The 72,089-nt window shown below is 43.4% G+C and overlaps 1 protein-coding gene across 1 annotated transcript; it reads right to left on the minus strand.

The window, feature by feature from the left end:
- Positions 1-3,038: 3,038 nt before the first annotated feature.
- LOC140207891 (scavenger receptor cysteine-rich type 1 protein M130-like) lies at positions 3,039-27,851 on the minus strand (the record flags this gene model as incomplete). Its single annotated transcript, XM_072276435.1, has 12 exons — positions 3,039-5,096; positions 5,993-6,103; positions 8,004-8,111; positions 8,933-9,049; positions 10,539-10,574; positions 10,705-11,016; positions 12,458-12,532; positions 12,612-12,929; positions 14,677-14,991; positions 22,671-22,985; positions 23,602-23,916; positions 27,743-27,851. Coding segments are annotated over 12 exons (2,145 nt in total), but the record flags the coding sequence as incomplete, so codon positions are not given.
- Positions 27,852-72,089: the final 44,238 nt, after the last annotated feature.

Genomic DNA, 72,089 nt, shown 5'->3' on the forward strand with positions numbered 1-72,089 from the left:
GGCACACTTTACTCCCCTTCCCGCGTTTGTCTTTTGGCAAATCAAACAGGCTTGTATTTTTGCTGCAGCAGCTTCCCCCAGCCTGGGGTGTCACCATGTACGGAGCAAAATATTACTCATTCCGCCCTTGCCAAGGTGGGTGTCCGTATGCAAGCAATCGAGCATCATAGGCAGCAATGCATCAGGAATACAGACCTGGACAACTGGACAACAGCGTCCCCCTGGAGTCTTTGAACTGTAGCCCTGTCTGCAGAACACAGCGCTCGTGGTGTTTTAGTCAGGGTGACGGCCAATCGCTCTGCAGTTAAAACTATCGCAGTTGCCTCCTGCGCAGCCTGCTTGGCTGCCAAATCGGCCCTGTTATTTCCTTTAGTCACTGCAGATTCATCTTTTAGATGAGCAGAACATTCAATAATGGCTATTTTTTCGGGGGGGCGGGGAGTATGGCCTGAAGAAGGTTCCTTACATACATGACATTCTGGATGGGGGTCCCGGAGCGGGTGAGGAACCCTCGTGGCGCCCAGAGCTGTCCAAGGTCATGGGCCACCCCAAATGCGGAGCGGGAATCTGTATAAACATTGGCCTTTTTGTCCTTGGCTAAGATGCAGACTCGTATGAGAGCAACAAGCTCTGCCTTTTGGGCAGAAACTGGGGGCTGAAGAGTGCCACTCTGGAGCGTGCGGTCGTCGTCGGCAACGGCGTAGCCGCAGAGGCGCTCCCCTGTCTCAGAGATCGTGAAATGTCATCCACGTACAAAGTGAGCTGTGGCCCCTGGAATAGCTGCATCTGAGAGGTCGGGACGCGGTTAGGTGAGAAAATAGTTCCATAGCAAATAGTCATGAGGAGGCTCAGTCAACGCAACGGAGGCCGTCTCTAAAAATGCAGCAGGGTTTACGGTATCACAGTATGCAAAGTTGAGGAGTGGGTGATTAAGTAATGCTATTTCATAACGGCTTAGTCTGGACTGAGTAAGATGTTGGGTTTGGTGGGTGGTCAGTAGCGCTACAATGGTATGGGACGAGTACACTGTAACTGGCTGTTGGAGGGTGATGTTGGAAACAGCCGTAACTAGGCAGTAAACGGCCGGGAGCGTCTGCGAACAGGGGGGTAATCCCTGCGCTACGGGGTTTAACTTAGTGGAATAATAGGCACCGGGCCTGCGTCTATCTCCATTAATCTGAGTGAGCACTGCGGTGGCGCAGCCATCAAAAACATTCACAAAAAGCTGGAACGGACGAGCCGAAGCTCTCGAGAGGGATTTTTTCAATTCCTCGAAAGCCTCTCTCTGTTGCTCAGTTAGCCCTAGGGGCCGTTGAAGCGTACAGGAAGCCAGAGGACTCAAATGTTTTGTATACAGAGCAACACTGGGAATCCACTGTCTGCAAAAGTTTACCAGCCCAAGGAAGGCACGCATGACTTTCGGCGTAGATGGCAGGGGCGTCACAGGGATTGGGGTTACCCTTTCTGGGGTGAGCTGCCTTTCGGTTGCACTCAAAAGGGTTCCCAGAAATCTCACTTGCCGCTGGGCTCTCTTTACATTTTGGGACGGGATCAGGTATCCTCATGAATGCAGAGCTTTCAGAAGCGTATTGGTGTCCTGCACGTTTGAGGTTTCTGACGGACTTGCCAGTAGGAGTTCATTCACGTACTGTGTTACCGTAGAGCCCCCGGGTAATTGTAAATCTCAAAGCTGCCTGTGTAATACCTGTGAGAAAAATGGTGGGGGAGTGCACAGGTCCTTGGGGTAACCTAGTCCAAGTGTACTGCTGGTCTTGAAAGGTAGATGCAAAAAGGTACTGTGACTGAGGAGCAAGGGGTATTGCAAAAAGCGCATGCTGCTGATCAACTATAGTGAAAACTTGGTAATCCGGTGGAATATTGCTTAAAATCGTAGGGACCACCGGGTGTATAGGCTGCACAATATCATGCCTTCGGTAATCATTCTCTCTCTCCGGGTCATCTTTACAAAGTTTAAACAATGGCGTGTTATTTACAGACCTATTTAATGTTTGCCCCATGTTTCCTCATCGGATGGTCAGCCGCCTCCTTTTCTCACTCCCATTTCAGGGTCCTGACCTTCGCGTGGGGGATTTCGTCTCTTAAAAACCGTCTGAGGCTGCGTGCTGATACTCCACAGTGCGGTTATACCACCTTATAATCTATAACCCCTACTCCCCGTTAATCTTGTGCTGTGTCTCTCTGCATCCACTTCAACGTCCTGACCTTCGCGTGGGGTATTTCCCCTCTTAACAACCCGTCTATAGCAGGGTGCTGAGACAGGCGAATTGTCACAATGTTCCCCAAAACGTATTTACAGCATCCGGACAGATTGCAGAGGAGAGCCACTTCCCCTGTGTTTGACCAAACGTCCGCTCTGCCCTCTGCTGGTCAACTTACTGCGCTACACGCCCCGCACCCACCGCCCCCGCGCCAATTAGAATGGTTACCAGCTCCAAAACGTAATAGGTTACTGCCACTAACCCGCTGACCAATTTGCTGTAACACACTCAAAGAAAATGTAACAGATCACTTCCAATGATCCGCTGCCCAATTTGTTAGCACCGGCAGGCTTTAATATTCTCAATACTTCTTTGGGGACTCTAGCCCCTTACCTTACCTTTGTCGGGGACTCTAACCCCTTACCTTACCTTATACCTCATCGGGGACTCGAACCCTTCTTTTAAACTGTGGTACTCGGACGATCCTCAACTCAGGTTTCGAAAGGATTCCGTCAGATGATTAGCCGCCAGATGAGGGGATCGTCAGGGTGGGCAGTTAATGAGAGAGGTCAAGGTAAATCTTACCTTGTGGGCCCACCTGTCTCACGTCACCGCCACCGAGTCGACCGCTGACGCCGTCTCACGAGACCTCTGACCTCGTCTTGGACTCCTGGCTGGCTCGCCAAATTGTCGTACTCGATCGGACCCGATGCAAAAACAAATGTACTACAAAAAACACTAACACACGTAATTCTTTTTCAAATCTTTATTCTTTACTCATAGCATGCTATGGGGGAAGTTACAGACTGATTTCCCAAAAGAGCCACTCCAGACACTGCCCTCGAATTAAACAATTCTCCACAATTTATAACATTGATAAGGTAGCAGGAAATCTTACGATTACAAATTTAGATAATATTAGAATCATTTTAATCACATATTAAGATACAATTAGATGTAAAATAATCATTGGTCAGTTAGTTATAATTATTTTAAGCCAAAGCTAGCCCCTCAGTTCCTCATTTGGACCCTTCCCCTTTTCTCCAGAACATCCTAGCCCCTACATTATACTTCCCATATTTAGCTGTACCTTGAGCTGCTTCTGCAAGATCAGATAGTTCCTTATTTGAGCCTTTGCCTGTCTTTAGACAACAATGACTAGTACGTCACCGGTTGCTGGGTAAAGCTTCTTTTTGACTGTCCAAAACAGTAAGCTAAGGCGCCCATAAGGTGATTGATCATTAATTAATCATTGTTCTTCGTCTATACCCGTATTTACCCCTTCACCCCAGCAGAGGTTTGTTAGAGATTACAGCAGGGCATTGATAGGATGCAGAATTGGGCTGGGAAGTGGAAGGTGGAGTTCAACTCAGATAAATGTGAAGCGGTTCATTGCGGTAGGTCAAATTTGAAGAAAACATATCATTAATCATAACAGTCTTGGCAGTGTTACGGATAAACGAGAGCTTGGACTCCGTGCCCATAGGACAGGCAAAGCTGCTGTGCAGGTTGTCAGTGTTGATAAGAGGGTGTACAGCGTGATGGCCTACATCAACCGTGGTATTGAGTGAATTCAAGAGCCTTGGGGTAATGTTGCAGCAAGAGACGTCTATAGTTGGATCCCACTTGGAGTACTACGTTCAGTTCTGGTCACCTCACTACAGGAAAGATGTGGATACTATGGAGAGAGTGCAGAGGAAACTTACAAGTCTGTTGCCTGGATTGGGGAGCAGGCCTTATGAGAACAGGTTGAGTGAACCCGGCCTTTTCTCCTTGGAGCGACGGAGAAGGAGAGGTGACCTGATAGAGGTGTAAAAGATGGTGAGAGGAATTGATCGTGTGGATAGCCAGAGACTTTTTTCCCCCAGAGCTGAAGTGGCTACAACGAGTTCGCATAGTTTTAAGGTGCTTAGAAGAAGGTACATGTGTAATGTCGGGGGTATGTTTTTCCACACAGAGAGTGGCGGGTGAGCAGAATGCACTGCCAGCAAAGGTGGGAGATGCTGATAAAATAGGTTCTTTCAAGAGAGATGAGTAGATGAAGCTTGGAAAATAGAGAGCCTTGCGGCAGGGAAATTCTCAGCAGTTTATATGATCGGTACAACACTCTGGGCCAAAGACCCTATAATGTGCCGTAGATTTCCGTGTTTCTCTGTCTTTATCAATACGTCCGTTAGAGGGAATAGAGCAATAGAAAATAACAATATGAAAATCTGCAGATTTATCTTTCTGGATAGGAGGAAATGACATGCTATCAGGTGTTGTTCGTTTTATTTAATGTAAAATCAATACTCTCAATAGTAGAAGAAGTTGTGCACTTTTTTATAAATTTGACCTGACAAATACTTCGAAGTTATTTCTTGTTGTATAAAAGGGATTGCAATTAAATGCCAACACCGATAAGAATATTGTTTTCGTGAATATATTAAGGTATCTAGATTTTAAGTAGCAAAGTAATCGCACTGAAAGTAGCAATCACTTTAAGATGGATTACAAGCATCGCCAAAGTATGCTACCTCAATATAAATGTAGAATTTAATTCAAAACAATCATATGGAATTCTTCCCGCATTTATTATATTAGTTCCATAGTCTGCTGCTAATATTTGAGCACCGCACCCTTTATTGTGTATATATTGAACAATTCTACAACCGCGTACTTTACAGACAATAACATATAGAAAGTGCAAGCAAAAGAGAGCACATTTAGTTTTTTTTTGGTCTTCAACGGGCTGATGTGAAGTATGGGAATGAACCGTCGACGATTCGAGCTGCAAGTGATTTGGAAATCCTGGTGTGCTGTCGGTCATTTCATCATTGCTGTCAGTCGAAGAGAAAACATGGAAAGCCAGATGCAAGCGAATCTACGACTGGGCCTCTGTTCGAGCGAAAATGAGGGGCATCAAATTGAATAGAAAAACACAGTTTCACCAAACAAAGTAACTTTTGGAACAATGTTCAATGTGGAGTCAAAACAAACAATTTCTTTGAAACATCCATTGTTGGCGACAGATTGTCTGCAATATTTCTGGCTTACACAACCAGTCCGCTTCGACTTTTAAAAAGTAGTATATTAAAAGAACATGTGGAGTGTGCAATGTCACAAAATTCGCTTTAACCTTGGAAATCATGTTCTGCACGCATAAAAACAGAGCTTCTCATAGGCCACTGACGGAAACTTGATGTATTTTTGGAAACAGAGTGTTAAACAGACACAAAAATACATCAGAAAATACAAGGCAACCAATGAATATATATTTCTGGTTACTGTGGATAGTCTAGAAGAAAGGAAAGAACTCGTCTTGTTCGTTCTGAACAATATCGGCAATTCAGGGTAGCAGAATATCAACACAACCACTGTCCGTCACGTTCACACAGTCTAAGCAATAAATTATGTCACTCACAACATCATTGCGATCGTCAGGAACCAGATCATGGAGCGATCATATATAAAACTTTATTTCTGCCGATTGCCGCTGTACAACAAATTACTTGGGATGATGAACTATTTTCTCATACTCCGAACATGCTCATTTATTTCATTTTTAAAGGACTATAATTCAAAGTAATTTAAAAGGAGGAAATCAATGATTTATTAAATTGAATGCTGACTACAGACTTCATTAACACTCTTCCTGTAACGCAAGATCCTCACAAAACCACGAGATTGTTCAATCACATCAATACAAACATAGAAGGACAATTTTCTTTGCTGGGTTATGATTACAGACTGATTGAACCAAAGTAGAGCAAAATGAAAATAAGTGCACTGACCATGAATATTGGAAAACAACCCTTCAGGGTCTTGTAGATCATGACATGCACTATATAGATAGTCGTTGGTGTAATATTCGGCTTCATTAATGGAAGGAATGGATCCAGTAACTAAAATTCAATGAAAGAGATCATCAAGGTATTTGTTTGGTATTTTTCTTGTTTTTGTAATGAACACATCATTCAATCATCGCGTCAATGACTGTATCATCTTTACCTTAAATGGCATAATCGTTGAATACCGTTCAATAGAAAGTGAAAAGGAAGATGCGCGTTCCGCCTTCAATTGCTAATGAAACAATCGATATGTGTTTATGGAATCGATTTTATTGCTAACTCGTTTGTGTATTGCTCTTGTTAACGCTTTCATTGACGGATGAAGGTGACTAAGACAAGCCTGCTGGAGGAGAATGAGGAAATATGTAGATAGAAAGACAGATAGATTGATAAAGTAATACAATGCAAAGGTATTTATCTCGGCCTTCCTTTAAGTGGGGACAGTTAATGTTATCGGTTACAGTTCAGTCGATATATTAAGCAAAAATAAAATCAGCTGAAGTGACTAAAGTCGTCATCCAATTAGCAGAACATTTTTATAGGGAAAATAGTTCAAGTTCCTAGTTAAATGTCTTCGTGCAAGAATGTGAGTCGGTACGTCCTTGGAAAGTTTGGTAGAGTGAGCCATAGTTCGTGGTGGGTAAAGTATTGGAGAGGATAGTCAGCGACATAATTTACCTGCTTAAACCACACTCAGAATATCACGCTCAGTTCTGGTCAGCTCATTTTAGAAAGGTATGAATCCTCAGAGATAGTGTAGAAGAGATTGAACACAATGATTCCCGAACTAGGGGCAACAATTTATAATTATAGATTGTTCGAGCTGGACCTTTCCTCCTTAGAGGCTTTTCCCAGATCGGAAGTGGTTAATATGAGGAAGCTACCTTTAACCTGATTCGAAGAAACAACGCAGTGTTGTCAGTGGTAATTTTGCTAGATAGATAGGGGTGAAAGCGTGGAACGCCCTTTCGCGCTGGTATTGGAGATAGATATATTAGGGCCATTTAAGAAACTTTTCTGTGGCCACATGTGGTCCATTGCTTTATGTGAAAGCAACTAAAGAATGTGTAGGAAGGGAGAGCAAAATTGATCCCGTGTAAGTTAACAGGTCGGCACAACACCGTGAGCATAAGGAACCGTACTGTGCCATATTGCTCGATGTTCAATGTTCTCCGTTCTGCATTCTACTGGCGAACAGGGAAAAGTTCAGAATTCGGAATTGCTGAGAAAAGTGCGAGTTATTTCAGGAAAGAAGAAAGGGAATGCCTCTAATACTCTGAAATATTGGAGACTATATCAGCAGATGCTGGCAGAGTATGCTTCAGATTTCTATTATCCATTGAGCTTCCGTACGTTGATCGTGAGTAATATCATACCACTCCAGACTCCACACTCAGAGAGCTGATACCTGGTTCTCAGCATCCTTCATAATTCATATCTATTGTGCCGTCGAACAATCTATATGGCTTTTCATCATCTACTTACCGCATCTACTTATGTCCTCGAAGCTTCTGACTTAATTTCTCACGTGCCTTAAGGTTTCCTTTCCCCTCATCCGGTCTCGCCTATCACCTGCCAACCTGTACTCCTTCCCCATGCTCCATCTCCTTATTTTGGCTTCTGTAACTCCTTTACAGAGCTAATAAAGTGTTTTGGTTCGAAACGTTGACAGTTCATTCTCCACCATAGGTGCACCTTGATCTGCTGAGTTCCAGTAGAACATTGTGCGCTTTGCTCAAGATTTCCAGCATCCGCAGAATCTCTTGTGTTTATTGTATAACTTCACACTATTATTTTTCTTGTTACAATTTCATTTCTGAAGTTCCTATACAGCCATGTGTGTGTGTGTGTGTGTGTGTGTGTTTTATTATTATTGCTTGATTTTGTTACCAATATTGGATGAATTGAGACGGTATCAATTTGTGCATAGCGGATTCCGTGTCATACTACACACCTGAACCTTGCATCTCAGTAAATTTCTTGAATGGTGGAATATTCTCAATTTCCTCGTAAATTGCTTGGTAAAAGTCAACAGGTGATCCATAGCCACTCATTAGTGCATCTAATAAAGAGAGAGTGGGGATGAACATCCGCATAAACGAATTTGTACACGAACATTATGCTTAAACTAAAATTAATTAAAATGATCTTAGTCAAGGTGAAGAGTTAGTGAACGTGATCGTTGAATCGACCGATGTGTGGATGATGCCTCTGGCCAATCAACCGAATAAATTTGGCATCAGAAAGATGAAAGGAAGGGTACAGAATAATGAGCATATTTCCGATTATTGTTTAATAGTGAATACACATCACATTTGAATCGATGACAAGTTTAATATTATGATTAGATAGATGCGAATGCCATCATTAATGGTAGCGGATGAAGACAGGATGGAAATTTAGAGGTCACTCCAGAACATGACAGAGAAAGCCTGGCTGTGTTGAAGAAATATAAAAGCATCGTGAATATGGAATGATGAAATGATAAGATGATGAAGAATGGGGAAAATGCCTCCTCTTACTTCGATTGGGAGAACCGTATCAGAATATTCGAGGATACAGAGCAGATTCTTGAAATTTATACTTCCAGGTGTTCAGAGCATGGAGGTATTACAGTGAGATACACAGTAAGGTAGCCACTTAACAAATCAGATTTAACCATTTTCCATTACTACATAATGAAAATTTATCATAACTCCACGATCACTAAGGGCCAGTGAAAACCACCATTACAAATGTCCCACGGAAGGCAAATAAATTCCCAACAAAAGCGATGAAAACATATTTAAGTTTAGTCATGTTTGCACAAAGATCATGTTTTGGGAAAACCCAAAAAAACTGAAAACGTCACAATAAAACGTCGATGTAAGGATTGGCCCTCACCACTGATTGCTGACCGTCTCCTTGCTATCGTCACCAGTATTAATAACTCAATGATGAATACAAATCCAAGGGTTATGCAGACAGTAACCATGATGGATGGGGTCCAGTTTCCAAAATCTTAAAACGAAAAGTAAAAACATGTATTTCGATAAACACGAAACAAACACTATACATCCAATGCAACGAAATTTTGAGCGATCTTTAATGAACTTAATCATACATTCAGTTATCACGATTTTTAAAAGTTATATCCCTATGTATTTCATGACAGAAAGAGCGGAGCGGAGACACAAAGACTATTTCACAATAAAGCCTGATATGTCAAAAGTATTTCCCAGCACAATAAACCTTCTCTCCTTCACCTGGTATCAGATCAGGATAAACACCTCAAGTAACGTCGTGTTCAAATTCCATTTCCCCGCACATTGCTGGATTGAAACAGCAAGAAGGAAGGTGAGTTTAATTATAAGAAAACATTTCCAGGAAAAAAAAATATTCCATCGTACTTATCCTTGCATTTCTGTTAACCGCCTCCAATCAGCACAGAGAGATTTAGCTAGTAATGGTACACGGTTAAGTGTACACTCAATGAATTCAGAAAATATTGGAAAGCTGCCGAATATTATCACTGACACTCTGATTGTTACCAGCAGCTGCGGAATTATTTTCATTCCAATTATGTACTTATACGCCAGGCCTACATAGCGAGGTTGGTCTTTATGAAGGCAGAGCAATACTGAGGAAATGGGATCTTATACCCTTACTATTTCTTCCTGCACGGGTGCATGCAGGGTCCAAAAATAAGACTGAGCACTTGCACTGTTACAAATCGTCACCAAATCTCGAATACTATTTCGGGTCCGACATTTTATTCAACTATATTGCCGTTGAGCACACATTATATGCAGCGCCTTCGCAGGATAACTAAATAATCATCAGACCATGCTCCCTTCTCACTGATGCGATGTACCGGAGCCTTGGGTCCTCACAACTGGGCTCAGAAATAATTATTACCTCTCAACCACCATGCTCCTGATAGGGTGCATTACTTCAATTATTCCAGTGGTAAACTGATTCCACAACCTATAATTTATTTCAAGGGTTACATAACTCTTGTTCTCAGCATTAATTTTTACTGATCAACTTGTTGACATTTTTTTCTGATTTTGCATTTGCGTACTTAGCTGCTTTTTGCTATTTGTTATTTTTCCGCGCTTGTTTCTGAGTAGTTCTTTAAAGTTTCTGTTGCGTTTCTATACATGTACAGTGAATGCCGTAAGAAAACGAATCTCAAGGCAGTATATGACGATATATGGATATTTGGTAACAAATTTCCTTTGAACTTTAATATTTAGTATCTGCAAACACCAAAACTTTCTCAAGAGTATTGGACGAGCAACTAATTGATTCACAGAAAATGTCTGACCGGGAGTGGAGATCATGTTTTTAACAATTCTGCATATTCCTGCTCAAAATATTTGAGAAGACGATCAGGATCCCATACAGTTCTAAAATATCTATTGTGAACTCAGCAATTAGGAAATGCGAATAATCAATTCTTGATATCTGCAGCATAGATGCAAAATGTAAGCGTCAAAATCCATACCTGAATTGTTGCGTTCAGTAGGAGTCACTCCGGAACCTGTGTACATATTGCAAAGAAGTTTCAGAAAACGCATCTCTATTGATGTTTATATTGGATATTTCTCATTCTGAAATTAACAAATCATTTGAAGAGAAATTGGAAATGTCAGACAAAGCACAGAGCATACCAGAACAAAGAACGATGACATCTTCTTTGTGATCACAGTCGTGTTGACCAAATGATGAGGAACGACAGCTGGACAGAAAAGGTTCACTTCCCGTGCATTTTACTTCATCAAGCCAGACAGGACCGGCTGCCTGGGTCATTTTAACATCTTCTGGAGCCCAGAGAGCAAGGCCACACCTTAGCTGTCTACAGACAACATTGGCATCAGCCAGATCCCAAGAGTCGTCACACACCGTGCCCCAGCTGTCATTAAACCAGACTTCAAGCTTTCCGGAGCAGTTGTGATTGCTGCTAACAAGACGCAATGGAACATCTAGGCATGAAACAATAAAATTGAGATTTATTTAATAATTAGTCTGGGAATCTGAAGTTCGTCAGAGAGAAAATAGAACTAATTATAGAACGCAAGGGCAGGCACCTCGGCCCACCATTTCTTTATCCAACACTGCCAAATTATACCACCTCTCTTCTGCCTCACATAATCGATATCGCTCAAATATTTACACTTGCCTACTCCAGCTGAAAGCCTTTTAATCACGATAACTGTAAATATTTCTATTATCACTCCTCAAAACCTGCTCCAAGCAATATCATTCTCAATTTACCAATAAAGGTTTTCCTCAACCACTTCATTTAAGCCGTCATCTGTCACCTTAAATACGTCCATTAATATTTGATTTTTTTTTTACAATGGTTCAGACTCTCTACCTGGCCTGTCTCACCTAATGATACGTATCTATTAGGACTCATTTTAGGTGCAGAATGGACCCCAAGTGTTTCCATTCCTTCTTATCCAGGCAGACTCTGAGTAAATCTCTTTTATAAACCCCACATGCTTCTTGAAATGCGACGAATGGAAATATAAATGATATGAAATCATTGCTTTTCATATCCACAAATAGTTTATGAAGTCCATTCATTGTTGAACGAACAGGCAACATATCTTATTCTTATCATTAGTGTCCGATTAATGAAGGCATTACGTCACAGATCTTGCTCTTCAACTCATACTTCATCATGAAATGCTGAAAGACATGATGAAGGACAAAACCAATTTCACTGTCAGCCAGTTTGTTTTTTGTCTTCAGTTCATACCGGCGAAACAAAAAACACTCGAATACAGCTCATGCACATCCTTCAACTCCAGCCATAAATGGTGGGCGTTATATATACGTCGTCCTATGTTCTCTCTAGTTAACCACTTGTGTTATTTTGGTTAAGTAATACAGAATGCCTTGCTCTCTCATTTTCTCATATTTCCAACGAAATAGATATCTTTTATCTATTGATCGTAGCCTTTATTCACCTTTCTATATTGCCCAATAGCCCGACCGTCTTTATGTATCCTGCTGTTTAGATATATTTACTTCATTTGTTTTATCCAAATCAACAATGTCTCTCGCCTTTGACTATCTCCATACTTTCCCTCGTTCACTTCCCTCCTTCCAAGGTAATACCGATTCCCAAGTCCGTCCAGCTGGTCAGAAGACAATTCCTGCATATCATTTATAATCTTGCCTGATAACAAATGTTCCCGAGGAATTCCAATTAACTCCCTCTATCTTCTGTCTGGACATGGAATTCGTCACAATTCACTCCCCTTTGGCAGTGCTCAACAGAGTCGTGGGAAACCAGGATTCTGGTCAATGCGCGCCCAATTTCGTAGAGGGCAAGAGGAACGAAATTTATTTTTCTGATAGCGGCATTAATACAAGGTTTTCTGATTTCAGCAAAGAAGTTTTCGAATTCGTCACCTTTTAAAGGGAAAGAGGAGAATGCGTTTTCTTGCAAGCAGCCTCTTTCAGTGATTCCTTCCGTCATATTGGTTTCTGTTGACAAAATAAATATTTTGACGGATTTATACATAAATATGTAAAACGTAAATAGATATAAGACTGTCTTATTTACCTTCGCAAGCAACTCCTGCATCCTCAGTATGGTCACACTGGTGTTTTCCCCACGGTTGCGACTGACACTGCCAAAGGGTCGATTCGTGTGAAGTACATTCAATCTCATCCAACCATATAGGTCCACGTCCCTTTCCAAATTGATATGAGCCAGGATAAATATTATTCATTGGTCCACATTTCATTTGTTTGCAAATCACTTCTGCAGACTTGCCATAAAGGTTCGTGGAACAGACTGTTCCCCAGGTCCTGTTGTACCACACTTCAATTCGTCCTTTGCATCGACTACCTCCGTCCTGCAGGCGCAACTTTTTGTGCTCTGATAAGGATGCATTTGAAGACAAAAGTTGTCGCAAAATTAGCATACAATGGGAAACGCGTTTTTTTTCTACTTCTGCAACAGAAATTAGCCGTGTGTGTGTGTGTGTGTGTGTAGAACAAAGATAAAAAAATAAAATGAGCACATTCAGTAGGAAGTTATTGATTAGCAAAATTCAACGAACCCAGGAAGCACGGAGTGATATATTGTGCTGAATTACTGAAAGGAGGGTACGGGTTAGTGACGGAACATTGAGGAATAGAAGATCGAGCGTCTGATACTGGAATCTTATTGGATTCACCAACAATTGAGAATGGTAAATATTTGAATTCATTTAAGGAAGAAGTATGATGAGCAGGGAGAATCTGTCCATCCTCTGTCCTTAACGAAAAGTATGAATTGAGACATTGGAAATATGTTGACCGACAGAAACCGTCACTTGCTCTTCAGGGCAAAAAAAAAACGTGGTTAAATGTTTTGACTGTCCCTCAGTACCTCATTCTTAAGACCGCACCTACTAAATCCAGACTAGTAACAGACTGTGATGAAATAAAGGCGAAATTACAATATTATTTTCATTTATTCTATCCCCCGATTCGATAAGAGTGTTTAAAACTGATTTTAGGATTTATTTGTGTATATATATAATATATATTCCAGGCATTATCTTCGGAGATTCTAATGTAATCACCTACACTATTTAATCGCATGCAAATCACCTTGTTTTGAATTCGGAAAAGCTGACCTCACATTAGCTTCTGGCTTTTTGCCACTTCATTTAGCCACAGCTACTCTGATTGTGTTATCTGCCTTTTATTCCTTTCTGCGGCAATACAACTCAATAGAATATTCGTCTTCTCTGGACACACTACAGCCTTCTAGTCTCGGTATCAAATTTCTACCGTTGGCTCTTTTAGTTGATTTTGTTTACAGATATTATTTTACTCCTGACTTTTTTCCCAATTAATTCAGTAAGTGAGAAGAAGAGGTAAAGAAACATGGGGAAAAAGAAACAATGGGAATTGAAAGACAATGCTATGTTTTTGAATCTTTTTTTTTTTTGGATTTTATTATACGGAATTTCCATCGATCCGATTTGATAAATTGTATTATTCTGTCTCTCCTGATTTGGACTGCTATGTTATTTCTAGTCACTAGATGGCCCTGCTTACTCGCATGTTCACAGCAACTTACTACTGCTTTGCTAAGTAATTGAATTTCATCATAAGATCAGGTATTTAAGAATCACTTGCATATTTTAATCTGAAACACTTTGCTACGGGTCGAAGGAATTTGGATCAATATTTGAATCTATCTTTTGTAAGAACGCCTAGCAGTATTTTTTTTTTCACAGCTCCTCGAGTAGTGTAACGAGTTGGTGAACAGTCAGTCAACCATCAAACTACACCGATACATAGACTGGAGATTATTTATTTGCCTCGCTTGAGTAAAGAAAACGGGGAAGCACTTGAGCGACGGCAGAAGAATTATCAGGCAGAATCAATACTGAAATCAGGATGATTAATGTTATGACATTAGTAATGGGAAATATAAACATTCCAGATACAAAGGGAATAAGTTTAATGTTTCTGCGTACGTGTGCTCCACGCATTATCAACATTTAGACAGTTCATTCTGGCCCAATCGTCTCCTGTCCAGTTTTACATTATTTATTACATCTCCGTAGTCATGGCGTGCTGCACAGACAAAGAAAAGTAAATTTAAAGAAAATTGAAATGTTCTTTACCAGAGCATGTCAATGTCACAGCTTCTTTTTGACTGCAGTCATGTTCGGCCCATGGTGCTGATGGACATTCCCAGAGAAATGTTTCGTTACCCGAGCATCTCACTTCATCTAACCAAACTGGGGGAGGGCGTCTTCCGCAGTAACCGTGAGTTTTATACTCCAAAGCATATCCACAACCCAGTTGTCTGCAGACCACGTTGGCGTCGACCAGATCCCAGGAGTCGTCACAAACCATGCCCCAAGATCCACGGTAATAAACCTCTAGCTGACCAGCACATGGATCTTCACTTCCGGAGAGTCGTAACTGCAAGTGGCCTATCGAACAGTAATATGGAAAGTAAATCAATACATTGGAAAGTAGAAACATCACCGGCTTCTCGTTTCTAAAGATGATTCTGAGATTATTATTATTGCTCTTAAAAAGAGCTGTGCCATGATGTAACAATTATTCCATAATTTGAAAATGTTTGAAATCCAAGTATAAAATGTGAAAGTTTGGATGAATACAACATATGAAGAAACGCAGAGTTGCTTCTATCATTAAGGAGGGAACTCAGAGGCTGGTAGTTGGACGTTTTCCCACATCTGCTGCTATTCCATTTTCCTGCCTTTCGCACAAACGAGGAAACTAGTTAGCCTGATCTCAGTGTTTGGAAATATATCGGGATCTATTATTAATGAGAAGGCAGAAGACAAACACATGTCTGACAAATGTACTTGCCTGACAAATCTGTTGGAATTATTTGAAGAAATAATAAGTAGGATCGACAGAGGAGAAGCGGTTGATTTTGCGGTACTTGGATCTTCAAACGGCCATCGTCAACCTGCCGCACATGTGGCTGCTTACCGAGTTAGAGCCCGTGGTATTAAAGGAAATATTCTAGGATGGACAGAGCAGTCGCTGATTGGCAGTAGGCAAAGATCGGGAATGAAGGGAACCTTTTCCCGTTGGCCGCCGGTGACACGTGGTGTTTTTAGTGGTCTGTGATTGGACCAATTCTTTTTACGTTATGCGTCAATGATTTGGATGATTGTGTTGATGAATTTGCTCAGAGGTTTGCAGACAATACGAAGGTAGCTGGAGGGACAGTCAGATTTGTGGAGGTGATAGGACACAGAAACACAAATATAGTTTAGGAAAGTGGACAAAAATGACAGATGCAATACCGTTTTGGGTAGTTGGATGCTCATGCACTTTGGTAGAAAAAAAAAGAAAGGTTTGACTGTTTCCTAACTGGAGAGAAAATACAAAAAGAAAAGAAGCGCAGAAGGGCTTGGGAGCCCCTGTGCAGGATTCTCCAGACGACAGTTTACTGGTGTGAGCCGGTGGATAACAAGACAAGTGTAATGGATGTAATTTTGGGACTATGTGAAGCACTGGTGAGACCTCACAAGTAGTAATCAGTGCAATTTTGGGCCCCTTATCTTAGATTGGATCTGCTGAACAAGGAGGGCGTCAAAGGAGGTTCACTAGAATGTCTTTTCATAAGAAGACCGTTTGATGGCTCTGGGTTGTGTTCACCAAAATTCAGAATAAATACCATGCCGAATCCTCGAAACTAGATTAGATTAGATTAGTTTCAATTTTATTGTCATTGTGCCGAGTACAAATACGAAGCCAATGAAATGCACTCAGCATCTGACCTGAAATGCAAAGAATAGTGTTATTTACAAAATAACTGCGAATAAAATAAGTGCTACAGCACACAAATATAAAAGTACTGAGACAGTACAATATGGATTCAATACTGCTTAGCGCCGTGATGAGAGGTTCAGCAGTGTCACAGCCTCAGGGAAGAAGCTCTTCCTGTGCCTGCTGGTGCGGGAGCGGAGGCTCCTGTAGCGCCTACCGGTTGGGAGGAGAGCGATAAGTCCATGGTCGGGGTGAGATGCATCCTTGATAATGTTTTTCGCCCTGCCCAGGTAGCGTTCATTGTAGATGTTCTCAACAGTGAGCAATTGCGTGCCGATAATCCGCTGGGCAGTTTTGACCACACGCTGGAACGCTTTGCGGTCCGATACACAAATCTTCCAAGAAACTCTGGATCCGCTGTGCTTTCGCTATAATTGCAGTTCTGTGTTGAGTCTAGGACAGGTGGTCAGGTAATTGAAATTGCTGACCTTCTCCTCATCTGATGCTCCGTTGAGGCCTGACCCATGGACCGGTGGTTTCCTCCACCTGAACTCAATACCTCCTCTTTGTCATGCTGACTTTGAGAAAGTGGTTGGTGCTGTGACACCGCTCCTCAGGATGTTTAATATCCCTTCAAAATGCTATTGTGTCATCAACTTTGTCAGTGGTGTCGTCAGCAAATCTGAGTATGGCAGAGGTGCTGTACTTTGTCATACAGTGTAACGCGAAGGAAACACGGAGCTGTGCTCGCAACCATTTGGAGAACCTGTGCTGATGGAGATTTTGGAGTAGATGTTGTTGCCATTGGGAACATATTGACCGGGTCTGCAGTCCAGGATGCAATTGTATAAGTAGTTATTGAGGTACAGACTTCGAGTTTTTGATCAGTTTTAAGGGGATGGTGGCATTTTATGCTGATCTGCAGTGAAGAAACAACCCTGCAATGTGTGTATCTTTGCTGTCCAGATAATTCTGGATAGTATGAAGAGCCAGTGAGATGACCTCTTTAGTGGACCTATTGCTCCAGTAGGAAAATTTGGGCCGGACAAGTCTCCTCTGAGGCAGAAGTTGATATGTCCCATTAGCAAATTCTTAAAACACTTCCTCATTGTTGCTGCCATTGTAACTGACAGATAGTTATTCAGGCAGATCATCAGGTTCTCCTAAGAAACCAGTATGTGAAGTATACTTGAAGTTGGTGGCGACATCAGACTGCCGAAGAAAGATGCGAAAGAGCACGATAGGCAGTTGATCAGCTCAGTTCTGAACTGGTTGGCCAGCCATCCCTTCTGGGCCGTATGCTTTTGGTGAGTTTACCCTCATGAACGCTAATTGCATGTCAGCCTCACAGTCTTGAATCACAGAATTATCGGGGGCTCCGGGAATACTTGATGGCTCGCCCATGTTTTGACAGTCAAAGCGGGCATAAAGTGGATTGAACCCATCTGGAAGCGAAGCTTTTTCCCACTACGTCGCTTGATTTTACACTGTGCAAACCCGTCCAAAATGGTCGAGCTTGCTTCATGGATTTCAGCAAGGCATTTAAAAAAGTACACGATGAAAGGTTTAATTAGAAAATAAGGAGACAGGGGATCCAAGGGGACATTGCTTTGTGGATTCAGTGACCAGCGGGGTGCCTCAGGGATCTGTTGGACCCCTACTCTTCGTGAATCTTATAAATGCTGTGAATGAGGAAGTGGAGGGATGGGTTAGTAATATTGCTGATGACACAAAGGTTGGGAGTGTTGTGGATAGTGTGGGGGGTTGTCAGAGGTTACAGCGGTACATTGATAGGATGTAAAACTGGGCTGAGAAGTGGCAGATAGAGTTCAACTTAGATAAATGTAAGATGGTTCATTTTGTTAGGTAGTTCGAATACAATAGCAGAATAAAGTATTAATGGTAAGACTATCGGCGGGGCCGAGTATCAGAGGGATCTTGGGGTCCGAGTCCATTAGACAATCAGGGTGCTGGGCAGTTTGACTCTGTGGTTAAGTAAGATTACGGTGCATTGGCCTTCATAAATCGTAAGACTGAGTTTGGGAGCCGACAGGTAATGTTGTGGCTATATAGGAACCTGGTCAGACCCCTCTTGAAGTACTGTGCTCAGTTCTGGTCGCCTCACTACAGGAAACATGTGAAAAGCATAGAAAGGGTGCAGAGGAGACTTACAAGGATGTTGCCTGGGCTAGTTACAGAGGAGATGACATGGGTAAATGGTTTTTTGTTTTTTTTTTAACGCAGAGAGTGGTGAGTGTTTGGAATCGGCTGCCGGCGACGGTGGTGATGACGAAAAAGATAGGGCCTTTTAAGAGACACCGAGACAGGTACATGAAGCTCAGGAAAATAGAGGGCTATAGGTAACTCAAGGTAATTTCTAGGGTAAAGACATTTTCGGCACTGCTTTGTGGGACGAAGCAGCTGTTATTATGCTGTAGCTTTTCTATGTTTCTATGTTTCTATGGTTCATGCTTAGTGTGGAAATCCCCTTCACCTTTTACATTTCTTCCTGCATAAAGTACCACGGCCACCTGTAACTTTCTTGTTCACCGGTCTTGTATGCCTCTTTTCTGGTCCTCGCCAGATTGCGAATCTCATGTTTCATCTAATTTTTCGTTTTGCGAAAGATTCTGAGTGATTCTGTACGTCCACACTCGTCTATAATTAATTATATGAAATATGTGAGAACCTCGGTGTTTTCATTCAGATACATAGATATGTTCTTCAACTCTGCTCAGTCCTCCGAAGAGAAGCATCCGATACCCGTCGCTTTTGTCTTCCCCGACGTCCCCTTTGCTGTCCAAATATATAGAGCTTGTCTGCTCGTCTGCAGGTACGAGAAGGGCGACCAAGAAATCAGATTTACCGAAATCCGGTCTGGTCATGCAACGACAGTTTTCCTCAGTTATGCATCCGGATATATAAATTACACGAACGACAAATTAAGAATTGCGCAGATGGATCGGAGGAATGTTCTGGCGGCGATGACAGCAGATGAGAAAAGGCTGAAATTTCTGGGCAGGACAGCCAGGATAGATATGTCGCACAAAGGAAGAAATACTCAATTGGCAGGGGTAGGCAACTGTGTCTGGCAAAAAGAAGTTATGGACTGCATAAAAGCCAAGGAAATGGTATATGAAGTAGAAAAATTGAGTCGGAAATTGGATGATCGGGAACTCTTAAATTCCAACAAAAGGCACCCAAAAAAGCTTGAAATATGAGCGCAGACTAGCCAATAATATGAAAAAAATGGATACCGTGTTTTTTTCAGTTGTATGAAGAGGGAAAGGGAGCTGAACGCTCGTATTAGACCACGGGAAAATGACACTGATGAGGTGGGAATTTGAGATAAAAATTGGCAGATGAGCTTAATATGTACTTTGTATCTGGGGTGCACTGTGAAGGCAGCAGCTGTGAGCTAGTAACCTGTGAATATCAGTTCGCAGGAGAGAGTGTTATTTCAAAGGAAAAATGCTTGGCAAACTCAAACGTCTGAAGTCACCTGGACCAAATGGACTAAATCCCGGAATTCGGAGACTGGTTTCAGAAGAGATAACAGATCCTTTGGTCCTGTCCTTTCAAGATTCACTTCATCTTATATATATACATATACATATATATATATATATATATATATATCAATAATTTAGACGATGGAATTAAATGCAGCATCTCCAAATTTGTGGATGACGCGAAGCTGGGCGGCAGTGTTAGCTGTGAGGAGGATGCTAAGAGGTTGCAGGGTGACTTGGATAGGTTAGGTGAGTGGGCAAATTCATGGCAGATGCAATTTAATGTGGATAAATGTGAGGTTATCCACTTTGGTGGCAAGAACAGGAAAACAGATTATTATCTGAATGGTGGCCGATTAGGAAAAGGGGAGGTGCAATGAGACCTGGGTGTATTGTACACCAGTCATTGAAAGTGGGCATGCAGGTACAACAGGCGGTGAAAAAGGCGAATGGTACACTGGCATTTATAGCGAGAGGATTCGAGTACAGGAGCAGGGAGGTACTACTGGAGTTGTACAAGGCCTTGGTGAGACCACACCTGGAGTATTGTGTGCAGTTTTGGTCCCCTAATCTGAGGAAAGACAATCTTGCCATAGAGGGAGTACAAAGAAGGTTCACCAGATTGATTCCTGGGATGGCAGGACTTTCATATGATGAAAGACTGGATGAACTAGGTTTATACTCGTTGGAATTTAGAAGATTGAGGGGGGATCTTATTGAAACGTATAAAATTCTAAGGGATTGGACAGGCTAGATGCAGGAAGATTGTTCCCGATATTGGGGAAGTCCAGAACGAGTGGTCACAGTTTGAGGATAAAGGGGAAGCCTTTTAGGACGGAGATGAGGAAAAACTTCTTCACACAGAGAGTGGTGAATCTCTGGAATTCTCTAAAACAGGAAACAGTTGAGGCCAGTTCATTGGCTATATTTGAGAGCGAGTTAGATATGGCCCCTGTCACTAAAGGGATCGGAGGTATGAAGAGAAAGCATTTCTGAGTTGGATGATCAGCCATGATCATACTGAATGGCGGTGCCGACTAGAAGGGCCGAATGGCCTACTCCTGCACCTATTTTCTCTCTAAAGTATCTACCTTGGTATGGTCCTGGAGGACGGGAAGTATCACTCTGAGAAGGGAGGAAGGCAAAGGAAAGAGAATTATAGTCCAGTTTACCGATCGTCAGTGGTTTGGAACGTTTTGGATTCTATTATAAATGATGTTGTTCCCAGAAAATCTACAGAATATAACAGACAATTAATCTTGAATTAATATCACAAAATCGATCTCTCTCCGACACTCCTGGTGACTAGACTTACTGATGCAGAGAAAAAAAAAATATTACATGAAAAATGGTATTAGTGCACGGACGAAAATATCAGTAAACTACTTCATTAAGAGATGTAGCGAAAAATATTAGAAGTAAAATATAATTATTTCCGTCCTATTTGAACATTTATTTGAGTCCTTATCCCTAATGGTTCCGATCAGAAATACTGCCAGGCGTCAGTACCATCGCCTCGTTTTACACTTCTTTGCAAATTTCCTCTCTCAAATTCCCCCTCCAGAATCCCTTCTTTGTTCAACTAAATGCTCAATTTCCTCTTTTTAAAGCACAGAACGAAGAAAACAGTTGTGCCTGGCATGTAACCTTCTCTATAAACTGCCTATAAATGCCCTAACACATAGCACTCTATTTTACTAAACTTAATGTACCTATCTAAGAGTTTCTGAAAAGACCCTATTTTATCCGCATCCATCACCGGCAGTGCATTTCATGCATCCATCACTCTCTGCAAAAAACTTACCCCTTCCACCCCCTCTGTATCGACTTCCAAAGAACCTTAAAACAATACCCGGTTGTAGTACAATTTAACTCCGAACAAATGACCCAAAATATATTTCCTTTAATCTTTGTATACACCTCTATCAGGTCACCTCTCATCCCCCGTCACTCCAAGAAGAAAAAGCCGGGCTCACGCAACCTATTCTCACAGGGCACAGTCTCCAATCCAGGCAAAACCCTCGTAAATCTCCTCTGCACTCTGTCGATAGTTTCCGCATTTTCTCTGCAGTATGGTGACCAGAACTTAACAGAATAGACCAAGCGGGGTCTGGCCAAGGTGTAACAGTACCCCGCGGCTCTTGATCGTGCCATCGCTTTAACTTAAATCATCATATTTTCAGACCTGAATGGAAGTCTGATTTTGAAAAGTATAAACTGGGAGACTAGCAATAATACGGAGGGAATAAGCAAGGGGCGGGGGGGGGGGGTAGCAGAGAGAGAGAGAGAGAGAGAGAGAGAGAGAGGGAGAGAGAGAGAGGGAGAGAGAGAGAGGGAGAGAGAGAGAGGGAGAGAGAGAGAGAGAGAGAGAGGGAGAAGGCAGGTAGAACTCCCAGTATTTAATTGTAATCAATAGCAAAATTGTCGAACTGCCAGGACGATCCCTTTCAGTATATATCCTAAATTATGAATAAATCGTTGAAAGCCTATGAAGTAAATTCGTAGTTCCAGCGAAGCAGAATTAATTTTGCACATTTTGCCCGGGTAAATGCGTTTTTATTCATCGTGTTCAGTTTTCTATGCACCTTCCCACATTGTACTGGCTAGTCGGTTAATTGATTACAATAAATTCGCTCGTATGTTTTAGGAGCGGAGCTGCCGTAGGAGCTGTGGTTGGGGAAATAAATTGGAAGCCCTGCAAGAGGAGATATGATTGATAACGCCGTTTTGATGAGAGAAATGGAGATATAAATACCTGCAAGTCTCAGTATTTCTAAATTTATCTCTCTAAATAATTAATAGCCACACGATATTAAAAATTACAATTTCCACTTTTCCATGCTATTCACCTGAACATAGGACGCCAACGCCGATGAAGTCAGAGGAAGACCGATTGAATATGGATGTCCTGCAATTTTGGAGATGAGATTCGTTTCCTTCACACTGAAGGTCGGTCACCCACACGGGCCCTTCTTTCCCTCTGTACCCCGAGGCGATGTCGGAGGATGTGGCCACACCGCAACGCAGTTGCTTACAGACGACGTTGGCTTCATTGATAGTCCAAAAGTTATCCTGTATTCTGCTCCATCTGCCATTATCATAAACCTCCACCTGGCCGTCGCAGCGGCTTCCCCCTTCGGTCAGCCGCAGAGACCACATTTCATCTACAATGTGGATGAGATTGTGTAAAACAATTAATAATTACTCAATGTATCCCAGATACTTTCAGCTATTAGCGGCAAATATTAGTTTATACACTAATTTCCTACAAGGCAATCTCCCCAGAAGCCATTTAACCTCTCTTCTCCCTCCGCAGGATAAAAAAAGACGCACACGTAGCGGTCCCAGGCATTATTCTTACTCGCCGAACATAAAGAGAGCCATTTAAAGTTTTATTATAATTCATTGTTCTTTTTCAACTGTTTATAATATGACTTAACTCACCTGCAAATATTACATCTTTATTTTTGCAGATTTTAAAATGGTACAAAAATTACTATCTTGAAACACCAATTGACATAATTCTCTGCACTTTCCAATAATTTCTCCTCAAATTTTAGTTTGATTCACTGTAGTACTCAAGGTCTGTGTATCCAAAATAAAACAGTCCAAATTGCAAACACAGACTGTAGCCACAAAAAAATTTAGATTTGTGGCATATTTTTGCAGAAAACTTTGGATGCATTCAATTGTTCTTTTTTTCTTTTTTTTTTGTCTCTGTTATGGATATCTTTTCGACCAAAGAAGGGTTTCATTCAGACTAATGTTTCAACAGCTCACCGGTGCAGATTAGGCTGGCGTCATTTCCATGCGAACAGCTGATCTGACTCCACGCTGAGACTTGGCAATCAGCTAATCGGGACTCATTGCCCAAACAAATGTAGTTATCCTTCCACACCGGCCCGTTTCCTGTGCCAAAGTATGCATCTCTGGGAGTTTCCTTTACTGCACCACACTGCAGCTGTTCACAGACCACGGCAGCATCTTCCAAGCTGAAGTACTCATCACAAAGTGTTCCCCACTGGCCCCCGTGCTGAATTTCCACCCGGCCAGAACATCTGCTGTCCCCATCAACGAGTCGTGCTACAGAATTCCCTGTTGTATTAATAATTGAATTCAGTTAATTAATCTCAACATAAACTAATTAAAAGAACTTGCACAGGATCGGACCACTATCCAGAGCATCTGCTCGGCAGAGCTTCGCGAAAATAACAGAGTATGGCACAATGTAGACCAGTATATCTTTTATCTGATTGACACACAATCATTTTTTTTCCCAATGCATTTTTAAGTGTTGTGAATAATCTACATACACCACGACAGGAACCTCGCGTTTTTGTAGGTTTATAACAAAATCAGTGCTATTGTTTCAAACATTGGGCCGAGCAGGTGAAAAAGTGTTTCCTTACCTGATTTCTATACAGTACTCCTGATTTTGTTGATCGTTCACAGTTTCATGCCCATCACTCTAAATGTTACATTTTGTCGAAGTTGAAAATACCAGCATCATATTCCACCCATGCTGTTCTTGCCCACTCAGTGGACGATATGCATATGCATCATATTTATCTATCTATCTATCTATCTATCTATCTATCTACCTATCTATCTATTTACATGTAATATTTGAGGATACTTCCTGCAATCAGATATTGTGCACTCAGACGGGGCATTTTCGATTTTCTCTTTCGTTATTGGCGATTAAATTGATGTTAGTCTTTGCTTGTGATGTTTATTTTCTTTGCACTTTTCCATTGTCTATTTTCATGTTTGTTTCTTTCACTGACGACTCATTTCTTAGGTTAATAAGCAACTTTCAAGTTGTCATTCACGTTAGGCCCCCCAAAATTGTCCGCTGATGATTATATATTACGGGGAATTCACAAGGCATCTGTCTTTGGACTAGCAGCTATATAGTTGATGTTTTATTTATTCTTCTGCTGAGGTTTTTATCATGTTTACAATCGTTATGCAATGGAACGGAAGATCAGCAAGTATGTGAAGAAGTGGCTTAGCGTACCGAGCAGCCTCACCAATTCCGCAATCTATAGTAGCCAGACAAAGCTTACCATCCCAGTGTAATCCCTTGTTGAAGAGTTCAAGGTATCCAAGGTAAGATATTCATGATGCTTCGAGACTCAAAAGACCCTGTCATCACCAACACCCAGCCGGTTGTGAGATCAGGCAGGAAGTTGTCAGCCCATGCAGCAATTGATGAGGCAGAGTCTAGATTGAAGGACAAGGAGGTGGTTGGGGCTACCCAGCTAGGCCGCCAGGGACTTGGCTGGACAGCCCACAAATGGTGGTTGTCCTCTACAGGTGAGGAGCGCCGTGAGCTTGTAACACAAGAAATACGAGAGGTAGAAGAGGAGAAGATGTTAGCTAAAACAGCAGTCCTGGCCAAACAGGGGGCTTGGACCTGGTGCGAAAGTGTTGAACAACGACATCTATGTTGGAATGTTCTGTGGCAGATGGAACCACTCCGCATTTCTGTTCTGTGCAGAGCAGCATACGATCTGCTCCCAACACCTGCCAACCTCAGCACCTGGTATGAAGATAAGACAGACAGATGTGCTGCTTGCGGCGAGAAGGGAACACTTCAAAGTATTTTGATTGCATGCAGAGTCAATCTTTCCTGCGCCATGTACACTTCGAGACATAGTACCGTTCTCAAAGTTGCAACAGAAGCGGTTGAGCAGAGAGTACTGCAGCACAACTTATCTCATGCCCCATGCTGCACAGAACATCGCATATCATTTGTGAAAGAAGGCTCCAAGTCCAGGGTGTACAGCGCAGGCCCACGATCAAGCATACTTTATTCAGCCAATGACTGGTGTGTCAAGGCCGACCTGGACGGAAAAGGCAGTTTCCCGGAGCAAATAGCCTTCACCACATTGCGTCCAGATATAATCGCACGGTCTGACACCAGTAGAGAAGTGGTTATTGGTGAACTCACAGCCCCCTGTGAAAACAACATCGATGAAGCCCATGAGCACAAGTTAACCAAGTATGCAGAATTAATGTCAGAGTGCAGCGACAGACGGGGGAATGTCTCATGCTATCCATTCGAAGTAGGTTGCCGTGGCTTTATTGCGTTCACTTTCCAGAAGTGGCTGCGTGAGCTCGGCTTTACTAGAAGAGAGATCAAGGCAACCAGCAGCGCTGTAGCTGAGGCAGCAGACACAGGATCAGCATGGGTGTGGAGCAAAGGTCCAGAGGGGCAGATAGTCGGACAGCGTATTTATTCCAGTCGGTCTTTATTCTTTGGAACGTAGAAATTTGAGGGGGAACTTGAAAGAGGTATTTAAAATTATGAGAGGAATAGATAGAGTTGACGTGGATAAGCTTTTTCCATTGAGAGTGGGGGAGATTCAAACAAGAGGACATGAGTTGAGAGTTAAAGGGCAAAAGTTTAGGGGTAACATGAGGGGGAACTTCTTTACTTAGAGAGTGGTAGCTGTGTGGAACGAGCTTCCAGCAGAAGTGGTTGAGGCGGATTCGATGATGTCGTTTAAAGTTAAATTGGACAGCTATATGGACAGGAAAGGAATGGAGGGTTATGGGCTGAGTGTGGGTCGGTGGAACTAGGTGAGAGCAAGAGTTCGGCACGGACTAGAATGGCCGAGATGGTCTGTTTCCGTGCTGTAATTGCTGTGTGGTTATATGGTTATATGGTATACATCTTTTGCAAACCCTTCAGTAGTTGTATAGGCACCCGAAGAGTAGACTATCTGTTGGATGGAACAACACTAATAGAGGCAGATGCCAAGTTTTTAAGCTCACCAGTGGGAGGTGGTGCTTTAGCACTGCTGGCCCACCACCTCGAGGGAGTCTTGATCATAAGCGGGCCGAAACTCCTGAAGACAAGTGGCAGATCAACTGATGATCCGACTGGTGACAGCACAAGACAGTTAGCATGTTAGTCCAACTGTATATTCAATTCTTTAATTCTGTTTGTCTCCTTCACTGTTGACTTATTTCTTAGGTTCCTAAGCAACTTTCAAGCTGTTATTCACCTTGGGGCCAACAAAGTGTTCAGTGGTGATTTTAAACTATGGGGAATTCACAAGCCATCTGTCGTTCAACTAACAGCTATATAGTTGTTATTTTAATTACTCTTCTGCTGAGGTTTTTGTCATTTTTACAGTCGTTATGGCTAAATTTGTATCAGTAAAATCCGACGCTATTGCAACAAGTTATCTCTCTCTGATCATGTATATTCTATACTGGTGCAAGTGCATGCTTGGAAGTTGTGCTGCAAAAACAATGGTTTGTATTCATCTACAGTTCCGCACCAATTCATCTGTGTGGTTCCTTTCAGAAGAAAGGGGAACCGTTTCGGGCAATATTCAATAATCCAGCAAAGTATCAGTACTAAAATACATAATATTTGATTGTTTTTTCTTAATAGAAATAGCCGTTATATAGCTACAAAGCCTGCTGCGCATTTTAACGTTTAATCAGCTTTATATCTGTATTTCGACACATGACAAAATTCAGTATCATTAAATTTCCTCAAATTATTAATTTTCACGTTAAGGTGTATGATATAATTTGAAAGGCGTGCTGAGAAATTTTGCGGCATGTACTTCGCACTCAACTTCTAAAGGAAAATTCCAGTTCGCATTTTTTATATATTTCCTATTGCAATAATGTATTGTTTAATTTATAATACCGCTGCATGCTACGCTTTTGTTGGTGATTTTTGTTTCAACTTATTGAAGCCTTCAAATATGTTAATTTCTTTCGTCAAAACCCAAATTGAAGTCAATCGTTATTTTATTCTTCAAGCAATTTCACCCTCTTAATCTGTACGTCAATGTCAAATGAAAATGATATCGAACTGTCGTCTGCTGATGCAATTTGCAAATCGCTAATGGGAAAAATGTCGAAAAGAAATACCTGGATCCTAGGTACTCACCAGAGCAGATCACACTGACATCATTCTCATGGGTGCAACGATGAGCTCCTGAAGAGAATGGACAGTCCCACAGCCCCGACTCATTACCCTGACATTCAAAGGCATCAGTCCATATATGTTCTGTTCCTTCTCCAAAATAAGCTCCTCCCCGCACAGCAACAGCGACTCCGCATTGAAGCTGTCGGCACACCACGCTGGCATCATTCATATCCCAGTGCAGATCACACACCGTGTTCCAGGTTTCTCCAAACTGCACTTCCAGTCTTCCAGAGCAGTCATCATTTCCGGACACCAATCTTGGAACTCGGTGGTCTGAGGAAGATATGAAGCACAGTTAGAAAAAAGAACATTTGAGCAATATGCAGCGAACTCCTCTTGCTTTCATTGCATATAAAGTCCCAATTGGTTCTCAAACAGATGACATTGTTTTCCACGTCCAAATTTCATAATGGGATATCGGAACTGAGTATCAAAATTACTTTCTCTCTTTGGTGGTTAATTAATGCCAGATAATAGATTCTTAACACGTTTATTCCTATTATTTTTATATCCTCTTTTAACCAGAGGAAATTATATCATCTTTCTTATGGCATGATACCAAAGGCATGAAATATTATTATAATTCAGGGGAAAAAGTAAGAACATTGTTGCTATTACTATTATTATCATCATCATCATCATCATCATCATTATCATCTTTAATTCCAGATACGGTGACGTTTGCATCGAAATTCCAAAAGCATCATTCATTTTTCTCAAAGGGAATACAGGGAAAATGAATTAAAAGAAATACTTTTACTTCCCCATCTTCACGCTATAGTGGAGCCAAGTATTCACTGAAAAACGTGTATAGAAAAAAATGAAGTAATCATTATATATAGATGACAAATACTTCAAGCATGAAATAAATCTGATGAAATTAAGTCAAGATTTTCGACGAGGAGACTATGGCTAAAAAATAGCAGTCCACTTTCAATATTTCTTATTTAGAATTCGACAAAGGTGATAAATGCAAACACGGTAATTAAGTTAAATCAAGACTGACTGCATTAGATTAGATTAGATTATTGTATTAGATTATGAGGACACTGTCCTCGTTTATTGTCATTTGGAAATGCATGCATTAAGAAGTGATACAATATTCCTCCAGAGTGATATCACAAAAGAAAAACAGGACAAACCAAAGACTAACACTAACAAGACCACATAATTATAACATATAGTTACAGCAGTGCAAAACAATAACATAATTTGATAAAGAGCAGACCATGGGAACAGTAAAAAAAAAGTCTCACATTTCCTATCGACTCCCGATAGTCGCCGATAGCAGACGGAAAAAGGGGGAAACTCTCTCTGCTAGAAAGTTCCAGGCACCGACAACTGTTGGCGCGTTGGAAGCACCTGACCACAGCCGACTCTGAGTCCGTCCGAAAACTTCGAGACTCCGACCAGCCCTTCGACACCGAGCACCGACCACCATCTCTGCCCAGAGCTTGGACCCCGTCCCGGCCGCCGAGCAATAAGCAAAGCCGATGACTCGGAGCCTTCCCCTCCGGAGATTCTGGATCACACAGTAGCAGCGGCAGCGAAGAAGACATTTCGGAATTTTCTCCAGATGTTCCTCCGCTCTCTTACGTCTGTCTCCATCAAATAAGGATTGTGCACGGCACCCTACTTGACAGATTACAGATATCATTCACCGGAGCGGCCGCGCAAGCTGTGTCACGCCGCCATCTTCTCCTCCTTCTCCATTGTTCTGGATTTGATGGGAAGAAGAATCGCCTGTTTATCCGACTGCACTGTTATTCAAAGAAATAATGGTTGGCGAATTTTGTCAATTTGTTTACATTTATTCCATTTTCCTCAACCTATTCTATAAAAGCGCCATTCCAAAAGATTCTCGTACTTCGTCCATCTGTACATTTTTACCAGTCCCTCTGTCATCTTATACGTGGGTTCTATATATACGGCGGCCCTTACCTTGGAAAAAAATGCCGTGATTCTGCTGTCTACCGATGAAATCAGGTAGCGCTGAGGCTTCATATCCAACATATGATTTTCGTAACTTCCTCCATCTCTAAAGGGCCCCTAGCACTAAATTAATTTTTATGCCTCCTGTCCTAAGTATGTACACGGCTCTTTCCACAGACATCGCTCCCCCCGTAGTTCCCTTATCAAGTTATCCCTCCCCTCTAATCTTTCTCTGGGCATTTATCCCTGCAAGCAGCCAAAATTCAACACTTGTTCATTCACCTCCTTCCTCCCCTCCATTAAAGGCTGCAACGAGTCCTTCCAGGTAAGGTAACATTTCACCTACGAAATGCTATGGACGTCTATTGTAACTATTGTTTCTCTGCTGCCTCCGCTACATCAGTGAGACGTCGTCAATGTGCAGCTCATTTTTCTGTCTCACAAGCAGAACTTCCCGATAGGCCAACAATTTAATTCCAATTCCCATTGCAACATGACGGTCCACTTGTGCCACGATGTGGACACATTCGGGGTGAAGTAACAAAACCTTGTCTGCCGATCTTGTAGATTTTATGCCGAAGGTAAATATGGATTTCTCCTTTGAGTTAAAAAACGTCGCTTACCCTCCCCTCGTCTTCAATTCCCTATTCTAGCCTCTTATGGCTTCTCACCTACCTAGCGCGTCCCTTGCTATCCCTCCTCTTTCTTTACTTTACTTTATTTTCGCCAAACAACTGATACCAGAGCGTACAATCATCACAGCGATATGTGTTTCTGCCCTTCATGCTCCTGGAGTCCAAATCGATAGAAAATACAATAAAACAATAAATTATAGATAATAAATCGAAAAGGCAAAGTAAGGTAGTGCAGAAAACCCGAGAGGCAGGTCCGGATATTTGGCGGGTACCGCCCAGATCCAGGTCAGGATCCGTTCAGCAGTCTTATTACAGTTTGAAAGAAGCTGTTCCCAAATCTGACCGTACGAGTCTTCGAGCTCCTGAGCCTTCTCCCGGAGGGAAGAGGGACGAAAAGTGTGTTGGCTGGGTGGGTCGTCTCCTGATAATCCTGGTAGCAGTGCTCCGACAGCGTGCGGTGTAAAGTGACTCCGAGGACAGAAGATTGGTTTGTGTGATGTGCTGCACCATGTTCACGATCTTATGCAGCTTCTTTCGGTCTTGGACAGGACAATTTGCATACCAGGTTGTGATGCACCCCAGAAGAATGCCTTCTACTGTGCATGTATAAAAATTAGTGAAGGGTTTAGAGGACAGGCCAAATTTATTTAGCTTTTTTTCAGGAAGTAAAGACTGTGGTGACCCTTCTTGGCAGTAGACTCTGCTTGGTTGGACCAAGTCAGGTCATTTGTGATATTGAGCCGAAAAACTTCCATTTCTCTGAAGTGACACTTCCCTTTCATGTCAGATTCCTTCTATGCATCTCTATAGTTTCCCCACCCACTTGCTCTCACCTATCAACTTCTAGCTGTGTTTTCTCACCACCTCCCATCTTTCCACTCAGGTGACTGCTCTTTCCATACTCTTCCATGAAGGGCTCGCCGAATCATTTACTCATTTGCATGGACGCACAGACCATGTGCTTAGTTCCTGCAGCGTTTCTGTTGGAGACTTTAGATTTCCGTTACCTTAATGGGTAATTTTAATGTCACAGAAATGAAAACAATATGTATCATGAAATTATTTTTTTCTTCGCAAACTCCGACGAAAACAGAGGAGTGCCCCAAAGTATGAGTAGCAGTTAAAACGTTTGAACTCCGAAACACATCCAGTTCCCCCTCCCACGCACAAGCTGCTGCAACGCAGCGATAACCCCCACCCACCAACAAAAAAACATCAGCAACCTCTACCGACCAGTCAAGCGTGCAACGAACTATCAATTAAGACCCAGACTTGCAGTATCCCAAAAACGACGTGCACCCGATAATGTGTCATATCACAGGCTCGCTCTCTCCCTAATAAGGGAACAAGAGGTGTCCCCGTTTCACACTGTGAGGGGGACATAAAAAAACAACTCGTTGACTTAGGATTGTAAAAGTGTGTTGCGTCGTTCTTCCCGAGCTGATTCGGCAGCAGAAAGGTGCTGATTTCCGGACAGACAATGCACGGCAGTTAACCCGCTGCCGAACTTCTTGTCTATGCAACGAGTCATTATTTTTATATACGCTAAAAGGTAACATCTCAGTCTGCTTTAGTGAAAAATAGTTTTATCTATTGTTCACAGATCTCCAGCTGTCCGTGCAATATCATTCCGACGCTTTTCTACACCCTGTCAAGAATAATATTAGCATTCACGTATCACGTCGATTATAATTGCATAAAATTTTAAATGCACATTGGCATAAAGATAGCGTACAGCCTTAGCTCAACAGAATCACGCTCGAATCCTTGGCCAATGATGCAAATATCCTCTACCAATTTTGATTGGCATGCCATTGCCGGGAAGCAAAGTACTCACCCCGGGCTCTCTATGCTCAGCAAAAGATCTCAAGATCAAGATAATAATCCTTTCTGTTCGGATCTCTTTTAATTTCGTAACATATAACACCATGAATCTGCGTTAAATTCTTAAAGGCATTCCTTTCCGCACATTACCATTTGATCTAATTCCAGCTGTAACTGCAGGCAATATTCTTAACAAACCAATGCATCAGTAATTTGATGTCATCGACGGACCTATTAATCATTATATTTGGATTCAACACAATTCTTTAAGCGATACGACAGAAGCAAGGAAAATGATTTTCCTCGGTCGCAAAACTGAAAGAAAAAAAAAAAACAATACCTCATTATGACTCTCTGTGTCCTATCAATGATAAAGTTTAGTATTGAAATAGCTACCCCAACAGCAATACCACCTGAGTTAATTTTGTGGACCAAACTTCCATAAATTTCATGGAGGAAACATTTACCGCGTTGCCTCGTCAATTCTCTTGTTCAGCTTTACTAAAATCTCAGTTTCATAGAATAGTACAGCACATTACAGGCCCTTCAGCCCACAGGGTTGTGCCGACAATCAAACCCCGCCTCCCATATACACCCCCCCGCCCACCTTAAATTCCTCCATATACCTGTCCAGTAATCTCTCAAATTTCACTAGTGTACCTGCCTCCACCACTGACTCAGGCAGCGCATTCCACGCACCGACCTCTCTCTGAGTAAACAACCTTTCTCTAATATCCCCCTTGAACTTTCCACCCCTTACCTAAAAGCCATGTCCTCTTGCATTGAGCAGTGGTGCCCTGGGGAAGAGGCGCTGGCTGTCCACTCTAGCTATTCCTCTTAATATCTTGTATACCTCTATCATGTCTCCTCTCATCCTCCTTCGCTCCAAAGAGTAAAGGCCTAGCCCATTTAATCTCTGATCATAATCCATACTCTCTAAACCAGGCAGCATCCTCGTAAATCTTCTCTGTACCCTTTCCAATGTTTCCACATCCTTCCTATAGTGAGGCGACCAGAACTGACAATAGACAATAGACAATAGACAACAGGTGCAGGAGTAGGCCATGCGGTCCTTCGACCCAGCACCGCCATTCACTGTGATCATGGCTGATCAACCACAATCAGTATCCAGTGCCTACCTTATCCCCATAACCTTTGACCGCTATCTTTAAGAGCTCTATCCATCTCTTTCTTGAAAGCATCCAGAGACTTGGCCTCCACAGCCTTCTGGGACAGAGCATTCCGTATACCCACCACTCTCTGGGTGAATTTTTTTTTTCTCAACTCCGTTCTAAATGGCCTACCCCTTCTTCTTAAACTGTGGCTTCTGGTTTTGGACTCACCCATCAGCGGGAACATGTTTCCTGCATCCAGCGTGTCCAGTCCCTTAATAATCTTATGTTTCAATAAGATCCCCTCTCAACCTTCTAAATCCCAGCGTATACAATCTCAGTCGCTCGAATCTTTCGACATATGACAGTCCCGCCATCCCGGGAATTAACCTTGTGAACCTACGCTGCACTCCCTCAATAGCGAGAATGACCTTCCTCAAATTCGGAGACCAAAACTGCACACAGTACTCTAGCTGTGGTCTCACCAGGGCCCTGTACAGCTGCAGAAGGACCTCATTGCTCTTATACTCAATTCCCCTTGATATGAAGGCCAGCATGCCATTAGCTTTCTTCACTGCCTGCTGTACTTGCATGTTTTCTGTCAGTGACTGATGTACAAGAACACCTAGATCTCGTTGCGCTTCCCCTTTTCCTAACTTGACTCCATTTAGATAATAATCTGCCTTCTGGTTCTTACCAGCAAAGTGGATAAGCTCACATTTATGTACATTAAACTGTATCTGCCAAGCATCTGCCCACTCACCCAACCTGTCCAAATCATCCTGCATTCTCATAACATACTCCTCACATTTCACACTGGCACCCAGCTTTGCGTCATCGGCAAATTTGCTAATGTTACTTTTAATTCCCTCATCTAAATCATTAATATATATTGTAAACAACTGCGTTCCCAGCACTGAAACCTGCGGTACCCCACTGGTCACCGCCTGCCATTCTGAAAGGGAGCCGTTAATCGCTACTCTTTGTTTTCTGTCAGCCAGACAATTTTCAATCCATGTCAGTACTCTGCCCCCAATACCATGGGCCATAATTTTGCCGACTAATCTCTTATGTGGGACTTTATCAAAGGCTTTCTGAAAGTCCAGGTACATTACACCCACTGGCTCTCTCCTGTCCATTTTCATAGTTACCTCCTCAAAAAATTCCAGAAGATTAGTCAAGCACGATTTCCCCTTCGAAAATCCATGCTGACTCGGACCAATCCTGTTACTACTATCCAGATGTGTCATAATTTCATCTTTTATAATTGACTCCAGCATCTTTCCCATCACCGACATCAGGGTAACCGGTCTATAATTCCCTGTTTTCTCTCTTCCTCCCTTCTTGAAGGGCACCATTAGCCACCCTCCAATCCTCAGGAACTGATCCTGAGTCTATAGAACATTGGAAAATGATTACCAATGCGACCACGATTCCTAAAGACACCTCCTTAAATACCCTGGGATGCAGACCATCAGGTCCCGGGGACTTATCAGCCTTCAGACCCAACAGCCTATCCAACACTATTTCCTGCCTAATATAAATTCCCTTCAATTCATCCATTACTCTACGCCCTTCGGTCACTATTACATCTTGCCTAGTGAAGACAGATACAAAGTACCTGTTCAACTCGTCTGCCGTTTCCTTGTTCCCCATAATAAATTCATCCGCTTCTGTCTTCAAGGGCCCAATTTTGGTCTTAACTATTGTTTTTCCTTTTCGCATACCTAAAAAAGCTTTTACTATCTTCCTTTATATTCTTGGCTAGTTTACCTTCGTACCTCATTTTTTTCTCTGCGTATTGCCTTTTTAGTTACCTTCTGTTGGTCTTTAAAAGTTTCCCAATCCTCCGGCTTCCCACTCGTCTTTGCTATGTTATACTTCCCTTTTATTTTTATACTGTCCATTACTTCCCTTGTCAGCCACGGCCTCCCCTTACTCCCCTTAGGATCTTTCTTCCTCTTTGGAATGAACTGATCCTGCACCAACCAGAGTATTCGCAGAAACACTTGCCATTGCTGTTCCACTGTCATCCCTGCTAGGGTATTGTTACATTGAACTTTGGCCAGCTCCTCCCTCATAGCAGCATAGATCCCTTTGTTCAACTGTAATACTGACACTTCCAAGTTTCCCTTCTCCCTCTCAAATTGTAGATGTACACTGGTCACAGTACTTCAAGTGTAGCCTAACCAGAGTTTTATAGAGCTGCATCATTACCTCGGGAATCTTAAACTGCCTCCCTCGACCTAGGAAAGCTAACACCCCATAAGCTTTCTTAATTACCCTATCTACCTGTGAAGCAACTTTCAGGGATCTGTGGACATGTACCCCCAGATCCCTCTGCTCCTTCACACTACAAAGTATCCTGCCATTTACTTTGTACTCTGCCTTGGAGTTTGTCCTTCCAAAGGGTACCACCTCACACTTCTCCGCACTGAACTCCATCTGCCACTTCTCAGCCCACTTCTGCAACCTATCAATGACTCTCTGTGTGCTATCACAGTACGACTCCCTGTGTCCTATCAACAATAAAGTTTACTATTGAAATAGCTACCACAACAGTGATACCATGTGAGTTAACTTTATGGACCAAAGTTCCATAAATTTCATGGAGGAAACGTTTACCGTGTTGCCTCGTCCATTCTCTTGTTTAGTTTTTCGAAAACCTCAGTTTCATGATAGATAACTCCTCGTGGAAAAACGGCAAAGCGCATTATATGAAATTCATACAAACCCTCACTTAGAATCTACTTCCTATATTGCACATGTAACACGCTGTACGATTTCACTGCTAAGGCTTATATAATGGTTTCTGTGTAATGTTCCACTGTTAAGGTAATGGCTTCTGTGTAGCAGCAATGTCTCTGTTATGACTAGAGATAACGGGACTTTGGAATTCAGTGACTAGCCAATAAGAAATTGTCGCTGTGTCTTGTGTTTCTGGAAGCAGCTGTTTTCGCGGACTTTTACCAGAGGGCGAGAGAGGGATGAAGAGAGTTGTAAAAGCAAGGCTGAAGGCTTTGTGTGTCAATGCAAGGAGCATTCTTAACAAGGTGGATGAATTAAAAGTGCAGATTGTTATTAATGAATATGATATAGTTGGGATCACAGAGACATGGCTCCAGGGTGACCAAGGATGGAAGCTCAAAATTCAGGGATATTCAATATTCCCGATGGATAAACATAAAAGAAAAGGAGGTGGGGTAGCATTGCTGGTTAGAGAGGAGATTAACGCAATAGAAAAGAAGGACATTAGCCCGGAAGATGTGGAATCGGTATGGGTAGAGCTGCGTAACACTAAGGGGCAGAAGACGCTGGTGGGAGTTGTGTACAGGCCACCTAACAGTAGTAGTGAGGTCGGAGATGGTATTAAACAGGAAATTAGAAATGCGTGCAATAAAGGAACAGCAGTTATAATGGGTGACTTCAATCTACATATAGATTCGGTGAACCAAATTGGTAAGAGTGCTGAGGAAGAGGATTTCTTGGAATGTATGCGCGATGGTTTTCTGAACCAACATGTCGAGGAACCAACTAGACAGCAGACCATTCTAGACTGGGTATTGATCAATGAGGAAGGGTTAATTAGCAATCTTGTCGTGAGAGGCCCCTTGGGTAAGGATGACCATAATATGGTGGAATTCTTCATTAAGATGGAGAGTGATATAGTTAATTCAGAAACAAAGGTTCTGAACTTAAAGAGGGGTAACTTTGAAGGTATGAGACGTGAATTAGCTAAGATAGACTGGCAAATGACACTTAAAGGATTGACGGCGGATATGCAATGGCAAGCATTTAAAGATTGCATGGATGAACTACAACAATTGTTCATCCCAGTTTGGCAAAAGAATAAATCAAGGAAAGTAGTGCACCCGTGGCTGACAAGAGAAATTAGGGATAGTATCAATTCCAAAGAAGAAGCATACAAATTAGCCAGAAAAAGCTGTTCACCTGAGGAGTGGGAGAAATTCAGAATTCAGCAGAGGAGGACAAAGGGCTTAATTAGGAAAGGGAAAAGAGATTATGAGAGAAAATTGCCAGGGAACATAAAAACTGACTGTAAAAGCTTTTATAGATATGTGAAAAGAAAAAAAGATTGGTTTAAACAAATGAAGGTCCCTTACAGACAGAAACAGATGAACTGATTATGGGGAACAAGGACATGGCAGACCAATTGAATAACTACTTTGGTTCTGTCTTCACTAGGGAGGACATAAATAATCTTTCGGAAATAATAGGGGACAGAGGGTCTAGTGAGATGGAGGAACTGAGGGAAATACATGTTAGTAGGGAAGTGGTGTTTGGTAAATTGAAGGGATTAAAGGCAGATAAACCCCCAGGGCCAGAGGGTCTGCATCCCAGAGTGCTTAAGGAAGTAGCCCAAGAAATAGTGGATGCATTTGTGATAATTTTTCAAAAGTCGGTAGATTCTGGACTAGTTCCCGAGGATTGGAGGGTGGCTAATGTAACCCCTTTTTTAAAAAGAAAAGGAAGGAGAGAGAAACCGGGAAATTACAGACCGGTTAGCCTAACATCGTTGGTGCGGAAAATGCTAGAGTCAGTTATCAAAGATGCGATAACAGCACATTTGGAAAGCCGTGAAATCATCGGACAAAGCTAGAAACATAGAAACATAGAAAATAGGTGCAGGAGTATGCCATTCGGCCCTTCGAGGCTGCATCGCCATTCAGTATGATCATGATTAGCATGGATGTGTGAAAGGAAAATCATGTCTGACAAATTTCATAGTATCTTTTGAAGAAGTAACTAGTAGAGTGGATAGGGGAGAACCAGTGGATGTGGTATATTTGGATTTTCAAAAGGCTTTGGACACGGTCCCACACAGGAGATTAGTGTGCAAACTTAAAGCACACGATATTGGGGGTAAGGTATTGATGTGGATAGAGAATTAGTTGGCAGACATGAGGCAAAGAGTGGGAATAAACGGGACCTTTTCAGAACGGCAGGCAGTGACTGGTGAGGTACCGCAAGGCTCAGTGCTGGGACCCCAGTTGTTTACAATATATATTAATGACTTATATGAGGGAACTAAATGCAGCATCTCCAAGTTTGTGGATGACACGCAGCTGTGCGGCAGTGTTAGCTGTGAGGAGGATGCTAAGAAGATGCAGGGAGACTTGGATAGGTTAGGTGAGTGGGCAAATTTAATGTGGATAAATGTGAGGTTATCCACTTTGGTGGCAAAAAACAAGAAAATAGATTATTGTCTGAATGGTGGCCGATTAGAAAAAGGGGAGGTGCAACGAGACCTGGGTGTCATTATACACCAATTATTGAAAATGGGCATACAGGTACAGCAGGCGGTGAAAAAGGCGAATGGTATGCTGGCACTCATAGCAAGAGGATTCGAGTACAGGAGCAGGGAGGTACTACTGCAGTTGTACAAGGCCGTGGTGAGACCACACCTGGAGAATTGTGTGCAGTTTTGGTCCCCTAATCTGAGGAAAGACATTCTTGCCATAGTGGGAGTACAAAGAACGTTCACCAGATTGATTCCTGGGATGGCAAGATTTTCATAAGATGAAAGACTGTATCGGCTAGGCTTATGCTGGTTGGAATTTAGAAGATTGAGGGTGGGGGGGGGGGATTTTATTAAAACGTATAAACTCCTAAAGGAATTAGACAGGCTAGATGCGAGAAGATTGTTCCCGATGTTGTGGAAGTCCAGAACGAGGGATTACAGTTTGAGGATAAAGAGGAAGCCTTTTAGGACCGAGATAAGGAAAACCTTCTTCACACAGAGACTGGTGAATCTGTGGAATTCTCTGCCACAGGAAACAGTTGAGGCCAGTTCATTGGCTATATTTAAGAGGGAGTTAGATATGGCCCTTGTGGCTAAAGGGATCGGGGGTATGGAGGGAAGCCTGGTACAGGGTTCTGAGTTGGATGATCAGCCATGATCATACTGAATGGCGGTGCAGGTTCGAAGGGCCGAGTGGCCTACTCCTGCACATATTTTCTATGTTTCTATCTTTCTATGTTTCTATCTCAAGTGTCGATTATTCACAGCTGTATAAAGTTCTGGATAATGAAAAGATTCTCTTTTTAATCTATATCCTGTTGTATTATATATTAGGTATCTATCAATTTCGTTTCATCTATATAATTGATAATGATACGACAAGCATTTATTTCCTTGTTATTGATACACATCGTACACAACAGAAGTTCAAGCATCGCCCTTTGGATGCAAAATTGGTCACAGATTAACAATAAGACAAGCATTGTTCTATCTTTGGATTCTATCTCCTGCAGTGCAGCGTAATTTCAAAATTATTCAGCCTGCCTTGCAACCCGTGTGCCTCATCTTTACGAAAGCCCGTTATGCGAAATCTTGTGCAAAATGTTTTTAATGTGCACTGCTGTGCCATGAAGAATATTTGCAATTACTGGAACAATTAATCAAGTTTATTAGAAACACGAGGTTACCCCATCACAACGTTATGCAGACTGTGCAGAATCAGACCCTGCCTTTCCAGCATTCTTTTTTTTTCCTCCTAGTGAATACAGATCTCGTCCTGTGGAGTTCCTGTCAGTTGATGACGTTAAGAAAAGTCAGAAATGGTTCCAGACGATAGAATCCCAGCAAGCCAATACAATAACCTGTTTTAGTAAAAGTTATTTAATTGTTAAGGACTGTTAAATTTAGCTAAATAGAGGTTAGTAAAATCGAAGAATCAGATTAAAAATGTTATCGCTGGGCGGTATATTAATATATACTAGGTATGCTGTCTGTATTTTATGAGAACAGATTCTCCGCGTCAAACGCAGAGAAATCACAGCTAAACCCGAATATGTAAACCATAGTACGGCTCAGTTGTATAAATTGCTACTGTGTAAACCGAATTTGCTTCATGAGATTTGACGGAGAGAGAATTGCTTGACCGCAGTCATGAAGACTTGATTTGAGTAACTTTCGCTTTTGCTACAGCGAGACAACTGCAAGGATCTCGTAAGCTGAAAAAAGTTGTAAATGTTGTCGGTCCCGTTATGAGAACTGGTCTCTGTAATATCCAGGACACCGTCAAGGAGCGGCGCCTCAAAGAGGCGGTCTCAATCATTAAAGAGACTCCCTCCAACAAGGACATGCCAATTCTCATCGGTAACATCAAGAAGGGGGCACAGAAGCCTGAAAGCACTCACTCATCGATTCAAGAACAGTTTCTTTCCATCTGCCATCCGATTTCTGAATGGTCATTGAGCCCATGATCAGGGCCCCACTATTCTTTTTTTTTCTGTTTTTGCAGCCTTTATTTAAATTAGCTATTTCACACACACACACACATGTCATGTCATATATATATGCATCTGTGTGTGTGTGTGTGTGTGTGTGTGTGTGTGTGTGTGTGTGTCTGTATGCGTGTGTGTACATATATATATATATATATAGATACCTAATGCACTTCACAATTTTTCTATATTTTCCCGTATTGCATTATACGGCTGCTACAATGTTAACACACTTCACGCCAAATGTCGGTAATATTAATTCCGATTCTGAGTCCGGAAACCCGATGGCCGAAGCAGTAGCCTCTCTAGAAACGGCAGCATGTACTACGGTGCACTTCTCTTTTCCACTGTTAGTAGAAACCCCTTTCGGCCGTATCTCCAGTTTTATGGGGTAGAGAACTCACTCTGAATCCCTTGCTCTCTGTTTCCTGTTCAGGCAATCTACAACATTGTCCCGGAATGGAACGGTGTTGTTCATATTTTCTCTATACAGGACTGGTGATTATTTCAGTTCATCCAGCGGTTTAATTTTATTCAAGTTTCCTGCAGTCCCGATAGCATTTGATCCTCTAAAGTGTGACAATGTCTTGAAATAATTTTATATGGAACAGTAATTTCGGAATTGCATTAACCTTATTTTTTTTCCAGATTGTTTTCATACACCGTAGGTTCAATTACTGGTTCTGCGAGACAATGGCAGCTATACAACGGCAACATTTGCTTGGATTTCATACTTAAAATGCAACGCTGCAGTTAACAAAAATCTGAATCAAATAGAAAAGAACACAGAGGCACATAGACCGCATTATCAATGCAAAGGGTAGTACATGCACGTTCTGAGGTCGAAGTTAGTCCGTTATCACTAAAAATGCAATCGATTCTATGTAATGGTACCAAGCATTAGCGATGGTCTGAAATCATGTTCATATTTCCTCACGGAATGAATATGGAATCTAATCCGGAGGGATATTGGCATTCACAATGCCATGAGTGTGACCATAAGAACATAAGTTATGAGAGCAGAAGTAGGCCATTCGGTCCATCCAGTCTGCTCCGCCATTCAGTCATGGCTGATCCAATTTTTCCAGTCATCCCCACTCCCCTGCCTTCCCCCCAAACCCTATGATGTCCTGACTAATCAAGAACCTATTTACCTCTGCCTTAAATGCATTCAATGACTTGGTTTCCACAGCCGCTCGGGGCAACAAATTCCACAGATTTTCCACCCTCTGACGAAAATAGTGTATCCGTATCTCTGCTCGAAAAGGTCGCCCTTCAATTCTGAAGTCATGCCCTCTTGTCAAAGACTTCCCATCCATGGGAAACATCTTTGCCGTATCTAATATGTTCAGTATTTTTAATATTTCGAATGTTTCTATAAGAACCTCCCTCATTCTCTGGAACTGCAGGGAGCACAGTCCAGGGGCTGCCCCTCCATTCCTGGAATCATTCTCGTGAATCTTCTCCGAACCCTCTCCAATGTCAGTATATCGCTTCTAAAATAAGGAGGCTAAGACGGCACACAAGACACCGTGCGGTCTGCAACTACCTTACAGAGCCTCAACATCACATCCAAGCTCTTACATTCTTTACCTCTAGAAACGAATGCCAACAATGCATTTGCCGTCTTCAGCACCATCTCCGCTTGAAGGGTAACCTCATGGTATCCAGCTCAAGGACTCTCAAGTCCCTTCGCATCTATGCATTTTGAATTCCCTCCACATCTAAATAATAGTCTGCCCGTTTATTTCTTTCCCATGCACTTTCCAACATTGAATTTCATTTGTCACGTATTTGCCCATTCTCCTAATCTATCTAAGTCTCTAAACACTACACGCTCTTCCACCTATCTTTGTATCATCGGCAAATTTAGCCACAAGTCCATTAATTCCACAGTCCATATCATTGATATACATCGTAAAATGCGGCGGTCCCAACACCGACTCCCATGGAACTCCGCTGGTAATCGGCAGACAGCCAGAATAAGATCTGTTTTCTGCCGAACAGCCAATGCTCCACCCATGCTAGTAATTCCCATGTAATTCGATGGCTCTTATCTACCGAAGCAACCTCATGTGTGGCACCTTGTCAAAGGCCTCTGATAATCCAAGTACACCATTTTTACTAGATCTCCTTTGTCTACGCTGCTTGTAAGTTCCTCAAATAATTGCAATAGTTTAGCCATGCAGGATTTTTTGTCTTTCAGGAAACCATGCTGGCTTTGGCCTATATTGTCACGTGCCTCCAGGTATTCCGTATTCTCATCCCTATCAATCGATTCCAAAAATTTCCCAACTACTGATATCAGCTAACTAGTCTCTGATTTTCTTTCTGCTGCCACTCACCCTTCTTAAATTGTAACGTAACATTTGTAATTTTCCAGACATGCCGTACAGTGCCTGAATCTTTCGACTCTTGAAAGATCATCGTTAAAGGCTTCACGATCTCGTCAACTATTTTTTTTTCAGAACACTTCTAGCGTCAGTTTCTATTGGTTCAATATCTACCATCAACTCTCCATACTTTTCTATACTTAATAACGCTTTTAGTTTTATTTTTGATATTGGTCGCCAGCGACCTTCCATAATACATCTTTTCGTTCCTAATGACCTTTTTTGTTTCCTTCTGCGATCTTGATCTTCGTGTAGCTTTGATCTCTTTGTACGCCCTCTCTTTTGTTTTTACTTTGGCTCCTACTTCACTTGACAGCCACGGTGGTGTCCTTCTTCCATTCGGACATTTCTTCTTTTTTGGCAATAGATCTGCATTGCACTTCTCTCATTTTTCGCAGTAACTCCAGCCATTTCCGTTCTGCTGTCCTTCCTGCTAGTGTCCCCTTCCAACCACCTTGTTCTGTTCCTTTCTCATGCCATTGTAATTTCATTTACTCCACTCAAATACCAACACATTGGGATTTAGTTCCTCTTTATCAAGTTGCAAAGTGAACTCCATCATATTCTGATCACTTTTCCCAAAGGGTCCCTTAACCATGAGCTCTCTTATCACCTCCAGATCATTGTGCAACACCCAATTCAGCACAGCCGATCCCACAGTGCGCTCGTCAACAAGCTGTTCTGAAAAGCTATCCTTTAGACATTCCACAAATTCTCTCTCTCTTGAGGTCCGGTACTGACCTGGTTTTCCCAATCCACTTTCACGTTAAAGTCCCCAACCAATTTCATGTCATTACCCTTCAGACACCGCCTTTTCTATCTCCTGCTGCAATTTGTAATCCACATTCTGGATACTGTTTGGAAGTCTTTATGAAACTGCCAGTAAGTTCATTTTAAACTTACCATTTCTTAACTCACCTCAGAGAGACTCTACACCTTCCGATCCTATATCACCCATTTCTAATGATTTAATATTATTTCATATACACAGGAGGACACCACCTGCTCTGCCTACTATCCCATCTTTCCGGTACACCGTATATCCTTGAGAGATGTAAGGTCAGTTTCCTAATCCCTTACTTCCGACAGGACTCATCACATTTTATTCATACTTCGCAATTAGCTGACGTTTACTGACAACTTCGAAATAAGGCGGAACCCAGGGGAACCAGCAACAGCTGTGGTGCAAGAGAAGTTGCTAAAATATCGAGTTTGGTCTATACTAGTCCTGACGACAACATTCTGCATTTTCTTACCCACAGATGTCGTTTGATCCGTTCAATCGTTCTGGTGGCTGTGCCGGCTGTCACATATTTACGTTTTTATGTAGGTGTTTGAAATCAGGATGCTATCTCAACATGGCAGTAGTAATCCCTAAACAGGTAGATTTAGTACCAGATCTCTCGCAGCGAGCGGTAAGTTTGTGTTATTCTAATTCGAGGACAGCCCAGATCAATAAAGACAGGGTGTACTCAGAGAAATGGGGCTCAGTTTACCTGCGCAGATAACGCCGGCATAGTTGGGTTCAGAGTGTGTGTAGAAATTCCAGTCGTCTGATTGACATTCTCGCAGAGCAGCCTCGGTCCCGATGCATTTAACATTACGCGTTATAACGTAGTCAAAAACCTTTCCAAAGTGATATTCGTGTGGGGCTTTCAGCGCGGAGCCGCAGCTCAGCTCTCTGCACACCACAGTTGCATCCTGCAAATCCCAGCTGGAAGCATAGACAGGTCTCCAGTATCCCATGAGGTTCGCTTCCACTCTCCCGGCGCATGGAGTGCCTCCTTTTTCCAGTCTTACCTTCAAACTTTCTGGAATAAAAAAGGATTGAACGTTAACACAACAGTTGTTGCGCAGGCTAGGAATTTTGAGCAACAGACACAAAATGTTGACGGATCTTTACACATCAGTCAGCATCCATCGAGAGGAGCAAAGCACCCAAAATACGAACATTGATTATTCACGGTGAGGAATAGCCTCAGCCCGAAGCATCGATTGTTTGTTGATTTCCATATATGTTTTATTCAGATACTATATATATATTTATTAATTAAATAAACAAACAAACAAATAAGCAGTTAAATTGATAAATTAGTATTTTATATGCATATTCATTGGTATGTTAGTATATCTGAAAACAGTTTGAGTGAACTCGGCCTTTTTCTCCTTGGAGCGACCGAGTCTGAGAGGTGACCTGATAGAGATGTATAACATGATGAGAGGCATTGATCGTGTGGGCAGTCAGAAGCTATTTTCCAGGACGGAAATGGTTGCCACAACAGGACACAGTTTTAAGGTGCTGGGGAGTAAGTACAGAGGAGATTTCAGAGACACGTTTTTTACGCAGGGAGTGGTGAGTGCGTCCAATGGGCTGCCGGAAACAGCGGTGGCGGAGGCGGATACGAGTTTTTTAAGAGACTTTTGGACAGGTACATGGAGTTTAGAAAAAATGAGGGCTATAGGTAAGCCTAGTAATTTCTAAGGTTGGGACATGTTCGGCACAACTTTGTGGGCCGAAGCGCCTGTATTGTGCTGAAAGCTTTCTACGTTTCTATGTTTCTCTCTGTCTATCTATCTGCCCATTTCGCGGCAGCTCTATGATTACTTGTTTATTTACTTGCTTATTCCCTTGTTTCATGCTGTCACCATTATTTATTATCATTTATTTGTTTATTTGTTGCACACAATGCTTTTGTAAGGAAAATGGATCAATAATTGAAAGCACAGGTGTATCATGAGAGAGAAAAAATACTCAAAAGCAGCTGAGGGCCAACCTCTTAAACCACATGGTGGCAGGTGTACCAGGGAACTAAGAGTGAAAGTAGTTGAAACAGTTAAAGAAACGTAACTTTAAATCCACTTCGACAGATATAAAGATGGAACATGTTCACAGAGATATGGGACACCGTGTGTCAAATCGGATCAGATTATCATGTTGGTCTCTTGTATAGGTTAGGGGAAAAGAACCGTTGCGGTGCTGAATGACACTACAATCAATGGCTGCAAATTGTGGAATTTGGAGCACTGAAAAAGAAATGTGGACGAAATAAGAAAGCAATCATCATCTGCTTCACATTGATTTTGACTTTGATCATCAAATTCCAGACATTTCTGGTTCGAGTCTGTACAGTCCGGACGTCGACAAGTTAATGCACGGCTGAGCCGCTAGTGCAGGGGATCGGGCTTCAGGTTCTTGGGTCATTGGGATCACTACTGGGAGAAATATGACATGTACCAGAGCGACGGGTTGCACCTGAACCCGAAGGGTGCCCATATCCTCGCGGTTGGGTTTGTTAGAGCGGCTGTGCAGTGTTTAAACTGTTGGCAGCGGGTGAAAACCAGAGTGAAGGGGCTCAGAATAAGACGGATGGTATTAAACCAAATATAGCGTACAGTAAGACTGTCACGAAGGTCAGGTAGATGACAGGATAAAATTAGGGATGCAGAATCAATAAAGGGGAGCTAATACAGTACTCAAAGTGTTTTAACAGTGCACGGGGTACAGGAAATATGGTGGATGTTCTTGCTACACCATTGCAGATTATCAGGTATGATGTTGTGGCCATCAGCGAATCATGGCTGCAGGATAGCTGTAGTTGGCAGCTGAATGTCTGAGGGTACACGTTACATTGGAGCGATAAGAATGGCTGCAGAGAGGGTGGCAGGGTAGGCTAGTAAAGAATGACATCAAATCTTCAGAAATATGTGACATAGAAACGGAAGTTGTTGAATCCATGTTGGTTGATTTCAGGAACTGCAAGGGAAAAGACCCTAGTTGCAGTTATATACAGGCCTCCCAACAGGAGTTCAGATGTGAACCAGCGGGACATAGAAAAGGCGTGACCAAAGGGCAAATGTATTATAATCATGGAATACTTCAACATGCAGTGTGACTGGGAAATCGGATTAGTTATTAGTCTCAAGGCAGTGAGTTTATTGAATGGTGCGAGATGGCTTTCTCGAGCAATTTGTCGTTGAGTCTACTAGGGGACCAACTATACTGGATTGGGTGTTTCATAATGAAACGGAGGTGATCAGGGAGCATGAGGTAAATGGACTGCATGCAGTAATCACAATATGATTGAGTTCAACGTAAAATTCTACAGGAAAAAAAGTAAAATCTGACGCAGAAATATTTTAGTGGAGTAAATGTATTGCACCAGCGTGAGAAAGGAGTTGACCAAAGTAAATTGGAACGAGCTGCTGGCAGGGTTGAGAGCAGGGCCGCAAGAGCGTGCGTTTCTGGGGGCAAAAAAATGAGGAAAGTGAAGACGAGATGTATTTGAAAAAAACGAAGAAATACCCAACAGGCAAAACAGTACAGCCGTGTCTGACAAGGCAAGTGAAAGTTAAAGGAAAAGGAACGGCAGACAACACCGCAGAAATTATCTGGAGGCTGGAGGATTGGGAAGCGTTTCGAAATCTACAGAGAGGAACTCAAAGATCATTTGGAGGAAAAAGGTGAAAAGATGAAAGCAAGCTAGCCAACAAGTTCAAAGTCAATAGTAAAATCTTTTTCAAGTACGTAAACAATAAAATCAGGATGGAAGTGGATATAGGATCGATATAAAATGAGGCGGAGAAATAATAACGGGGCACAAGGAGATGACAGACGAGCTAAATGAGTTCCTTGCATCAGTCTTCAATGTTGAAGGCAATAGAAGTGTGCCAGGTATTAAAGGGAGTGAGGGAGAAAAGTGAGTGCAGTTACTATTACAAGGGAGTATGGTGTTCAAAAATCTGAAACAGCGAAGGGTACATCAGTCATCCGGTCCAAACGAACAGCATCCTAGGGTTCTGAAAGAGGTAGCGGTAGATATTGCACAGGCATTATTAATAATCTTCCATAATACATTGGATTCTGGCATGGTGCCAGATGAATGGTAAATTTCAGAACTCACTCCACTCTTTAAGGAAGAAGGAAGGCAGCAGAAAGGAAATTATGAACCAGCCAGCGTGACTTCAGTGGTTAGAAACATGTTTCATACAATCGCTAACGATGAAGTAATGGAATACTTGGTGACACAGGACACGGCAGGCCAAACTCAGCTTGGACTCCATAACGGAAAATCTTGCCTAGCGAATCTGCAGATATTCCTTTTTGAGATTACAAGTAGGATTGATAAAGGGGATGCAGAGGATGTCGATTATTTAAACTCTCAGAAGAGCTTTCACAAGGTGCCACATATGATGCTGCTTAACAAGGTAGAGACCATGGTCTTACAGAAAAACGGTGAGATCATTGGCTGATTGCTCGGAAGCAGCGAGTGGGAAAAGTCATTTCAGTTGGCTGCCAGAGTCTAGTGGTGTTTCGGAGGGTTCGGTTTCGGGATTGCTTCTTTTTATGCCGTATGTCAATGATTTAGATGGTGAAATAGACGGCTTTGTTGTCAGGTGTGCAGATGATATGAAGATTGGCGTAAGGACAGGTAGTGTTGAGGAAACTGGCAGGCTGTAAAAGGACGTAGACATGTTGGGAGAATAGGGAACAAAGTGGCAAATGAAATACAATGATGGAAAATGTATGATCATAAACTTTGGTAATAGATATAAAGGTACAGACTACTTTCTAAACGGGGAGAAATTCAAAACAAAATCTGAACTGCAAAGGGACCTGGGAGTCCTGGTGCAAAACACCCGGAATGGTTAACTTGCAGGCTGAGTCGGTGGTGAGTAAGGCGAACGCATTATTTTTCTCCAGCATCTTCAATTTCAGACGACCAGAAAACAAATGATGCGGAGGATTTATACGCTACTGGTGAGGCGTCACCTTGAGCATTGTTAACAGATTTGTGCTCCCATTCTAAGAAAAACATACGCTGGTATTAAAAAAGTTCAGAGGATGTTACAACGATGAGTCCACGAATGAAAGGATTCTCCCGGAAGAACATTTAATACCACGGATCTGTACGCGCTGTAATTTACAAGGATGGGGAAGGGATCTCAGTGAAAATTTCGAATGTTGAAAGCCTAGTCAGAAAACATGTGAAAGGATGTTCCCGTGTAGGAGGATTCTTGGACAAGAGGGAACAGCCTCACGAAAGGGGGACGTCCATATAGAACACAGTTGGTGAGAATTTTTTTTTTTTTTTTTGCCAGAGGGAGGTAAATTTGTGAATCTATTATGAAAGACTCTGCTGAAAGTCAGGTCGTTGGGGATATTTAAGACAGAACTTGATAAGCTCTTGATGGGCACGGCAAGAAAATTTACAGAGAGAAGTCCGGGCAGTGGAGTTGAGGAAGTGGAGGTGGGGGGGGGGGGGGGATGATCAGGCGTGATTGAAAGCGTTGCAGACTCATTGGATCAAATAGTCTAATTCTGCTCCGATGTCTCATGGTCTTACGGAGAATTTCTCTCCCACCACAGATGTTGTTCGACCTGGTCATATGATCGTGTAGTTGTGCGGACTGACAAGTATGTTTACACTGGTTAACATCAGTACAGGATACGATAACACGAATAGTAATTCTAACATGACGAAAATAATCCCGACACAAATTAGTTTTAGTTTGACACCGGGGGCGTTCTGTTCGAGTATTGGCATTAGTGATATGCAGGAGGACATCAAACTCGCGGCACCGCAGATATAAAAACCTGACTTTTACCTTTACAAATAACGCCAGCATCCTCACTGTGTGAATAGCCAGTGTCACCCCATGGCTCTGATTTACACTCCTGAAGAGAGGCCTCGCTCCCACCGCACTGAACATTCGTCGTGAAAACAGGTCCGGATCCTTCCCCATAGCCACCAGCATAGGTTCCATGTGCAGCGCCGCAGCCCAGCTGCCGACACACTACATTTGCGTCCGGCATATCCCAAGAACGACCATTCACAGTGCCCCAGTTTCCTTTGTACTGAATCTCCAATCTGCCATCGCATCGACTGCCGCCATTCACCAACCTCAATGTCACACTTTCTGGAAAACAGAAAATAACGATCCTCGGTAAACAACGGTTTAAGCTGGAGACCATTCGTGCTCGGCGCATCGCGTACGCTACCAAACGACGCCTGAAAATTCAAAATTCTTCATGCAAAACGTTTGATCAAGCAGAGGTCAGGATAGAGAAACCTGCTTAACGTGACAAAAAGACAAGAAACCAGTTGACGACTGAGAGCTAGAGGAAGCCTGTCTTCCCAGGAGAAGAATTAGGTAGCTTCCCAGAAGATAAGGTCATATGCATTCTTCAGAGTGCAGCAGATCTGCCATTCTGTCATTGTCCTACTGCAAACAGTCCTCATTCATTGGGATATCGAAACCAAAATTTGTTGGAAAGAGTCGAACTGAGACTTCACGTGTCGTCAGCACCAGCAGTAAGAGAATGAAATTAACAATGAAAGCTTATTTAAGCTTGGAGAAAAATAATGTCAGGGAATGTACTTTCTCTGTTATCCGTCCTGCCTGAAGATGACTGATTATCGTTCCAAGTAGAAATAAAATCCTATTTCCTTACCGGAAAGATACTGGCATGGGCAGAAGAATGGCTGACAGGCGGGAGGCAGCGTCTTGGAATAAAAGGTGCCTTTTCTTTTGGCTGCAGTGACCATTGGTGATCCTCGTCAGTCAGTATTGGGGCCGCTACTTTTCACATTGTTTGGCAAAGAATTAGATAATAGAACTTATGACTTTGCGGCAAAGTCTGCCGATGATCGGAAGATAGTATGAGGAGCAGTTAGTGCCGAGAAAGCAATGTGATTGCAGAAGAACGCAAACAAATTGGAAAATCGGGCAAAAAAAAAAAGTGGCTGATGAGACATTATTTTATGAAAATGCATTTTGGTAAAATGAACAATGGTGCAAACTATTATCTAAATGGTGGGATAACTCAAAACTCAGTGGTTTTTGCAAGACTCGTGCAAGATTCCCAGAAGATTAAATTACAGACCCAGTCTGCGGTATAGAATGCAAATAGGCCTTTATTTCAAGGGGATTAGAATTTAAAAAAAGAGATAATACTGAGTTTTTACAACACACTAATCATGCCGCACTTGGGGTATTGTCAGCAGTTTGGGCCGCATATCTCAGAAAATACGTATTGTCATTAGGGAGAGTTCAGATGAGCTTCACGAGGGTGATTCCCCACGAATGACGGGGTTAACATATGAGGAGCGTTTGGTTGATTTCTGTCTGTACTGACTGGAATTGAGAGGAATGCGGAGGGGCAGAATCTCTTTGACTCCTACCGAATGTTGAATGGGCTAAGGTGGACGAGGAGAGGTTGGCTGCTGTAGTGAGATTTCCAGAACTAGAGCACGCAGCCTCAAAATTGAGGGGTGACGTTTTAAAAGAGAGGTAAGGGGGATCTTTTTAGCCAGACAGTAGTAGATCTCTGCAATGCTCTGCCACAGACTTCGGCAGTGGCCGATCATGGGTATATCTGAAGCGGAATCCGATAGTTTCCAGTTTGGTCAGGGCATCAAAGGTTATAGCGAGAAGGCAGGTGTATGGGGTCGAGTGTGATCTGGAATCAGATATGATGGAACGGCAGAGCAGGCTCGATAGGTTAAATGAACTAATTCTGCTCTGAAGTCTAATGGTGCAGTCACCTATCAGCTGGAGTTTCAATAGCAATTAGTTGTAATTGCCCAGTCCACCGCGCAGTGAAAAGTTAGCAAAGTTACCTGACGGTTCTGGCTGACAATCCCCGAAGCGACCTGAAATGAGAAATGCAGAATTAGATTTGCTTGTGAAGTAGTGGGACTAGGTTGTGTGGTCATAGGATGTTAGGCGGGATATTCAAGAGAAGAGAAATAAAGTCAAAAACGTAAAACGGATTAAGTTGTATCTGCGGAAGAGCGCTATTTGTATTTCTTGTTTTGTTTATTTTCATAGGTATTGCACATTCTGCCTAAATGTTAAGTGAATTTCCCATTTCTTTGGTGTCCCTGATTCCCTGGATGTTTCCATTTCATACGGCAGCCAAGTATTAAACATTTTATCCAGATACTTGAAAGGAGATTTAAAAAAATCGTCGCATTTTCCATGAGAATCTAAATCATCATTTAAACCAAGACAGGGAATAGAATATAAGTTTCAACATGTCACCAGCTGTGATTCGTCGCATCCATGCACTGGAACACAGGAATATGGACTGTAAAACAAAGTGTTTAGTTGCATTTCTCCTGATGCGCAATAAAGTGAAAGTTAAATGTAAAATTTGATATATAATGTAATATAAGAACATAGATAACGAATCTCATTCCATCACTGTATGGTGGATTAAAACTAAAAATCTTCGAATGATTGAAGAATAAAACCAAAATTATTAGCACATATTCACAGTATTGCAGAATGATTTCAAAGATGTAAAACGTTTCCAAAATCTAAGTCTAAGTGCATTTTTCAAATTCCTTCACTTGAATATGCCACATGGTGGCAGACAGAGCTGTAACTAATAAATAACAGCAAGAAAGTTGTGCACAAGCCTTCAGCCAGGAGCAACTGCAGCTTTGGGAGCTACGCACATTCACTGAGATAATCATTCCGGACGCCGATGCGTAGATTCCTAACATCAACTTATCTCCAGTTCTAGTCAATTCCAATTTATAATCTGTTTGGTTTATCATTTGACAAGAGCCGCTGGTTTGCAGAGGGATAATTTCTGAGTCTCACTTCCCTTAGTGTAGGTGCAATTTCAGAGTGACCGTTTCACAAAGACCTCATTAGGAGGTTCAAACGTGTAAGTCCATGTAATTAATGGAAACAGTTCTCTAACGTCAGCGATTCAAACGAGAACTTGCTTAAACAATGGAATAAAAAAAACATTTTCAATGAAACTGCAAAGTAAACAATTAGTGTTCTACTTTCATCGTCATGAGTTGCGAACAAATCTACCTTATTCCTGATCAATTCAGTCACTATACGGTAATCATACAAACAAACTAAGCTTTCCTTTGCATGGGAAGTTTGCAGCGGAAATATATGTTTCAATACTGCGTAATCACAATGTTACTTCTGTGTTCTTCTTTCCAGTAAGATTGTAATATTCAGCAAGATTGCCGTAAACGTGCGCAAGTGAACAGGTTATTAATAATTTCTGTTCCTTGCCCAATAATTTCCATATTCTTAATATACTCACTGGTCCAGATATGCATCATCGTCAGTGCCACGACAGTGTGCAGCATTATAGCGGTGGTCATTTAGAAAGGTTTCTCCAGAATGTTAAAGGAGCCGGTACTGCAGACAGCTAAGAATCTCTCCAAAACCTTCTCACGCTCCACTTGGTCTGAACATTTTCTTTTTCCCCCGAGTACTCAATAATTCTCTCTAAACCGTCACATTTCACATATTGAGTTGTGAACCGCAATTCACTGAAACGCACCAATGAGATAAACTTTGCCCTTTAATGGACATGATGGGGCCATCTTCTCTCATTGGCTGTGAGAAACCAATGAGCGGTGAGAAACTGGAAAGGCCATGAATCACCGACCCGATGTGTGCATCGAAACATATCCTATCTTGTCAATTTGTTTAAGATCTGGTGAGCTTTCTCTGAGACCAGATTACTCAACTTCCATTTTCCCAACATCATGCTGTCCGGCTCATTGATAATTTGCTCAGCGATCCTGTCCCGACTCACACTATCATTAGTAGCATGATAGTATCGCGCCTTGTTGAATGCTCCTTTAATTCATCGTCCTTGCTGATCAGCTTTCGGTGCGGAAATGCGGGTAGGGGTTTGCAATACAAAAATGCTTCATGCTGTCGTCAATTTGTCCATCTATGTCTCTCGATTTCAGGCAGAATATTTTATGTTATTTCCACGCAAAATCAGCAAAGAAATAACAAAAGAGTGCTGTATACCATTCTCTGATGATACATCGAATTATCTGAAACATATCTCTCCAGGAATTCATAAATCTCCAGGAATATTAGAACGCACTCCAGAACTTATCAGGCTTTTTCTCACATCTTAAAATGATTGTGAGTCCCATGACATTGAGTTCTCAATTTCCCTCCTTTTCATCAAGATGCGTAATTTCCCGGTAGTTTATTTCACAGATATGGTCTTGCTCAATCAGTCACTCACCCGATTCAAGTTTCTCATATGCCCCAGTTCACTGACTTAGTCCAGAGGTCAGATAAGGTACGTTCAATGAGATTGAAAGATAAAGATGGTAAAGGAAGGGGCCTTAAGTGACAGAAGAAGTTGTAGTTCTAGTCACTAAAGGGAGAAAAAGGAAAACATAGCTCATGAAATCGGACAAGGCATTTAGAGAAATATAGAGAACTTTATCAAGGAAGAGAACCTCCAAAGATTTCAGAACGATCTTAACAACTTGCTCAAGAAGAATCCTAACTACATATGTTGCAGTTTCAGAACAGGAGACAGACTATGGAGGGGGTATTACTGCTGAAGGAGCATGGAGCTAATTTGTGTCAGAAGTCAGAGGATGTCGGCACAGTACTAAATCAGTTTTCTGCATTTAAATTCACGAAGGAGAAGGATACAGGGAAAGTGAGATCAGAGTGTGCTATTAGAATAAGCTGCTGAATTGTGAAGAAGCAAAGAGGTCGATGTTATTAAATGCTTTGAAGGACATTAAGATGGATACATTCCCATGGTCTGATAGGACTTATCCTACCTTATGGAGATACACGTGGGAAGAATGTTGTGGAATCGATGAAGATTTCTGTACTTACTGTCCATTCAGCCAAGCTACCAGTGGATTGGATCTCAATGTTGCTGCCATGACTACAAATGCGAACAGACAATTGAGTCCCCAATGAGTGTTGTGAAATTAGTGGAGTAGATTGCCAAGGATAAGATTGATTACAGAAAAAAAACAACATAAGGTAGGAGTGGAAACCAGCATGTTTGTTTTGTGTGGAAGAGGTCATCGTAGGAAAAAAAAGTGAATTTAGAACTGTAGAAAGCGAGTTCAGTGATTTAATGGATCCTTCTTGGAGGACTTCGGCATGGTGATTGGCGTTCCATCTGTTAATGCTTTCTATGGTGGGTTGAAGATGAAGATTTAGATACACAGGATGCCGAGCTACTTGGAAGTTTGGGTATAGAACTCGACAGACTATGGAGGTTGCAGCGTGAAATTCTGGCTTGAAGACCGTGCCTAGTGGTGTTCTGCAAGGGGTTATGTTAGGCTGTTCGTTCCTTTGAAATAACATAAAGATTGTGGTTAAATTTGTAGATGATACAAAATGGCGAATGTCTGAAAAATGAGAAAGATCGTCAAAACATTCAATAGAATATCATTAAAAGTGATGGCTGAAGGGATGTTAAATATGGTTCAACCGGGAAACATTTGAGGCAGTGTACCGAGGAAAGACACTAGTATCCCGAAACAGAAATGTGTTGCTTGTTAGAAAGATGAGAGACAAGGCAGCTTAACTTTAGGCTGAAAGGAGAGATGGTGGTGAGATGGATGAATTCCCATGACCTGATAGGATTTATCCTACCTTTAGGAGATAAACGTGGGCAGATTGCTGGGGAATAGACGAAGATTGCTGTACTTACTGTCCAAACAGCTAAGCTGCCAGTGAACTGGAGCACAATGTTTATCCCTTGACTGAGAAATCGAAGAGACAAATGAGACTCTGATCAATGATTTGAACTTTGTGAGTGGATTGTAAGGGCTAGGATTAATTACAGTCTGCAGTACACATAGGATGGGAGTGGCAAACCGGTATGGTTTCTTTGTGGAAAAGGGCATCTCGGGTCGGCTGGTCGCGCAATGACATCGGCGCCGGACCCGGGAGCGGAGCTTCCCGGGTTAGAAAGCAGTCGGCTCCGCTCCCGAGTACATGCAAGGTTGACCTCGTAAAATAAAGCGAAAATACTGCGAAAATGTCTGTGTGAGGAGTGGCGCGCCACTCAGTCAGTCTCTCTCCCTCTCCGCCTTGTACAAAGCCATGACAAGACCACCATCACGAACGCCCATATTAAAAAGAACAAAACCACAGCAGCTAAACTTTAGTCTGAAAGGAAGACACGTTTACAGTGAATGTGCAGGGGAAGCTGTTTAATTAACAAAGAGAGGTACGTCTAACAGGTTGCTAAAGCTACCGCTAGAAGCAGATACGATAGTGGCGTTCCGTAGACTTTCAGAGGGATCAGGAACATGATGCGGCTGGTTTGACTGTAAACATGCTGGTAGATATGGGGTGTGCAATTTTGTGCGGATTTTAGTACAGATACCATTGGCGCAAGAATCTGTTCCTACTGTCTACCGGTTTAGTTTCTATTTTCTCTGGCTAAGACACTTGCTATTCTCGTTTTTTAAGAGTTTTTGCTGTTCCTGTGCCCTCATCAGAGTGTGTTTTTAATGGGACATAATGACATGCATGTATCTCAAGATTCTTTTTTTTTGTATGTTTCCACGTTTCGTAATTTAAAGTGGTCTCCAGAGTATAGTGGGAAACTATTTACTGGAAGATGGCCGATCCTCCCCATGTCCTGGAATCATATTGGTAGCAGCAATCTCACTTGGACGTTAGGTGCACAGGAAGTGTGGAGGAGCAGAGGGATCTGGGGGTACATGTCCGCAGATCCCTGACAGTTCCCTTGCAGGTAGATAGGGTAGTTCAGAAAGCTTATGGGGTGTTGGCTTTCATAAGTCGAGTGATAAGAGTTTAAGAGACGCGGGGTAATGATGCAGTTCTATAAAACACTGGTTAGGCCACACTTGGGATACTGTGTCCAGTTCTGATCGCCTCATTATAGAAAGGATCTGGAAACATTGGAACAGGTACAGAGGAGATTTACTAGGAGGATGCCTGGTTTAGAGAGTATGAATTATGATCAGCGATTAAGGAAGCTACGGTTTTACTCTCTGGAGAAAATGAGGATGAGAGGAGACATGATAGAGGTATACAAGATATTAAGAGGAATAGATAGAGTGGACAGCCAGCACCTCTTCCCCAGGGCACCGCTGCTCAATACAAGAGGAAATGGCTTTAAGATAAGGAGTGGGAAGTTCAAGGGGGATATTAGAGGAAGCTTATTTACTCAGAGAGTGGTTGGTGCGAGGAATGTACTGCCTGAGTCAGTGGTGGAGGTAGATACATTAGTGAACTTTAGGAGACTACTAGACAGGTATATGGAGGAATTTAAAGTGAAGGGGGGTTATATTGGAGGTGGGGTTTAAGGGTCGGCACAACATTGTGGGCCGAAGGGCCTGTGCTGTGCTGTACTACTCTATGTTCTATTTCAGCAAAATAAATAAATACATACATAAATACAAAGTCAAAGCTGAGATGAGCAACTAAACGCTATTGCAAGGCAAAGGAGAACAAGTCACATGTGAAAAGCTGAAAACATTCAACAGGCCCGACGAAACTTGTAGTCTATCATCCAATATTGCATTTATCTATCGAATTTCTTATCTAGAAATAAATTGCGATCAACGTGAAAATTTCTAAGTCAGTCAGTACATTTTCTTGAAGAATAAGCGAAATGAAAATGGAAATGCAAAGGAATATTAAGGAAAATTGAAAAGAAGGACATATCTGAAATCGCAGAATGAATACCATCATCTTTTATGTGAAACATTGGGCTGTGACTAAGCACAGTGAACTCAATGCTGAGTTGCATAAGGATCCAATGCACCGAATGAAAATATAAAACAGTACAGAATACTAAAGAAAGGCAGTGAAGAGTGGAGAGAAAAAAAAAAAAACAGAATAGATTTTTTTGTTACAAACTTTAGCATTCTGTTTTTAGAAACTGAAACTGCCGGGAAGTCCGAGAAAATTGGAAGTATTTTGGGCAGAATGGAAGATGAATGTCCAGTTGGATTGGATGCTGCCTCAGGCTGTGTTTTCCCTATGCCAAAGTTCCTCTGATAACGATTTTATCATATTTACTTCTCGATTGGATGCAGTGCATCGATGGACAATGAAGCCTATTGACATACCGGTATACACAATGCTACTGTATCATAAAATAATCCTGAGAATTAAGGACAAACAACACATGACAATGGCCTTGTCTTCGACTCATTTCGAAAACTAAATTTCCACAACATGTATTATCTATCTGCTACTCCAAACCCAGATCACTAAATGTATTTTCCCCAATTTCAAAACATTATTGGTGTTATATCGTTAACCATACTCTTGTATTTCTCGCACCTGTCAATCCTGAGTATAGCTTTGGGACGGCAACAAGCTATACAAAAATTCAAATAACGCAGCAGCTGTTTATGTCTTCAGTCATATCTTTAAGGTTAATCTCATTGTTCTGTTAATTTACACTCGCAATTTGAAAAATTCTGCTGCATTTGTCCATGTAGGTTGAGCTAATAGTTTATTGGCAGATCCTGCACTCAAGTTACTTTCTGTTCTAGCTGTTAGCAGGGATTGCATTGATTTCAAAATGTGCCAATGTAATCAATTTCTCCTCTCCCTCCCACTAACACTAAGAACTGCTTCAGAACAAGAATGTGTGTTCTCTTTTCGCGGCATCTTGCCACGACTTTAAGGTAATGGAGCCACTCCTACTTTAATAATAACATTTCAATATGTGGCTTGCATCTTCCTGTCCCTAGGAACGTCCAGGAAGAATATTTACACAGTAATAATTGAATATAGTGCCTAATATTCATTCTCTGTATGTATAATCCGTCTTGTCACATTCTGCAGCAATGTGTCTAAAAAGTGCTTTTCTGTTGAGCTCACAGGAAACACCTGTTGTTGCACATATCTTGAATACATCTCCTCTGAAACACTGATATGCGGTTTCCATATTTATTCTGTAATTACATTCTGACTCAAATGTTTATGGGCCTATTTTTTGTTCCAGACTCTTCATCACTATGCGAATGTTTAGCTTGAGTTCTGAATAGTTATTGAGGGGAACTTACTGAGCTGGCCGAGGAGCTACATAGCAAGTACGGACAATTCAATTTTGAAATGTTACGAATCTTGGTTATATAAATCATTGGCAGTCATATTGTTTCAAGAGTTAAATTATATTGCCAGTGTCTAAAGGCCTGGAACATTGCTCTATTGGTGCAACTGGGCAATGTTAATTCCGGTAATCATATAATTATTCAATGAAAACCTAAAGTTACTCAGGAGAATTTTGAAACAAATATACTGTTGATGAAACCCACCTCACTACAGAAAAGGATCTTGGCGATTGTGGGGATGACAAAGCGGGCTGAAAATCTTGAGCATATAGATATTAAGGATATTAAGAAAGAGCATATGCTGGAACAGTTGGAAATCATCCAGTTGGATAAGTCACCGGGACCAGACGAGATGGAGGGTTGCGAATGTTGTTCCCTTATTCAAAGAAAGGGAGTAGAGATAACGCAGGAAAGCATAGATTTTTAATGCTTAAGTATTCACCACATTAAAGTCCGTATTTAGTAGCAATTGCAGCCTCCATTCTCTGTGGATACAGTAGATCTCTAACGGCTTTGCACATACGGACACTGCAATTTTCCAATTTCCTCTTTTGAAGAACCACTGAGGCTCTGTCATACTGCATGGGGCTCGTGAGCGAACATCCCTTTGCAAGTCCATCCAGAAAGGTTCAGTTGAACTGAGGTGTGGACTGAGATTTGGCTACTGTAGGACATTAATTCTGTTATTTTAGGCCATTCCTGTATAGCTTTGATCTTATGCTTGGGGTCATTATCTAGCTAGAAGACATATCTTCTCCCAAGTTGCATTTCTTTTGCAGACTTCGTCAGGTTTTCCTGCAAGATTTCCCTGTATTATTTTGCAATAATTTTACCCTCTACATTCACCAGCTCTCCAGCGCCGACTGCAGTGAAGCATCCCCACGGCACGATGCAGGCAACATATAACCTTTAGTCTGTGGGCAAAACAAAAATCTCATTTTTATGTTTATCAGACCATAGAACTTTATTCCCGCTAATATCAGAGTCCCCCACGTGCCTTTTGACACACTCCGGCGGAGATTTCATGTTAGATTTTTGTTCAAAAGCGGTTTCCTCTGTCACTAATGCGACAGGTGAAACACCCGAGCAACAGCTGTTGTATGCACAGTCGCTACCATCTCAGCCACTGGAGCTTGTAACTCCTCCAGTGTTGCCAAAGATCTCTTGGTTGCACCCTCACTAGTTCCCTACTTGCACGCTCACTCAGATATTCAGGACAGTCCCGGCTGTAGCCAGATTTACAACTGTCTCATATTCTATCCATCTCCTGATAACTTACTTAGCTGTACTCAAAGGGATATTCAGTGATTTGGATATTACTCTAAATCCATCTACTGACTGTTGCTTTTCAGCAAAGTTTTCACAGAGTTGCATGAAGTGCTCTTTTGTCCTCACGGTGTACCTTTTCTCCCCCCAGGATACCGACTCACCAGCAGTTGGACCTTCCACATACGGTTGTATTTTTACTACATTCAATTGAAAAAAAAACCTTGCCTGCACACGGTGATTTCCGTTTAACTGATTATGTGCCTTATGAAACCGATTGGCTGCACCAGTGATGATTTAGTGTGTTACATTAAGGGAGGGGGGGAGAGAAGGGTGTATACTTAGGTAACCAGTTATCTTGCATTTTACATTTGTAATGGACTTAGATCACCTTGTAGAGATCTGCCTGAAGGAGAGTAATCAACCATTTCACAGCGTCCTCACCGTGAATAGATTATTCGAAGACTTTACTAGTTTCAGCGACAAGGGAGGAGTAGGAGGAACAAACCTCTGGCCGGTTGTATGCCAAGCCAAGGTATTCCCTCGTAGCAGCCCCATGATGTCGCAATCTTTGATTTATCGGAAGTGTAGGTACGTATCTGCAGCTCAAAGACTAGGGAGCATTGTAACAGGAAGGCCCGGCACCTACCTAGGTCCGCAGCGTAGGGTTCAGGCTCGGGTACATACGGCTCTCGAGGGGATGGTGTTGCTGATTCCCGGGGCGAGGCCATCCCGAGCGGTGCGGTTTGGGTAGCCGGGGTTCTAGCAGAGTGCGGAGAAAAGGAAGTGGAAACTCGGTCTACTTGTTCACTGACCTCCTGCACATTCGTGGAGAGTGTCCAAAGGTTTTCCGTGATCTCCCGAAGTAGTTGGTCGTGGGCGCCCAATAGGTAGCCCTGGCTGGCCAGGGCCTGTTGTACGGGATCCGTGTCCTCTGGGCTCATCGTGGCCAGTTCGCTCTGTTGCAAGGACGTGGCGGTGGTAACGAACCCAAGTGCCGAACACGGGCGCGGAGGCCCAGGGGGGGAGGAGTTACGGTCGTAGCGAACGTGGAATTGGTGTCTAAGAGAGTCTTTAACAGGAGTCTTGGTTTAAGTAGCGAATACAGGAACGATGCTAGACTTAGAACTCATAGTCCTAAGAAACATGGAACGAGGTTACTCATACACGAGCCGACCAACGAACTGGCAACTCCTTGCTGTGATCACAGGGCCTTTATCCTACAGTCTCTGATGGGAAACAGGTATGTGTAGTTGGTGGAACCTGGGAATGATTGGAAATTAAATGTGATTGAAGCCAAATTCCTGTGGTAAATGGCAAGGTGGGGAATTTCCAGAAGGGGCCATCACAGTAACCCCCGCCACCACTTCAACGGGAAACTCCAGGCGATCCTCCAGGACTGTCTGGATGGTCCCGATGAAAGTCCTGGATGAGGGAATGTCACAATGGGGTGCTGGGAACGGCCACAAATGCGAGACACAAACACTGAAGTACAAGGAACAGGACTTAACTAGAGCAGGGACGTGACAGGATACAGGCAGGGAGCAGGGATAAGAACGCAGACTTGGGCTAGGGAAAGTGGGACCAGGATTAGAGACCACGGGCTAGAAGACAAGGCGTCGACTCCGAGCCCGAGACTGGACAAGGACCCGGAACCTAGGTCTTGCCTCGGGCTTGGACCCCAGAACCAGGCAAGGACATGACATGGCTTCAGTACAGGACGTGGCTGGGGTCTAGAGGTCGGAGCTTGGCTGCAGGCTGGGGTCTTGGGTTTTGGGTCTTGAGCATGGAGGCTGCAGACTTCAGGCTTGGGTTCTAGGAGCTTGGCTGCGGGATCTTCGTGGCTTGGGTTCTTGGAGCTGAGAGACCGACTAGGAACTGAACATCAACATAGAGGTGGGACTTGTCCTTCGAAAAGCCGGGACTCATCGTTAACACGACACCAACATGAGACAGGACAGTACATAGACATAGAGCCAGGACTTATACTAAGACAAGCCGGGATTCAACCTCTCCACACCAAGGTGGGACAGGTCCAGCCGTTGGGTAACGGCAGAACGGCCGGACTTACCCAACAGAGTCAAAGAAAAGACAAGATATGCCCCCCTCCACCCCCCACCGCAGGGCAACGGCAAAACGGCCTAACATGCCTCACGGAGGCGAGGACAAGACAAATCCCCCCGCAGGGCAAAGGCAGAACTGCCTGACTTACCCCAAGGAGGCGAGGACAAGAAGAGACAAACACCAAAGAACGACAGACAATTCCATCTCTGGTTTGGGGTTGCTCCAAGTCGCAGTTACAGCCAGCAACCTCCGCGGGCTACGGAAACAGCTGGATCCTTACCTAGCTTGGAGTGGCTGACGGCCACTCAGCTGGCCCGGGAAACAGCCGAATCCATACCGCAAAGACCACTCCACCGAGTGGCAACAAGGCTCCATGAAGCGGTGGTCCTCCAACCAGGCCTGGAAATCACAAATGGTTTCACTAGCCTTCACATCAGCAGGTTGCTCCAAGAGGGACTGACAAGACAAAGCAAACCAAACCAGCAGCCCACACTCAACCCCAAGGCTACTTATATTCCAAGCCCAAAGCTGGGAATCAGGTGCCTATGATTAACTCAACCAAATGAGGGACAGCTGGAAGACACGGAATCCTGAGTCCACGGACCGGACCATGAACCGGAATGCGGACTTCACGGACCGGACCATGACAGGGAAGGGTCTAGAATGAAGGAGCGGGGGACCCAGGAACGCTGTCCTGGATGGTACCCTTCCCAATCTATCAGGTATTGGAAACCCCTGCCCCGACTGCGCACATCTAGTAGTCGTTGGACGGTGTATGCCGGATGGTTGTTGATGATACGGGCAGGTGGGGCAGGAGTGAATGAGATGGGGAGCAGTTGGGACATGGATACGCGAAGGAGTGCAACAGATGGAGGTTTTGACACTGACTGGGAGTGGCGTCGTGAACGTAGGTGGTGAGGGACAGGGGAGATGCATGAGGCAGAGATTGAGTGATGGGGACGGTGGGACGGGGTTGGGTTGGAGGCAGGTGTGATGGAGTCACGGTTGTGTGAAGACGGAGACTGGAATGGACGTAGTGAGTGAGCGGGTGATGGACACGAGTAGTAGCACGTGGGAGGAAGTGGGTGACGGATGCGAGAGGGACGTATTGGAGGGAGGTAAATGACGGAACACGGGAGGATAGTAGTTGAGGTGGGGACGAGGGAGAAGCGGATGGGCGTAGTGTAGTGAGTGGGTGATGGTGGCGCGGAGCAATATAGATGAGAGATGTGGTGACGTGGACTCGGAGGGGCGTAGGCAAGGGAGAGGGTTAAGGAGATGGGGAGGGACGTAGTAGGGGAGAGGTGACGGTGGTGCATACGAGGGGAGGGGAGGTGGTGGAGGATGTGTCTGAGGCCGAGAGGGGTATATTGAATGGATCGGGTGAGGGAGTGGGTGCTGGACATTGGGAGGAGTGAGAGTGACTGTGATGGACGCGGGGAGGGAGGGCATAGTGTGTGGAAGGTGTGACAGTGACATGGTCGGGAGTCAGGTACGCGGTATTGTATTGGTGACGGGGAGGTCGTGGTAGAGGGACAGGCTACTGGAGTCGGGGAGGTGGTGTTGACGGAGACGGGTCGTGAGAGACGGGCTATAGCGTAAAGGAAGGACTGGGTGAAGGGCACCATGAGATACGTTGGTGTGGAAGGGATTGGCAGAGTTTTGTAGGAGTGTAGGGGAGGGAGGAGTTGTCGGAGATGCTGAGGGGCTTACGGGACCGAGAGTTTATGGGAGAGTGGGAGGGAGAGGGAGTCAATGGCACAGGAGAGAGGGAATGCCGGGGAGGGAAGGATCGCAGTGGAGTGAGAATGATAAAGACCTGGAAGGACGTTGGAGACGGAGGAAGGGACAGAGACGACAAAAGGGTGGAGGGGAGTGAATGGAACCGGAAACTGGAAAGGCATCGGGGAGGGATACGATGACGGAGGCGGGGGGAGGGGGGAGGGCGGTGACTGAGACCCAGGCGTATTGAGGAGTGTTGGAGAGTCCGGGACAGGGGTCATTGTGGAGGGAGATGTTGACTGCGACAGTTAGAGGAGTGGGCGAGGGAACCATTGAAGAAGACGTGCAGTGCCGTTGGGAAGGGACGGAGTGACGGAGACGGAGAGGGGTGCAAGAGTAGTTGTGGATGATGGAAATGGGAGGAGCGTCAGAGAGGAAGGTGGTGACGGTGAAGGGGACGGTCGTAGGGGAATGAGTGATCGAGAGTAACAGACAAGGGTGCATGCGGAATGAGTGTGTGGCGGAACAGAGAGGAGCGTACAGTAGATGGCCGACATAGACGAGGAGGGATAGAGGGACTGAAATTGGGAGGGGCATAGTGGATGGAAGAGGTGAAGGATGAGGATGGAAGAGAAGCGTAAGGGAGGCAGGAGATGACAGAAACGGGTGGGACGTATGACGGAGACGGGGAGGGACAAAGAGGAGAGAAGTGGTGAAGGAGACGGGGAGAAGATAAGGGAGGCAGAGTATGATGGAGTGAGAGGGCGTAATGTGGTGGGAGGTGATGTTGACATGGTCAGGCGTAGGAGAGGGAAGGGGTGTCTGAGACAGGCCGGGGCATAGGGGAGGGAAGGGTGTCGTTGACGGCGAGGGAGAGCGTAACGAGATGGTGTGTAGCGTTGAGGAGGGAGAGGTTCCACGGACATGACAGGGACATAGGGGAGGGAGAGTGTGACTGAGACATGGAGACACCAGGTGACTGGAAGGCGTGATGGAGACGGGAGTGTCAACGGGTAGGGAGGAGAACAGCGAAAGTTTTATTGAAGGAAGGAGTGCCGTAGACGTGGTGGGAGATAGGGACTATGGAATGATTGAGAAAAAGTGTTGCAGGGAAGGGAGGGATTGAAAGAGACGGGTCGGTTCGGAGGTGACGGGGGGACTGACGGAGACAAGGAATATTATTGGAGAGGGAGGGGGTGACTGAGACGGGTAAAGATTTTGGGGAGGCGAGGAGTGATATAGGGGAGGGAGAGGGTGAAGTGGATTGACAGTGGTGTGGGGGAGGGAGGGAGTTAGGGTGACGGGGGTGTTCGTAGGACAGTGAAGAGTTTCTGGTGACTGGGAGAATCTTAAGGGGAGCGAGGAGAGACGGAGGTGAGGTGTGTATGGAAGCGAGGGTGCCATGGAGACTGAGAAAGTTGTAGAGGAGGGAGGAAGTGGCGGAGGAGGGGTGGCGGAGGAGGGGTGGCGTAGTGGAGGAAGGGGTAACGAGTACCCTTCTGCCCACTGCCACTTTCTCTGAATACAGTTCTGCAGTGTTAAGATGGAAATCACCACAACCCCCTCTGAGAAGAGCTGAGATATTTTGTTTATTAATTAGTTGAATAATTGACGTGAGTGGATATTTCGCAGCGCTGATGAATCTTTCTCTGAACTTGGACTGAGTTACCCCATAAATTAAAGTGTTTGTGCAGAGGTGTGTTGAAAAATATGTTCTGAATCGTTGTAATTATATTGATCCAATCCGGCCATGGTGTTATAAAGGAATTCGGCAACACTCACCGTCCACAGGATGACGAAGCTTCCGGAAATGGTGAGAAGTAAGATCACAGACCTCCTCCTGCTCCCCATCTCCGGGTCACTGCGGTTCTCCGCCTTGCTCTGACCCCTCAGCCCCTTACGGACGCGACTAGTCACTAAAATGTGTCTGACTGTCAGAGCGTTGAACAGTATTAACACGAACGGGAGTTAATGGCGTTAGGACAGGAGAAAGCCGGTCATATCCCACCCACCCGGGATCCGTATAGTAGCCCAGTATTTCAATACAGTCCCGGGGTATATTGGTAATCACTTCCACAGGACGATATATAAAGACGAAGGGCACATTATTAAAGCAGAGCAGAACGCCGGTTGTTGTCAGAACCACAGCCGCAGTTTTCCCGGTGCAATATTTCATTTTCCACTTCTGGCAACAAATGGCGACAAACCGATCAAACGTAAAAGTGACGGTGAACCAGACCGAATAGTCTGTGACTGCCTCTCCCAGGGCAGAGATCACATTGCACACGGGGGTGATGTACAGGAAAGTCCCGGGGAAGTAATAATAACCGACCCGCCACAATATCACCGCAAACACGATGGTCAGTAGATCCGCCGCTGCCGTGGCCACCAGGTAGCGAGTGGTGCGGGTGGAGAGGCCGCACTTTCCCCGGGACAGGATCACCATCGACACTAAATTCACTGGGAAACAACAGAGAGAGCGAGTGAGTTACTGTCTGTCCGCTCCGTGGGTCCCGCGGCAGGGAGATGCTGGAAATAGAGAGCAGCTCATTCCCGGAGGTTTAAAACGCGGAAGGCGGCAATCGCCGGCGCCTCAAAGGTGCCGATGCCGGGAGAAACGTTACGGTCCGGGGCGCTGACTGCACGGAGAGCAGGTTTCGGGAAGGAGGCCGGGAACGCTTTGGAAAATCAGTGTAAATCTCTGTCCATCGGGTTTCTGACTGATATGCGAAGCCGAGAAAGCCTCGGCAACTTTCTCAGTGACAGTGATTCCCGCGATCCGGTCACATCTGTTCACACTGTCCGGTACCGCTTAGCCTCGCTGTCTCCGACTTTGTCCACGGACAGTTTCCAAAGCTCGTTGCAGATTTAATTCCCCCGTTCGCAGGTATCGATCTCCTCCTCGGCTTCCGCCCACACGGGCCCGGCTCGGATCGCTTATTTTAAATTCTGCAAGTACTCTCCGCCGCGGTTCCTTCTGTTATGTACCCTTTGGTTTCCTTTTGGCTGTGGACTGTCACCTTAAGGCACAACAGAGAACAGAGACTAACTTTTGGATTTCTGCTGAGAGAGAGGGAGGGGTGGAGTCTGCCTTTCAGCTCGTGTTGACACTTTCACAAGGACACTGACTACTGCTGTCAGCTTCTGGGTTGTCATGGAAAGGGAACGGGGAAGAGGGGGAGAGAGAGAGAGAGAGAGAGAGAGAGAGAGAAAGAGAGAGAGAGAGAGAGAGGGAGGGGGGAGAGAGAGAGAGCGCGCGCAACGAACAGCTGGTGGGTTGCCATGGTGACCAAGGGCGGCGTTAATTGATGGACAGCTGGTGTTTTCAGTCTGCTGCGATAAATACAAGGTCAGCTGGTTGTTAGGCAGCCACACACACACACACACACACACACACACACACACACACACACACACACACACACACACACACACACACACACACTCACACTCTCGGTTTTAGCCACTGGATAAGCTCTCTATGCCCACAGAAGGGTCGGTATTTGGAGGATCGATCGGGAGAATCGATCAGTGGTCCTCGCAGTGTGGAAAAGCTGTGACCGGTGGGAAGTTATCAGTGTCCAACCCTTGCCTGGGTTGATAACTTTTCTGCAGAAGACGGTCTCCTTTTTGTGGTCACATTCGGTGACTTTAAAGGAAGAGAAGAGGGGAGAGGTAGGTTCGTGACCCCAAATTTTGGCGAGTCGGGGAAAGGAAAACCCCAAGGCATTCTTCAATTATGTGAAGAAAAAAATGATGACAGGAGTGAAGGTAGGACCGATTGGAGATAAAGATGGGAAGATGTGCCTGGAGGCTGTGGAAGAGAGCGAGGTCCTCAATGAATACTTCTCTTCGGTATTCACTAATGAGAGGGAACTTGGTGATGGTGAGGACAATATGAGTGAGGTTGATGTTCTGGAGCACGTTGATATTAAGGGAGAGGAGGTGCTGAAGTAGTTAAGATGCATTAAGACGGATAAGTCCCCGGGGCCTAACGGAATATTCCCCAGGCTGCTACATGAGGCGAGGGAAAAGATTGCTGAGTCTCTGGCTAGGATCTTTATGTCCTCGTTGTCCACGGGAATTATACCGTAGGAGTGGAGGGAGGCGAATGGTGTCCCCTTGTTCAAAAAAGGTAGTAGGGATAGTCCGAGTAATTATAGACCAGTGAGCCTTACGTCTGTGGTGGAAAAGCTATAGGAAAAGATTCTTAGAGATAGGATCTATAGGCATTTAGAGAATCATGGTCTGATCAGGGACAGTCAGCATGGCTTTGTGAAGGGCAGATCGTGTCTAACAAGCCTGATAGAGTTCTTTGAGGAGGTGACCAGACATATAGATGAGGGTAGTGCAGTGGATGTGATCAATATGGATTTTAGTAAGGCATTTGACAAGGTTCCACACGGTAGGCTTATTCAGAAAGTCAGAAGGCATGGGATCCAGGAAAGTTTGGCCAGGTGGATTCAGAATTGGCTTGCCTGCCGAAGGCAGAGGGTGGTGGTGGAGGGAGTACATTCAGATTGGAGGATTGTGACTAGTGGTGTCCCACAAGGATTGGTTCTGGGACCTCTACTTTTCGTGATTTTTATTAACGACCTGGATGTGGAGGTAGAAGGGTGGGTTGGCAAGTTTGCAGACGACACAAAGGTTGGTGGTGTTATAAATAGTGTTGAGGATTGCCAAAGATTGCAGAGAGACATTGACAGGATGCAGAAGTGGGCTGAGAAGTGGCAGATGGAGTTCAACCGAGAGAAGTGTGAGGTGGTACACTTTGGATGGGCAAACTCTAAGGCAGAGTACAAAGTAAATGGCAGGATACTTGGTAGTGTGGAGGAGCAGAGGGATCTAGGGGTATATGTCCACAGATCCCTGAAAGTTGACTCACAGGTGGATAGGGTAGTTAAGAAATCTTATGGGGTGTTAGCTTTCATAAGTCGAGGGACAGAGTTTAAGAGTTGCAATGTAATGATGCAGTTCTATAAAACTTTGGTTAGGCCACACTTGGAGTATTGTGTCCAGTTCTGGTCGCCTCACTATGGGAAGGATGTGCAAGCATTGGAAAGGGTACAGAGGAGATTTATCAGGATGCTGCCTGGTTTAGAAAGTATACTGTATGATCAGAGATTAAGGGAGCTAGGGCTTTACTCTTTGGAGAGAAGGAGGATGAGAGGAGACATGATAGAGGTGTACAAGATAATAAGAGGAATAGATAGAGTGGATAGCCAGCGCCTCTTCCTCATGGCACCACTGCTCAATACAACAGGACATGGCTTTAAGGTAAGGGGTGGGAAGTTCAAGGGGGATATTAGAGGAAGGTTTTTAACTCGGAGAGTGGTTGGTGCGTGGAATGCACTGCCTGAGTCAGTGGTGGAGGCAGATACACTAGTGAAGTTTAAAAGACTACTAGACAGGTGTATGAAGGAATTTAAGTTGGGGGCTTTAATGAGAGGCAGGGTTTGAGGGTCAACATTGTGGGCTGAAGGGCCTGTACTGTGCTGTACTATTCTATGTTCTATGTTAAAGTTGAATCTGATTAAAACTCGGATGACCAGCTTCTTATCGTCACCACAGTTTATTGTGCATTCTCCTGCAGGAGTTTGAGACCCAGTTGTCAAAGGGAAGGCACGTAAGCACTGCCACCATCTGACAAGTGGACTGACTTAGTCAGGTTACAGCCGTATATTTGTACATAGTAAGCCCCATACATGACTATTGAAAGATGTTATTTAAACTGTTACGCCCACCGAGTCTGTTGGTGCAAAACTTAATTAATTAGATAAGAGAGTTGGCTAAATCAAGGTCTTAATTACAGATGGATGTATTTTATCAGTCATTCCCTTTGCACGGCCCTGATTTAATTACAGAAAGATGTTCCTTCCTGTTCTTATCAGTGAGTCCTCCTCCCTTTACTCAAATGAGGGTACAATGTATAATGTTATCAGCTAATGAGAGTACAATGTATAATGTTATCATCTCTCAGTCTGTCTCTCTGCAAGCCGCAGAGAACTGGTAATGAGCCTGTCTTAGCTAACTGCTGAAGACAGAGTTTACTTCAGTTCAAAAATTCCTGTTCAGCCCCAATTATTCTTTTAGCCAGGTTACATATGTTCAAAATGATTCTTTTAATATATTCTCAATTTCGCAGGAGGGTTCAGGTGAAATATTTATGTTCAATACAGAAACTGGTGTTCCCTGTGTGTATTGTGGTGATGCAAAAGCTGCTGGAGAATTTACAAGTGGGAAGAAGTGGAGTGATATTTTGAAATCTGACTTTTTAGAGCGTAATATAGCAAGCAAACCACACATGGACAATGTTCAAAAGCTCTGTTGAGAAAATCCTTCACTACCTGTTACAGGCCTGCTACATAGGTTGTGTGAGAGAGCAGATGAACTTGATCGAACCCAGATGAGATCAAAGTTCTTATCGACAGTAATTTGCTAGCTGTTAAGATGAATACCTCTCTACATAAGATACACTGTGCGCATTTTGTCACTGGGTTAAAAGTATGTACAGTACAAGGTTTATATGTACACTGGATATTACTAATAAGAGGGGACAAAACCCCAAGGGAGGGAGGAGAAGATGGCAGCGAGATGCAGCGCGCACGGCCTCTCCGGTGAATGATATCGGTGTTTGTTAGTAGGATACCATGCGCAATTCTGATTTGATGGAGACAGACGTGAGAAGCACAGTGGAACATCTGGAGAAACTTCTGAAATGCCCGGTTCACTACCGCTGCAACTGTGCGATCGAGAATCTCTGGAGGGGTAGGCCCCAAATCCTCGGCTTTGCCTGTTTCTGGTGGCCGGGGCTGGGGTTGAAGCGTTCGGCAGAGATGTTGCTCGGTGCTCAGTGTCGGAGGGTGGTCGGAGACCCGAAGTTTTCGGATGGACTCAGAGTCGGACCATGGTCGGTGCTTCCAGGATGCTGCATCACTGGAAGCTCACGGCAGGGAGAGTTTTCTTCCTTCGACCGTTTGCGTCAGATGATGGACTTTCGAGAGACTTTGAGACTTTTATTTTATTTTATTTTTTTTTTTACCGTGCCCATGGTCTGTTCTTTATCAAGTTACGGTTTGCTTTGCACTGTTGTAACTATATGTTATAATTATGTGTTTTTTTTGTCAGTTTTTCAGTCTTGGTCTGTCCTGTGTTTCTGTGATATCACACTGGATGAACTTTTTATCATTTCTTAATGCATGCATTACTAAATGACAATAAAAGAGGACTGCGTGTCCTCATAATCTAATCTAATCTAACATTGGTGGGAAGGTGGGGAGACCTCCAGTGTCCCTGATGCCCTCGCCTACAAGATGTGCATCCAGCTGCAGCTTGTAACCCTGCACTTTAAGGAGTTGGAACTTGAAATGGACGAATTCCAGATCATCCAGAAGATGGAGGGGGTGATGGATATGACGTGAAGAGAAGTGAGTTACACCCAAGATGCAGAACACAGGAAACTGGGTGAGAGTCAGGAAGGGGAATGAGGTTAAATATTCATTGCAGTGTACTCTTGTTGCTATCCCACACAACAACAGGTGGACCACTTTAGAAAACGTTGGGGGATCACCTGGCAGAGGAAATTCAAAGGGGTGAAAGGGGATTCGTTAGTTAGGGGGACAGAACAAAAGGGGACTAATATCCTAGTGGTAAGGCTTGCTAGTGCTAGTGTAGGGGGAGAGGGTGATGTGGTTAAAATAAGTTGTAGGGGGAATGGGAGCCAGAATGACAGAACAGATAGTGGAGAGGGTGATATGAATTGAATTGACTTTATTACATACATCTTTCATATACATGAGGAGTAGAAATCTTTACGTTACATCTCTGTCTAAATGTGCAATGTGTAATTTATTATAAATAGTTTGTACATAGAACAGTCAATATAACGCAGAAATGCAATTGTATCAGCATGAATTAATCAGTCCAATGGCCTGGTACATGATGATGTCCCGGAGCCTGTTGGTCCTTTTGCTGTGGTCCCTTTTCCTGGCTGGTAGCAGCAGGAACAGTTTGTGGTCATGCTGAATTGGGTCCCCAATTTCCTTTGGGCCCTTTTTGCACACCTGTCTCTGTAAATGTCCTGAATTGTGGGAAGTTCACATCTACAGATATGCTGGGCTGTCCGCACCACTCTCTGCAGGTTCCTGCGATTATAGGAAGTACAGTTCCCATACCAGGCAGTGATGCAGCCAGTCAGGATGCTCTCAATTGTGTCCCTCTAGAAAGTTCTTTGGATTTGG

Source organism: Mobula birostris, chromosome 13 (assembly GCF_030028105.1).
Source record: "Mobula birostris isolate sMobBir1 chromosome 13, sMobBir1.hap1, whole genome shotgun sequence".
NCBI classification, from domain to species: domain Eukaryota; kingdom Metazoa; phylum Chordata; class Chondrichthyes; order Myliobatiformes; family Myliobatidae; genus Mobula; species Mobula birostris.